Source organism: Lampetra fluviatilis, chromosome 13 (assembly GCF_964198595.1).
Source record: "Lampetra fluviatilis chromosome 13, kcLamFluv1.1, whole genome shotgun sequence".
NCBI classification, from domain to species: domain Eukaryota; kingdom Metazoa; phylum Chordata; class Hyperoartia; order Petromyzontiformes; family Petromyzontidae; genus Lampetra; species Lampetra fluviatilis.
In genome coordinates, this window is record NC_136287.1 from 1,743,083 (window position 1) to 1,814,989 (window position 71,907).

At 54.2% G+C, this 71,907-nt stretch overlaps 2 protein-coding genes across 4 annotated transcripts; one reads left to right on the forward strand and one right to left on the reverse strand.

Moving 5' to 3' along the window:
• Window positions 1–14,643: 14,643 nt before the first annotated feature.
• LOC144935402 (uncharacterized) lies at window positions 14,644–29,767 on the reverse strand. Of its 3 annotated transcripts, XM_078861997.1 has the most exons (4): window positions 28,996–29,087; window positions 23,029–23,105; window positions 16,785–17,865; window positions 14,644–14,990 (listed from the first exon to the last, which is right to left on the reverse strand). In XM_078861997.1, the coding sequence occupies exons 3-4, from the start codon at window positions 17,850–17,852 to the stop codon at window positions 14,925–14,927; spliced, it is 1,134 nt and encodes a 377-aa protein (XP_078718123.1). In that variant the 5' UTR covers window positions 17,853–17,865; window positions 23,029–23,105; window positions 28,996–29,087; the 3' UTR covers window positions 14,644–14,924. The 3 variants fall into 3 exon arrangements, with proteins under 3 accessions (XP_078718123.1, XP_078718122.1, XP_078718121.1); XM_078861996.1 differs by lacking the exons at window positions 14,644–14,990; window positions 28,996–29,087 and adding an exon at window positions 29,554–29,767 and having other exon boundaries at window positions 16,372–17,865; XM_078861995.1 differs by lacking the exon at window positions 14,644–14,990 and having other exon boundaries at window positions 16,372–17,865.
• A 1,916-nt stretch (window positions 29,768–31,683) lies between these two features.
• Window positions 31,684–40,674, forward strand: LOC144935605 (uncharacterized). Its single transcript, XM_078862429.1, has 7 exons — window positions 31,684–31,749; window positions 33,053–33,779; window positions 33,958–34,853; window positions 35,587–35,829; window positions 36,408–36,599; window positions 37,250–37,424; window positions 39,027–40,674. The coding sequence occupies exons 1-7, from the start codon at window positions 31,684–31,686 to the stop codon at window positions 39,719–39,721; spliced, it is 2,994 nt and encodes a 997-aa protein (XP_078718555.1). The 3' UTR covers window positions 39,722–40,674.
• The last annotated feature ends 31,233 nt before the right edge of the window (window positions 40,675–71,907 follow it).

The window sequence follows — 71,907 nt, forward strand, 5'->3', positions numbered from 1 at the left end:
CATAAGGTACTGCTCGATAACAGCACTTGCCCCCTACACGCTCTGTGGGGTGGGGAAGAGGACCCTTTGTCTTTGTTCCCAAATATATAAAAAAATCCTCGCCACCACTAAACCCAGGCTCACAACAAGCTCTTTCATGTCTGGGATGTCGCTAGCGCAGAGGACCCTGATTCCACACATTGCCCTCTTTGTCTCTCTCGTGAATAGAGGCGGACAGTGTGGGGGGCCGCGAGGTGGCCCAGCGGTGCAGTGGAGTCGCCGTTGGTTGCAGGAGACGTGAAGGTCGCGGTTGGAGTCCGGCGGGCCGACCTGGTTATTCCCGTGTAGTGTCGATCGCGAACATTTTAATTTGCAATTGTATCGAGTGTTGTCTTGGTGTAGTCAGGGGACTGGATTGTTGTTGGTGTTTTGCTGCCTTTCCCAAGCTTCCGTTTAGTGTGGAAAATGAAACATCGGTGGGAATGTCTGCACTTACACAATTCGTGCAGATGTATTTATGTATTATTGACTCTCTTACATGTGTGTTGTTACTTGCTGACCCGCCCCTTGCTGGACATCTGTGAAAAAGAGCTTCGCGGCTCATCGGATTCCTCCTCATGCAGTCTAAATAAACATTCTGCTCCCCGCGGTGGCGGGGTGTGCACGATTCACCGCACGACCACTCCCAACCGCGCACCGCCTGCTCCACTCGGAATGGAGCAGGTAAATGTCGCGTGACGTCACTCGGAGTGGAGCAGGTAAATGTCGCGTGACGTCACTCGGAATGGAGCAGGTAAATGTCGCGTGACGTCACTCGGAATGGAGCAGGTAAATGTCGCGTGACGTCACTCGGAGTGGAGCAGGTAAATGTCGCGTGACGTCACTCGGAGTGGAGCAGGTAAATGTCGCGTGACGTCACTCGGAATGGAGCAGGTAAATGTCGCGTGACGTCACTCGGAGTGGAGCAGGTAAATGTCGCGTGACGTCACTCGAGACGAGTCGGCCATCGTTGTGCCGGTGTCGCGACCCAAAATGGCCACATTCAAAACATCACGCCGCTATAACAACAGCAGCAGCAGCAGCAGACGCCAACGTCACCACGCTCGCTTTGGATGACACAGCAGCAGCAGCAGCAACAACATCGCCCGCTACTGTGAAGCTAGCGCACGGCAGCAGAACCTTCCTCCGTGATGATCTCATCTGTGCCACATAGGGACAGCTGCCATTAGGGGGGCCCCGAGGCCAGACCACAGAGCAGCAATCGGCGGAGGGATTTCTTCAAGGTAAAGACAGAATGTTGGGGCCAAGTGCTGTTAGCGAGCACCTATGAAGGCCGGAACGGCACACGAGAGTGTGGGTGACCAGCATAGCCGGCTTTGTCACCTTAGTGGCGATGTTTTTACACGGCACCAGGTACTCATTTCAGATTGAGTGGATCTAGGGGAGGCCCAAGAATAGTTCAGATAATCGTCACTGGTATTGACCGTGAGCGGGAATCAATCTCGGTTGGCCGGGTTCGCGCGATAACCGCTACACAACCGCTCCCCACACACTCACGCACTCACACACTCACGCACCCACACACCCACACACTCACACACACCCACCCACACACTCACACACACACCCACACACTCACACACCCACACACTCACACACCCACACACACACCCACACACTCACACACCCACACACTCACACACCCACACACTCACACCCACACACACCCACACACTCACACACTCAACAACAACCGCCATTCGCCACTAAGTGGCGGTGACGTCATCACGACGCTTGTGCCAGGCCATGTGCACCTTGAGGCCACGTGAGGTGTCGAACGCCCGCTGGCAGGAGGTCACGGGGCAGACCAAGGTGCCACGGGTCGACTGACTGAGATGACCGAAATGACTGGCTGATGCACCACCTGTACCCCCTACTGTGCCAACTTGCTGTGCTTTAACCACCCGGCGCTCCGCTCGTTGTTGTGAGCGTCGCTCCTCCGCCCTCCGTTGTTGTTGGAGGGCGACTGCCTCCAACTGCCCAGTAGCGTCCTTCACGAGCCTCCTCCACAGAGGCCGATCTTGACACCGCTGGTACCAGTCATCGGCAAGTCCACTCAGCTCCACGTCCTCCTGCACCACATCACACACTCACACACCCACACACTCACGCGTACCTGGCTCATTGGTCTCGGGGTATGATTGTCGTTTATGGAGCCATCCATTTAGTACGTACGGGGGAGGTGGGGGGTAACCCAAATGCGTACGCTTGCGTATGGGGGGGGGGGGGTCTACTGACAGTGTACGTAAGCATAGGAAACTGGGGGGGGGGGGGGGGGGGTGTGAAGCCTCGATGATAATTTGTCTACATCGGCCTTCAAATGAGTTAGATAGTCCGGCGGTTGACTACCTGTTTGCTTAAACACGCTAATATTATTCATCCTTGATCGTTTCTGCGTCGATTAAATATCGGCCGTTCTATCGGATTCGGGGGGGGGGGGGGGTGCGTCAGGCGTACGTACGCAGGTGAGGGGGTGGTGTAAAAAGTCCGCGTGCGTACAGGGAGGGGGGGAGGGGTCGAGTTTTGACAGATTTTTGCGGACCTACTCAATGGATGCCTCCTATGGTGTGGGAGGTCCCGGGTTCAAATCCCGGACGATCCCTAAAATGATTTATTGTATTTATATTAACGTTATAAGTTCTGGATTTTAAATGTGCGCATCCGTGTTGCCTATTATTCTCTATTTTGTCATTTACTTGTATGTATTGTATATATGTTTATATATCATATATATCGACTCAAGCTTCCCGTAAAACGAATGACTTCTGTGTGATGCCCCCCACTCTGAACCCCTCCAATCTAGCCACCCCCTGTGAAAACAGACGCTGCTCTGTTCGAGCAGAAGCGCCGATGCCCTTAACGTGTTCCAACAGAACGCATTGTGCGGTGCTGATGCTGCTGCTACTACTGCTGCGTTGGCAGTGTATACGCACAAACAACACATTCGTCAACACGTGAGTCAATAAATATAACACACACACGTCTGTGTGTGTGGCCTTACAATGACACGCATATATATATTAGGCGACGTTTCAGATTGTGGCCCTTCTTCATGGCACACGCTTTGTATAGATAGATGTCTGATTTGCATCGCGGTTTGAATATATTCCCCACAATGCATATGATGCTTTGACGTCATTAGCAAGAGTTGTTCACAGTGTACCGGCCTTCCAACTTTGGCAAATAAAATATCTAAATATTACACCGCAAATTACCGATTGGGAATCATATTCACGCGAGCAACAATACTAATATATAAACAACTAGCTCTGTCATTCTGTGACTGATTCTGTGATTGACACGGCACGGATTGGTTGAAGTGCGTCACGTGACCGCGAGCAAGCAGCCAACCAGAGGTGCGCCCCTACCAAATATGTACGCCCCCGGATTGGTTGAAGTTACCAGTATGTTGGGGGCCGCCAGGCTGTGGTTGTTCGGGGGCGCCATACACACACCACGTGTACACACACACACCACGTGTACACACACACCACGTGTACACACACACACACCACCACGTGTTACCAGGTACACACACACACCACGTGTACACACACACCACGTGTTACCAGGTACACACACACCACGTGTACCAGGCACACCACGTGCACACCCACACCACGTGTACACATACAGCACGTGTACACACACACCACGTGTAGCAGGTACACACACACCATGTGTAGCAGGTACACGTGGTGTGTGTGTATTCGCTTCATCACAGCCGAGTTGAAATGTGAATTCGCGGAGCTCAGCTCAACACGAGGTCTCTTTGCCAGCGCGTGTCTGTGTTCTACCTCCTCCTAATGAGCTGCACTGCTCCACACAGCCACGCGTACTCATTGTACACGTGCCAGCGTCTGCGTGTGTGTGTGTCTGTGGTGTTGGCCACCCACCCCCTCGTGCGCCGTGTCGGCCTTCATCGTTGCTATTCACTGACAGCACTTGCCCCAACGGTCCGTTAAGGCTATACGGGGGATCTTTGCCTTTGTGTGTCGGTACGTGTCTTTGCGTAGTCACACGGGGAGCGGTGGCGCAGTGGTTAGCGCACTGCGCGCCCAAGACGACGGCTATCCGAGTCGGAATCCCGATCAGCGGCCAACATCAGTGACAGCGAATATCTGACATCTGAAGCCGCGCCTCGCGAAGGTCAACTCAGCCTTAAAGCAGTACGTGGTGCAGTGTTCATGAAGTTCGGCACTTGGGTGACAAAGGCGGCAGGCCGTTGTTGTTGTTATCACCGTGCCGGCCTTAATAGGTGCTCGCTAACAAGCACGCGTCCATTAACTCCGAAGCAAGGCTTTCCCACACCTCAGTCCTCGCGACCCTCCACCGCCCCACCGCCGGCTTTCTGCGTTTGCCGATTTACTGCTCCCCATTCAAATGAACACGCTTCGCGCTGCACGCGCCTGATGATTGTTACACACGTCCCACGTGACGCGCGAAGCAATGAACGCCGACTGCGTTAACAGGGCCCATTCAAATTCAGATTGCGATCTCGGTGTGCGTGGTGCGTTCACGTTTTGCGGGGAGCGGTGGCGCAGCGGTTAGCACGCTGCGTTTATGAGCCTGGCGGCCCGAGTTCGATTCCCGCTCACGGGCCACCGCCGGTGACGATTATCTGAACTGGTCCAGGGTTTCCCCTTAGGTCGACTCAGCTTCAAGTGAGTACCTGGTTCGGTGAGCAAAATCGCCACTGGGGAGACAAAGGCGCTCGGGCGTGGTGCTGGCCACCCTTCCCCTCGTGTGCCGTGCCGGCCTTCATAGGTGCTCGCTAACAGCACTTTCCTCTAGAGCCTGTTAAGGCTATACGGGGGACCTTTGTATTTACATGCGTGTTCCACGTGTGTGTGTGCGTGTGCACGTACACACACACATCCTCTCGCTCCCATTTCCGATTGCTTCTCTTCTTCCCATCATTTATTTATTTATCTTCTTCCCTCTTCCGTTCCTTTCTCCCCCACCCCCAGCACCACGGATCGCGTCCGTGCCAGTGTCGTGCCACGGGCCACGACGTCGCTCGTCGAAGTGCTCCCCCCCCTCCCCCCCCCTCCCCCCCCCGACAGTCCGCGTGGCCTATTCGGGACACCTTTGTCTTTGTCCGTACACGTGGGTGTCAGTCGGATTGTGCGGGGTGCGCTGGTTGTCGATTCCCGGCCACGGATATCATCAGTGGCGATTGAGATCTGAACCGCTCCTGAGCTCTCCCCGCATGAAGCTCCCCATCCCTTCCACCCCCCCATTGACCAGCGTGGTGAAGTATGCTCAAATGGGGAGGTACATTATATATTTATGTAAGGTCGGTACACTCACAGACTCTTCATATCACTGAAAACGCCCCGTGTAGCCTTAACAGGATGTTGGGGCAAGTTCTGCTAGCGAGCGCGTATGAAGACCGGCACGGCACACGAGGGGGTGGGTGGCCAACGCACTACGGCACGGCCGTCTTTGTCTCCTCAGTAGCGATAGTTACACACCGCATTTAAAGGCCGAGTCGACCTAGGGGAAGCCCAGGATCGGGTGGAAGGTATTCGTCACTGATGTTGACCGTGAGCGGGAATCCATCTCGTGTCGCCGGGCTCGTAGCGCCGTGGGCTAACCGCTTCACCACCGCTGCCCACACAAGACAAAGATCCCCCGTATAGCCTTAATAGACTGTTGGGGCAAGTGCTGTGAGCTAGCACCTAGGAAGGCCGGCACGGCGCACGAGGGGGTGGGTGGCCAGCACCACGCCCGGCCGCCATTGTCTCCCCAGTGGCGATGTTAACACACCGCATCAGTTATTCATTTGAGGCTGAGATGACCTAGGGTAGGCCCACACACTGACACACACACCCACGCGCCTTCACACGCTGTTTGCACACAGAGCTCGGCACCACGCACATACAGGGGCAGAGAGGGCGGAGAGAGGAGGAGATGAGAGAGAGAGGGGGGGAGGGAGAGGGTGGGGGAGACAGGGAGAGATGAGAGAGAGGGAGGGGGTAGGGCTAGGGAGAGAGAGGAGAGGGGGGGCGAGAGAGGGGGACGGCTCCAGAGAGGACGGAAAGAGAAGAGGGGGGGGGAGAAAGAGGAGAGGGGATTGACCAGAGGGCGTGATGAGAGAGAGGGACAGGAAAGAGGAGAGCAACGGAGAATGTGGGGGGGGGAGAGCGGCTCAGAGTTGGGGTTGGTGACTGAGCATGAGAGAAGGGAGAGATGAGATAATGTAGTAGTAATAGTAATAATTTATGTATTTTTCCAGGAGAACCACTCTGAGTCTTATGACTCTTTTTCAGACGGGTCCTGCTGCTGCTACTAAATTGAGGTTTTTTGTTCTTTCGGTAAAGTCACGTACAGTGAGGGAAAAACATATTTGATCCCCTGCTGATTTTGTACGTTTGCCCACTGACAAAAAAATTATCAGTCTATAATTTTAATGGTAGGTTTATTTGAACAGTGAGAGACAGAATAACAACAAAAAAAATCCAGAAAAACGCATGTCAAAAATGGTATAAATTGATTTGCATTTTAATGAGGGAAATAAGTATTTGACCCCCTCTCAATCAGAAAGATTTCTGGCTCCCAGGTGTCTTTTATACAGGTAACGAGCTGAGATTAAGAGCACACTTTTAAAGGGAGTGCTCCTAATCTCAGCTTGTTACCTGTATAAAAGACACCTGTTCACAGAAGCAATCAATCAATCAGATTCCAAACTCTCCACCATGGCCAAGACCAAAGAGCTCTACAAGGATGTCAGGGAACAAGATTGTAGACCTACACAAGGCTGGAATGGACTACAAGACCATCGCCAAGCAGCTTGGTGAGAAGGTGACAACAGTTGGTGCGATTATTCGCAAATGGAAGAAACACAAAAGAGCTATCAATCTCCCTCGGCCTGGGGCTCCATGCAAGATCTTACCTCGTGGAGTTGCAATGATCATGAGAACGGTGAGGAATCAGCCCAGAACTACACGGGAGGATCTTGTCAATGATCTCAAGGCAGCTGGGATCATAGTCACCAAGAAAACAGTTGGTAACAAACTACGCCGTGAAGGACTGAAATCCTGCAGCGCCCGCAAGGTCCCCCTGCTCAAGAAAGCACATATACATGCCCGTCTGAAGTTTGCCAATGAACATCTGAATGAATCAGAGGACAACTGGGTAAAATTGTTGTGGTCAGATGAGACCAAAATGGAGCTCTTTGGCATCAACTCAACTCGCCGTGTTTGGAGGAGGAGGAGGAATGCTGCCTATGACCCCAAGAACACCATCCCCACCGTCAAACATGGAGGTGGAAACATGCTTTGGGGGTGTTTTTCTGCTAAGGGGACAAGACAACTTCACCGCATCAAAGGGACGATGGACGGGGCCATGTACCGTCAAATCTTGGGTGTTAACCTCCTTCCCTCAGCCAGGGCATTGAAAATGGGTCGTGGATGGGTATCCCAGCATGACAATGACCCAAAACACACGGCCAAGGCAACAAAGGAGTGGCTCAAGAAGAAGCACATTAAGGTCCTGAAGTGGCCTAACCAGTCTCCAGACCTTAATCCCATAGAAAATCTGTGGAGGGAGCTGAAGGTTCGAGTTGCCAAACGTCAGCCTCGAAACCTTAATGACTTAGAGAAGATCTGCAAAGAGGAGTGGGACAAAATCCCTCCTGAGATGTGTGCAAACCTGGTGGCCAACTACAAGAAACGTCTGACCTCTGTGATTTCCAACAAGGGTTTTGCCACCAAGTACTAAGTCATGTTTTGCAGAGGGGTCAAATACTTATTTCCCTCATTAAAATGCAAATCAATTTATAACATTTTTGACTTGCGTTTTTCTGGATTTTGTTGTTGTTATTCTGTCTCTCACTGTTCAAATAAACCTACCATTAAAATGATAGACTGATCATTTCTTTGTCAGTGGGCAAACGTACAAAATCAGCAGGGGATCAAATACTTTTTTCCCTCACTGTAGGTATAAAAGAAAATAAATCAGGTGGGAAAACCACAGCAAGAAATGTTTTTTTGCTGAAGTGGGAGAGAGAGTTGCCGTGGTAAGAGGTTATATGGGTAAGAAAGGGGGAAGGGGAGCGCTGTGTGGACGCTTGGAGAGAGACGTGAGGCTGGGAGGGGGGGGGGGGCAAGTGGTTGGGGGGGAAGTTAACTCGGAAAAATAGACCAGTACCCTGCAGATATGATCGACAACAACCACTATAAAGCAGTTAGGGTTTTACCTGGTTAATGACATCCTTAAAATGATTGCTCAATTTGTATCCATCTTCTCGGTTCAAGTTATGTCTATGTTTATATATCTGGATGGCTTCATGAACAAACCTTTGATAGTAGCCCGAAGGTTTGCAGAGTACCTTGGTCTCGGAAAAAAACAATATCATGCGAGCCCACAGCGTTATAGCAATGGTCAGCTACGGCAGAGGTATTGGTTCTGCCGTGTTTCAGATCTGTCTTGTGTTCGCGGACACGGTCCGAGACATGTCGATTCATTTCCCTGATGTAACTGCTGCCGCAGGTACAACTCAGTTTGTAAACTCCAGGATATTGCATGTCAGGAATGACATCCTTCACAGATTGGATTAGATCACGGATTTTGTGTACTGTATTGAATCGGACCTGGATCTTGTGTTTGTTTAGGATTTTGGAAATCTTTTTGGTAACACCTGCTATGTATGGTAACGCAATGGTTTTGATTGGCTTCTCAGGGGGTTGTTTTTCCATGGTTGGAGAAACAGCTTTGCGAATAATGCGGTCCGAGTGCCAATTGATCTTGAGGGCCTGGTGTACGTGTTCCAGTTCACTGGCTATGTGGTGTTGGTCGGAAATGCAGTGGGCCCTATGGTGTAGTGTTTTGATAAGGGAATTATTCTGTGCCGGATGGTGGTGGGAATCAGGTTTCAATGGGAATCTGTGTGGGTGGATTTCCTGTAGACAGAGTGTTCCAACGAGCCGTCAGCTCTCTTCTCAAACAAAACATCCAGGAAAGGTAGCTCACCATCCTTCTCCACTTCCATGGTGAATTTGATGGATGGGTGTGTAGTAGGTTCAAATTAGGTGCACACACACGCAACTTGGAGGCAACACTATTTATTAAACGGTAAATAATATAACACTCTACATGAGGTGGTGACCACCTTCCTCAACTCACTAACACTCTGGAACACGACACAGACTGGACCAGGCAGGCATCGGCCTGCCTGGCCCAGGACGACGACTCGGGACTTGACGACCGAAGATGTCTTCACCTTGGAGTACAGTACAACAGCAGCCTCGCTCTGCGTTCACACCACGCTTATATTTGGTTTCGCGTGGCTGGCTCCGCCCCGGCGTGGCTGGCTCTCTTCAGGCCACGCCTCCCTTCCCAGGACACGCCTCACTTCCCCCACCTCTGGGAGGGTCCGGATCCCTCCACCACGCGACCCCCCAGGCACCCCCTTGGGGCCCCCAGCCTTCGTACGGGCCGACACAGTAGTGACCTTTCTCTGTCACTACATCACCCCCTCCTGTATAAACACACAGCCGTCCCCGGCTGTAACACAACTGTGAAACATCGAAAAGGTGTGCCTCCGAACCAACAACATCAATAAATGACCGGCGACCGATAAGAAATACAATCACGTAATATATACAGAATCGACGAGGGTAAAAGGGAACCGCATAGAAAACGGGGAATTAACAACAATTATACATGAAAACTGGCTAACCCACTTACGCTCCAGCACAGCCCCCCCCACCCGTTAGAATCACGCATGCAATGACAGTCACCCATTAGCACCCCCCGCCTTTCCGACGTGGCGTCACAACCAGTAGCACGCGTCGGCCATATCGGGGGGGGAATTTCCATGTTACCACCCCAACGCCTTTCCGACGCGGCGTCACAACCAGTAGCCCACGTCGGCCATATCGGGGGGGGAATTTCCATGTTACCACCCCACCGCCTTTCCGACGCGGCGTCACAACCAGTAGCACACGTCGGCCATATCGGGGGGGGAATTTCCATGTTACCACCCCACCGCCTTTCCGACGCGGCGTCACAACCAGTAGCCCACGTCGGCCATATCGGGGGGGGAATTTCCATGTTACCACCCCACCGCCTTTCCGACGCGGCGTCACAACCAGTAGCACACGTCGGCCATATCGGGGGGGGAATTTCCATGTTACCACCCCACCGCCTTTCCGACGCGGCGTCACAACCAGCAGCACGCGTCGGCCATATCGGTGGGATTTTAACCCAGTCTCTCTCCAAGACTCGCATCGCAGCATATAGCTGTACCGACCAAGCCGAGACGACCCATCGTTCACTCACTGCACAACATGCACCCTAACAACTGAGGGATACAGTCTCAACGTAACAGGACAACTCCACCTGAACCTTACGAATCTCCAGCCCACTGTTTCAACGCACCTCGGAGTGTCTCACTCTCCGGGCCGTCAGGTCAAGCCATCAGACACAGCATGATGGGACCACACTCTCTGAGCCATGTGAGCGCACAGCCCACTTGGCTAGACAAGCCACGGAGTGTCTCGATCTCCGGGCTGTCAGGTCAAGCTGTCAGACAGCATGACGGGACCACACTCTCAGAGCCATGTGAGCGCACAGCCCACTAGGCTAGACATACCACGGAGTGTTTCAATCTCCGGGCTGTCAGGTCAAGCCGTCAGCCATTGCATGACGGGACCACACTCTCCGAGCCCTGTGAGCGCACAGCCCACTAGGCTAGACATGCCACGGAGTGTTTCAATCTCCGGGCTGTCAGGTGAAGCCGTCAGCCATTGCATGACGGGACCACAACGTTCATGTTAGACACGCAACACTCACTGGGCCATCCTGGTCAGGACCTGCGCCCCAAGATAGGTGATAGCCAGCAGCACAATTCCAAATCCCTGGCCGCATGTCACCATCACAATTTAACACCATCACAACACATACAATTTGAATTATGATCCCCCACAGAACTGATCCAATGCCGAACAGGTACGCACAATTTGTGACGATCCCGAATATTCAATGGTCACAACAATACACCTCACATCCCGTATCCGTACACATCATCTCCGAGACTCGCATTGCAGCGTGCAGCTGTACCAACCGAGTGGAGAGAGCAACGCAATTTGACGGCAATTAACGGAAACGGACCCCCGATCCATGTAGAACACAAGGAGCATTCTCGCACAAAAGACATCATCTGTGCAACAACGGACAGGAACCAACCAGTGAGTTTGAAACGAATCGAACCTGTCATTTCAAAATCTCCTTCAACATTAACCATGGGACTCAGGGCATTCGAATTTTGAGAGCAAAAAAACTATACACAAACCCCAAGAATCGCCAAATTGATTAATACAGTATATGCAGTATATGAAATTCGTACAGTGAATCATTTGGCGCAATGCTCCATCCAGTCCCCACATGGCAACACACACAATCAATACTCCAGACAATCCGTACATAGTAAATAATGACAAGCAAGTACCCAACATTCCATACACTGTTAACAATTCCAAGCAAAGCTCCATACGGTCTGTACCTTGGCAACAATGACGATTAAAGTTTCTTACAGTTACACGTGGCAATCACGAGCGAAACTCCATACAGTATACACAATAACAACGGCGATTTCGCAACAAAACGATGTAACAACACGAGTCATTAACACGGCAACATACAGGATATCAACGGAGCTCGGGACACCAACACGAATTAATCATTAACTACACCCAGAAGATACCGATCTCGACGCCGTATTTAACAACAACACTTGTTACAAGCAGAAACCCGCATGGTCGCCGCGTCACTTTATCACGCACACAACCGGACGAACACGCTCCGCAAACCAGCGAGTTAAAAAAAAACACACGCGATCGCAACCCGGCGCACGTAAGATGGGTGAAGATTATTATTATTTTTCTTGGGGCCGGGTGCTTGTCATGTCACGACTCGCCTGGCAAACTGTGAATAGCGGAGGGCGGCAAGGTGGAGCACTGGAACGGCCCGAAGAATCTTTCATGGTGAACACGGCCTGCTCTTGCGAACCCATCCACCTCTCGCGCTCGAGCAGAAGGCTGGAACTCCCCCTCTGCAGGCGTTGATGTCGGCGGGAGCGGCATTTCGGCAGCAGGAGCGGCGTTTTGGCGGGAACCGCGCCCCGACCAGCCCTCGAGTTGGCGGGAACCGCGCCCCGACCAGCCCTCGAGTTGGCGGGAGCGGCGTTTTGGCGGGAACCGCGCCACGATCAGCCACCGAGTTGGTGGCCCCACCGCGTGGCCCGCATGCCTGGGCCTCCCCCCGCCAGCCCCCGCAGAGACGACGGTGTCCTCTCCCCGCGGCTCCATCGCTCCGTTCCCGATGGCGGCGAAGCAGCGGTGCGATGACAGTCCCGCCGCTCCGCGTGCAGCGCCATCTCTCTCCCTCTGTCACCGGGGCTGCCATCCCCGGGGCTGTCCGAAGGATGGTCGTCACACCATCCCCGTCGTACGAAGGCGTCCAGATGAGTTTTGTCTTTGTTTTTCGTGTGCTCATTTTACTTCCCTAGGATAACACCTAGCAATATTTATATTTCCACAACTTCTGACGCCAAATGTAGTAGGTTCAAATTAGGTGCACACACACGCAACTTGGAGGCAACACTATTTATTAAACGGTAAATAATATAACACTCTACATGAGGTGGTGACCACCTTCCTCAACTCACTAACACTCTGGAACACGACACAGACTGGACCAGGCAGGCATCGGCCTGCCTGGCCCAGGACGACGACTCGGGACTTGACGACCGAAGATGTCTTCACCTTGGAGTACAGTACAACAGCAGCCTCGCTCTGCGTTCACACCACGCTTATATTTGGTTTCGCGTGGCTGGCTCCGCCCCGGCGTGGCTGGCTCTCTTCAGGCCACGCCTCCCTTCCCAGGACACGCCTCACTTCCCCCACCTCTGGGAGGGTCCGGATCCCTCCACCACGCGACCCCCCAGGCACCCCCTTGGGGCCCCCAGCCTTCGTACGGGCCGACACAGTAGTGACCTTTCTCTGTCACTACAGGTGTATGGAATTGATGTGGTTGAGAAATTGGTTCAAAGCTGACAGGCCATGTGGCCAAATGACGAAAGTGTCATTCACATATCTCTTCCACAAGGAAGGACGTAGGGTGGATGTCTGGATGGCATCTGTTTCAAAATTTTCCATGAAAATATTCGCTATCACTGGTGATAAGGGGGGACCCATGGGGGTACCTTCATTTTGTTTGTAGAAAGTACCATTCCAGGTGAAGTAAGTGTTGGTAAGGCAGTGCCTAGCCAGAGTTGGTACATCAGGATTCAGTCCATGTTGGACTAAGTCCTCAATGATTGCTAAGGTGTCAGGTACAGGAACCTTGGTGAACAGAGAAACTACATCAAAGCTGACGAGCAAATCATCTGGGGACAGTGAAATGCCCTTGATTAGAGAGACCAAGTGAGCTGAGTTACGTACTGCTGAGGTAGTTTTGCCCGTGAATGGAAGCAAAGTGTCAGACAGAAAACGGGCCAGTTTGTAGGTAGGTGAATTGATAGTGGAAACTATGGGCCGAAACGGAGTACCTTCTTTATAGATTTTAGGAAGACCATAGGATCTGGGAGGTCTCGTCGCAGAAGGTTTTAGGGAGAGCCATTTGAGTGTTTCGATTAAAGAAGTCGAACTGGTAATGATATTGTTGGTTTTTGTAGCCAGGCGGTTAGTTAAGTTCATATTCTTGGTTCTTTCGGTAAAGTAAAGTAGAAGGGAAATAATAAAATAACAAAAATATAAAACAATAAAATAAAATTCTCAAGAAACAGAGCTGTCGGAAAGACAGTATCCTCTCCGACAGCTCTGTTTCTTCACCTGAGGACGGCTGCTTGCGTTGTGGCCGAAACGTCGTGAGAATTGTATTTTATTACGTTTTATTTTATTATTTTATTATTTCCCTTCTACGTGACTTTACCGAAAGAACCAAGAATATGAATCTCTGCAGTCACGAAAGCTTTAAATCGAAGGTTAGTATGATTTTTGTTGATTTTGGTGTAGCTGCCATCATTAAGAAGGTTCTGGATGTTGTTGTTGTATGTGGTTTTATCCATGATGACAGTAGCATTGTCCTTGTCGGCCGAGAGGATGACTATGTCATCTCTCTTTTTCAATTTGACGAGTTCAGAGCGCTCGTCGCACAGGCGAAGTTGGCGAGATCATGGCGCTTGAGAGACTTTGACTTTTAAACAACTTTTATTGCTGCCAGCAGCAACAGCACTGGAGGCGATTCCGATATGAAATACACAGTCACCAGCAAACAAATAAGCAAACACTATAAATCCACGCGCTGTGGCGCTAAATGCACCGCGCACAACACGAAAGAAAAGTCACGTGGTGATGGTGGTGGTGGTCATCGCGCACGCCACAGTGACGAGCGAGCGCTTCAGAAGGTGAACACGAGGGTGCCGTCCACGCTGGTACAGAGGGCTTTGTCGGCTCCCCAGCGTTCGAAGAAGACGTGTACATGACCGACATGTGTGTGGTATGCGTGCTCCAGTCAGAGCCGCGCCTTAAGCAGGTCCCTCAACACTGAAAGCACAGAGCAGCCGTCAGTGTCACCTTCCAGCATCTTTTTCCTCGTTCTGTACACCGCCATCTTAACCTGAGCACAGGCGATGTTGGCGAGGACATCTTCAGTTTCGCCATGGTGATGAGCGAGCGCTTCAGAAGGTGAACATGAGGGTGCCGCTGAAGATGTCCCCCAAAAGGCGGAACATTGGTTTGAGCCGCTGGCAGCGTAAGTACCGGTGGGGCAGATCCTCCCTGGCACCGCAGGAAATGCACAAGTCTGTTACCCCTGGTGAGATTCGGCTGAGCCACACGGCCGATGGCAACGTGCAGTGTGCCAATCTTCACTGGAGGTCACCACAGCGTTTGGCTACGGGAGACTTGTACATTTGTTTCCACTGAGGGGCGGCCGCAATGGCGCTTGAGAGAGGGAGGAGAGAAATAGGGAGAGAAGCAGGGAATTGGCGAGGCAGCCTTCCGCATCTCCCCCATCAATAAATCCCGCGAGCAGAGGCGGATCTGCAAACGTCTTGGCGACGGGAGGAGGTGGGGAGTGTGGTCCTGAATAAGAGCCTCCAACATTTACAAAATATTTGATAAAAGTTTTGCTGGCTGGCAGCGCGATGTCACGTCTAGAGGGAGGGACGGACGGACGCTGATCGTGTACAATAACAACAACAATCATCCAAGACGAATATTCACTTTCAAGTGTAAACGTAATAAAATTCACGACAATAAATAGAAGTACAAGAACAGCAGTGTTGGGTCTGTGCAGGAGCAGGGGGAGGGTCGCCCCCAGTTGCACCCCCGCACCACTTCGCGAGCACCACCCCAGGAGTGTGGGAGGCCCTCCACCACCCGACACAGCTCATTGGATCGCCATGTGGTGTACTAGCTGTTTATTGCTGTTGTATGTACCGTATGTTTCATTTATTTCGCACCGTATGTAGCCAACCACACTAATCGGAGGTGTGTGGGAAGGATAACAAACTAAACATTAAAAGCAGTTCTAAAGAAATTAGTTTTCAATTTAGTATCGTGGTGTAGTGTATAGTGTAGTGTGTAATCGTGTAGTGTATAGTGTGTGGTGCAGTAGTGTAGCGTATAGTAGTGGAGTGTATTGTAGAATGTATATATGTTGAACTTTTTCGCACCATACATAGATAACTGTGCTAATTGGAGGTGCGGGGGGAAGAGCAACAACATAAACCACAAAGCAGTTCTAAAGAAATGAGTTCTCAATTTAGGTGATTTAAAAGTGCATAGCTCCAGTGGCTTCCTAATGTCGGAAGGAAGAACGTTCCAGACGGCCGCAGAAGTGCATTCGAAAGTGTGCGGCGTTGCGGTGTTGTTTCAGTTCGCTCACCGACAAAGTTAAAGAACAAATTCTGAGCACCTAAATGTATACCATTGGACATCCTGGCTTTCTCGAAAATCCAACGAAACTATAAACTAATGCATGATTTACCGGTAAAAGCCCACTCACTGAGCTATTGGCTCCTGTTTAGAGGCGAGCTGTCCACACGTGATGATAGCTCATCATCATCATCGCAGGGGCTGAAATCATCGCCATCATTACACGCGGGCATTAATATTTGCAGTCAAATAACACTGGTCAATAAAAAAATAAAAATTTCTGGCCTGGACTTTTGCAGCTGTTTTAGACTAATTTCAGGGTGCCGATTCCAAATCTGATCTCAGATTTGCTCTATCACATCTCATTTTTATGCTATCGGCATACCCCATTTTCATTGATTTTACCCGAAATTAACTCTGTCACTTATGATTGCAAGTTGTTGCGAGTCAGTGACTGCTTTAGTGTTAAAATATGGTGCTGTATTTTTAGGATAGTGTGTTTATAATATCATTTTATGTAGATATCCAAATTTATTTAATATTTTTCTTCTGCAGTTTTTATTGAAAATTCAATATTTGATATCTCAAAAACCTGATGTGATAGACAAAAACGGATGCCAGATTTGGAATCAGCACCCCAAAATTACATAGAAATCGTTGGAATGCCTCATTCCAGAAAAAGTGTGTTGTTTTTAAACGCGGAAGAGGAGGTGGGCTGAACTCGGAGAACTAATCCACGCTACGACCACCACGGCGAGAGAGAGAGAGGACACGCAGACTCCAAATACGAGGTGCTTCAAAAAAATGAGAATTTGCAACAATGCCACGAGAAATGTGCATCCGGGCTCTGGAGATCACCTGGAGAAGATTCCAGGCAGCCACCGCACGCCCGGCCGCTGCCCTGCTGGCTTTCCGACGCTGTGACAGCAGGTTGGCGTGGAGGAGCCGCGCAGCCTGGAGGGAACTCATCTCCGTGTCCTCCTGTGCAACGACGGCGATGTCCAGGTCGTCTGCCAGCAGGAGGATTTTTTCTGTGACCATGGCGTCCACGCCGTCGTCGTCCAATCGAGGGAAGGCCGTCTTCGCCAGTGCCAGGAGACTCGTCCTGTACGCCAGGGGCGACTCCTTTGCACCCCGCTGGCGATCGTAAAACTGCTGCCTGCATTCCGCTGAAGGTCCGTAGACCCCGGCCAGCAACTGCAGCGCCATCTGTAGCGTGGAGCGCTTCTCCCTCGGCGCCGATGTAAGGGCGGCGAGTGCGTCGCTGTCGAGGAGCGCCGGCAGCGCGCAGAGAGCCTCAGCATCCGACCACCGTGCCATTTCTTGGTGGGCGAGGAAGCGTCGCTGGAAGCCGCCCCAGTCGCCCTCCGCGCCAACAAACTCTTTGAGCGGAGGCAGCCGTTGGTGCAGCGCAGCGGTCGCCATGGAAGCTCGCAGGCTGCTGTCCCCGTAACTCGGCTGCGCTTCGGCGCGAACGGCAGATGGTATCGCCTGTCGCAGCCGTGATGACGCTCCCTCCGCTGGCGGTGACGCGGCAGCCCCAGCGAGAGCGATGTTGGACCCGAGGTTCAGGCCGGCCATGCCCTCAGCAGCTGCTGCGGCGATGGCGGGAGATTCAAAGTTTGAATCCGTTGAGATGGCGGGAAGGCGCATCGGACGTCGGTTCTCCTCGCCCCGTGGTGGTCCACCAGCCCCCAGCCGCGTGATGTGTTCGAGTGTGGCGGCAGCGGCGTAAAGCAGCTCCGCCAGCCTCGCGTGAGCCAGCCTCAGCCCTTCTGATGGCGGCTCCTCTTCATCCTGATGCCCCGGTAAGAATGCGTCCGGCCCCGGCTGCACGATGTCTTGTTGAGCCGTCTCGGGCTCGACAATTTCAGCGGTGTCCTCCACCTGCGGTACTCCGGCTCGAGCTGTCCGGCGCGTGTCCATGTTCGTAGTTGTTCTGACACCAGATGAAGTACCGTTGATGACTCTTGGACACCGTTGGTGAGGCACGCGTATTTATTCCGTACAAGTAGTCACAACTGTGGACATACAATACTAGAGGGGGTATCGGCCCCCTCACCCGGCTAGCTGGGAATACACTGCTAGCTATCTCTGACCTACCTCCTAGTCCTCCACTAACGGGCTAGGGGAGGCTGTCTGGCCCGACACTGGTAAGTCGGGCTACGGTACCCGGAGTCCCAGAGCACTAGCTCTGGTTCTCGGGACCACGCCGCTGGCTCGGTCCTGCGCGGCCCTGACAAGGGCGGCGTCCCAGGGGAGTCCAGGGCTCTAGCTAGACGATCTTCGGTCTTCACTGGTTTAGCTTTAACATTCTGCCCCGAGCCCTCTGACACATCCCCCTTTATACTCCACCCCCGCTGAGGGGTGGGGCCCCGGGCTGCCTGGTGCGGACGTCATTGAGAGCACCCCCCCCCCGTGCACTCATGTAGCCCCGCCCACTGTGTTTGTTTCCCATAAGCTGCCATGCATAACGGCTCTCTCTCTAACACCCCTACACATGCAAGGGGTGCCACGGTGGCTAGGAGATGTTAACTACCTCGCCTGGTTACAGAAGCTCGTGGGTTCGATACCGACCCTGACGCCTGCCGTATATTTTAAGTCTGCGTCTCTCTCCCCGTGGTCTTTCTCCGGTTTTTCCCCTCCACATTTAGAAGCATGCGTTTAGAGTATTTGGCTGCTATAAATGTCCACGTGATAAGCCACTTCGTTGAGCTGTGATTTGTGACCAGGTCGCTGATGACAAAGAGATACATAGCTCAATGGGCCTGACCTGGTAAAATGAAATAAAAAATTGTTTCGTATTTTATACAACAGCAGGCATCGTTAGGGTCCGGGATCAAACCTAGGGGCTCCTGCGTGGCGGGCGAGGGAGAGATTGCATCTCAAGCTCGCCACGGGTCCGCTCCGCGTGTCTCGCGGTGCAGGGAAGTGAGAAATGGAAGCGATGATTAACGGACCCGAGTAAAAAAAAACTGAGTTTCAATATAAAAAAACACTCAAGACAGCCAAAGTTGTGTCTGGTCGGCAAAATTAAGGGAGAGACATCAGAGAGAGAGAACGATGAGAGCTACCCGTCGGAAGCCGTCGGACTGCAAGAAGGGCTGCGTGCAGAACGAGAGAGAGAGAGCGAGAGAGTGAGCGAGAGAGTGACCGAGAGAGTGACCGAGAGAGTGAGCGAGAGAGTGACCGAGAGAGTGAGCGAGAGAGTGAGCGAGAGGTGGGGGTTTTACATAAAGCTAAGTAAAAAAAATACGAAATGATTAACGAAGCAAAGTGCCGAATACACCGAGCATCTTCTTGTTGCCACTGATCGTAAAAAAAAAACGATGAAAGAGGTGGAGACGAGATAGATAGGAGAGAGCGCATCACAAGAATGCAGGTTTCTGTGTAGACGCTAATACACTGTTGGGTAGGGCTCAGGTGCTGTTAGCGAGCAGCTATTAAGGCTGAGACGGTGGCAGGCGAGCAGCTTGGTGAGTGCACTGCACCACGCCCGGCCGCCTTCGTCTCTCCCAGTGGTGATGCCTGCATGCGCCGCGCAAAGTGCTCGTTTATGGCTGAGGGGGAATCGAACTTGGGTGGCAGGGTTCATCGCGCAATGCGCTAACCACTTCGCCACGACTCCCCACTGTCGGACACACACACACAACCGCACACACACACCTGCACACACACACCCGCACGCACACACTCGCACGCACACACTCACTCGCACACACTCACTCGCACACACTCACCCGCACACACTCACCCGCATGCACTCACTCGCACGCACTCACTCGCACGGACTCACTCGCACGCATACACCCGCACGCACACACTAACCCACACACTCACTAGCACACACTCACTTGCACACAGCCGCACAACCCACAACCCAGTGGAGAGAGAGAGGGAGAGAGAACAGGAGAGAGGGAATAGATGAGAGAGGGTGAGTGGGTGGGAGAGAAAGGGGGACTGGGTCGAGAGAGTGCGCAGAGGAGGAGATTCAACAACGGCGGGAGAAATAAATCACGACGATGAGGGAGAGGCAATGAGGAGGGAGAGAGTGAAATATTTTGTGAAATCTTTCATTTAAAAAAAGGGGGGGGGGGGGTTACATAAAGCAAAGCATAATAAACTAAATGATGAACGAAGCAAAGTGCCGACTACACCGAGCATCTTCTTGTTTCCTCTGATCGTTAAAAAAGAGAGAGAGAGTGAGAGAGTAGAGACAGGAGACGGGAGAGGAGTGGAGCAAAGGAGAGAGGGTGGTACCGTCATAAGCCGTAGGACTGCGAGAAGGGCTGCGTGCAGATGCAGCACTTGTAGTAAAAAATAAAATTGTATAAATATTACATAGAAAACAGGGGGAACATGGACATAGAGTAGGGAGACAGAGGGTAGAGAGATGGGGTAGAGAGAGAGAGAGGGAAGGGGTAAGGAGAGCCGAGCGTGAAATTTATTGTGAAATCTTTCATTTAAAAAGGGGGGGGGGGGGATACATAAAGCAAAGCATTAAAAAACACAAAAAACAAAAATGATGAACGAAGCAAAGTGCCGACTACACTGAGCATCTTCTTGTTTCCTCTGATCGTAAAAAAAGAGAGAGGGAGGTGGTAAGAAGGAGGAGAGCAGAGTGTGACATCTTTTTTGAAATCTTTCATTTGAAAAGGAGGGGGGGGGACATAAAGCAAAGCATTGAAAAAAAAACCCAAATGATGAACGAAGCAAAGTGCCGACTACACCGAGCATCTTCTTGTTTCCTCTGATCGTAAAAAAGGGAGAGGGTGGGAGGGAGGGGTTGAGAGAGAGAGAGCCGAGAGAAGTTGGTGAGCGAGGGAGCAAAAGGAGAGAGGCAAGGGGCAAATGCAGTAATAAAACAGAGTGGGTTACCCAGGAGAGAGAGAAAATGAGGGAGAGAGGAGAAGAGGGGCAGAATGTGGACATAGAAAACAGGGGGGACATAGACATAGAGTAGGGAGAGGGGGTAGAGAGAGAGAGAGAGGGGTAAGAAGGAGCAGAGCTTGAAATCTTTCGTGAAATCTTTCATTTAAACGGGGGGGGGGGGGGGAGCACATAAAGCAAAGCATTGAAAACAAACAAAAAAACCCGAAATGATGAACGAAGCAAAGTGCCGACTACACCGAGCATCTTCTTGTTTCCTCTGCTCGTAAAAAAAGAGGGAGGGCAGAGAGAGGGGCGGGGTGGAGGGGCGGTAGAGAGGGAGAAGAGGAGAGAGGGAGGGAGAGTGACAGCATCCACAGTGGGGGCGGAGAGAAGCGACAGGGTGGTAGAGAAGGGAGAGGAAAGGGTGAATAAAAAGAGAGAGGATGAGAGAGGAGAGAGGCAGAAGGAGAGGGGAGAGCGAGAGGAGAGGGGGAATTCAAGAGGGGAAATACATATGGGGAGAAGCAAGGAGGGGAGAGGGAGAGGGAGGGAGGAGAGAGGGGCAGAGCCACGCGATTAAGAGAAAAGAGATGGGGGGAGAGAGGAAGAGTGTGCAATAAAAACAGAGACGGGGGAGGGAGAGTGGGAGATAGATGTTGTGAAAGAGAGGGAGAGAGCAGGAACGGGCTTGGGCCAGAGAGCGCACGGAGAGTGCAGGGGAGAGCGCGGGGGTGGAGGGGAGAGGGTGAGAAGGGGAGGGTGGGAGAGAGAGGCCAGGCAGGGGGCGGAGAGAGGGGAGAGTGGGTGGAGAGAGAGTGGGAGAGGAGAGGAGACTGAGGAGAAAGGAGGGGAAGAGAGGAGAGAGAGAGAGGGGGAGAGCAGCGAGACACAGGCGGAGCGTGAGAGGAGAGCGGAGTTCAGGGGGAGAGAGGAAGATATGGGGGAGGGATAGAGAGAGCGTGGAATAAAAGAGAGCGTGTTTGGTAGAGAGACAGGCAGAAGAGACCGTGAAGAGGGAGACGAGGAGAGTGGCAGAGAGAGGGGAGTGGAGAGGAGTGGAGAGGGGAGACGGATAGAGGGGAGATGCAAGAGTGGCGAAAACAGAAGCGAGAGAGAGAGTGTGGTAAGACGAGAGGAGTGAAGGGGGAGAGAGTGAGTGAGTGTGTGGAATAAGAGAGAGGGTGAGAGGAAAGGAGTGGGTGAGAAAGAGAGGGAGAGTGTGAGGGAGATAGGAGAGAGAGAGAAAAAAAGAGAGAGGGCGGAGAGCGAGAGAGGGGAGCGGAAAAATAGGAGAAGACAGGAGAGGGCACACGGAGAGAGCAAAAAGAGAGGCGAGGGGAACGAGACACAGCACAGAGAGAGAGAGTGTGAGAACAGAGGGGGGGGGGGAGGAAAAGAGAGGGCGGAGAGAGGGAGTGTGGAATTCAGGAGATGGTGAGAGAGGAGAGACAAAGAGGTGGGTGACAGAAAGAGGGGAGAGAGCGCTCGTAGGAAACGCGAAGAGGCGAGAGGCGGTGGAGAGACGGAGCGGAGGAGAGCGCCAGAGAGAAGAGAGAGGGCAGAGGGAGCTTTAAGGGGGAGGAGGGGGGGAGAGAGTGAAATAAGAGATCTGCTCATCAGAGCAGAGAGACAGAGGAGGAGGGCGACACAGGGAGAGCGGAGAGAGAGTCCCGCGTGGAGAGTTCACCCTTCTCGAGGTGAGTGTGGAGAGAGCGTGGAGAGTGTGCAGATAGAGAGTGTGGGGAGAGAGTGGAGAATGAGTTTGGAAATAGAGTGTGTGGATAGAGAGGGAGAGTGTGGATAGAGAGTGTGGGGAGAGTGTGGAGAGAGTGTGTGGGGAGCGAGGCAGAGTGTGGAGAGAGTGTGTGGGGAGCGAGGCAGAGTGTGGAGAGAGAGTGTGGGGAGCGAGGGAGAGTGTGGAGAGAGAGTGTGGGGAGCGAGGGAGAGTGTGGAGACAGTGTGTGGGGAGAGGGAGTGTGGAGAGAGTGTGGGGAGAGTTTGGAGAGAGAGTGTGGGGAGAGGGAGAGTGTGGAGGAGAGAGAGTGTGGGGAGCGAGGGAGAGTGGGGGAGAGAGTGTGCGAGTGGCTACACTGACGAGTTGCCCAAGTCTTGGTGAGACTCCGGGTGTTGGTGACGTCGCGTTAATGGCATGAATGCATGGATTACAGTGATCATCATCAGCAGCAACATCATCATCATCCGTGCCGTGTGATTTCACTTGCGAGTTCACCTGTACCGCCTGCGGCGTGGTCACCTGTTGCGCCCCGTCCCGGGGTCATCTGCGGTGACCTCTGGCCCTGATCATCACTGGGTGAGGAGGGGGGGGAGCGGTGGTGCAGTGGTTAGCGCGATGCTCACGCTAGGACCTGGGCGAATCGAGTTCCATTCCCAGCCACGGCTCACGTAAGTGGCGACTGATTTCGGAACCAGCCCTCGGCCAAGCGTGGTCAAACAACCCCCCCCCCCACTCCCGGCCCCCCATATCCGACACGGAGTGGAGGAGGGACGCCTGCCCTCATCCAGCAGTGGATCGACCAAGGGTTGGTTCTTTTTTTCAGGAGGGTCCGGACCACATTGGAATGTTTGGTCAAATTTACGCTTTTTTAAAGAGCCAGAGTCTGCATTCGAATGTAGTGTAGTGTATAGTGTAGCGTACAATGTAGTGTATCGTGTAGTGTATAGTGTAGTGCAGTGGTTTTTAACCTTTACTGCAGCCTTGTACCGCTTTGGTTCTTAATCGTAAACAAACACATGTATGATGGTAATGCCCACGTAGGGTTTGGTGAAACAAAGTAAGTGCACGTGCATTGCCCGTGCAAACGTTGTCTTCCGATGATTTACCTTTTCAAAAAATCTGGCCAAGCCTCGCACCCCAGGTTAAGAACCACTGGTGCAGTGTATAGTAATTAGTATGTATCGTGTAGTGTAAAGTGTAGTGTATAGTAGTATGTATGTTGAACTTCTTTCGCACCGTACGTAGCCAATTGGAGGTGCGGGGTAACAGAGACAACCCCGGACAGCTCCCGGATGAGCCGCTGCGCGGGGCAGGTCACAGGCGAGCGCGCAACCTACTTGCTCCACCGCCTCGAATTTGGATTGCACGCCGGGAGGTAGACTCGCTGTGTGATCTTCCCAAGCGCCCCTCAACCCACCAACCCCGATTCGAGAACGCTCGCGAGCTGTTAGCGAGCGCCTATTTAGGTAGGTAGCAGGAGGTGGGCACGAGTTGTCGGTACGGTGCTACGAAAGGACCGCCTTTGTCTCCCCCAGTGCCGATGTTTGCACGCCGCAACCCAGGTACCTTGTTTAAGGCTGAGTCGACCTGAAGGCGCCGGTTTAGACATCGCTTGCTACTGACGTTAGCCGTGGGCGGGAATCGAACTTCCGGTTCGCGAACCACCGCGCCCATGCAAACTCTCACACACGTACATCGACCAAGGGTACAAAGACAAAGATCCCCCGTGTAGTCCACTCAGACTGTTGAAGCAAGTGCTGTAAGCGAGCACCTATTAATCGCCCGTAACGGCATTTGAGGGGGTGGTGTGGTCAGAACCACGCCCGGCCGCCTTTGTCTTCCGAGTGGCGATTTTTACGCATCACACCAGGTACTCATTTGAGGCCGAGTCAACCTAGGGGAGACCCAGGACCGGTTCAGATAATCGTCACCGGTGTTGGCCGTGAGCGAGAGTCGGAGTCGGGTCGTTGGGTTCGTAGCGCAGCGCCGCGCTAACCGCTACACCACCGCTCCCCACACAAGACAAAGATCTCCGTATAGCCTTAACAGACTGTCGGGGCAAGTGCTGTTAGCGAGCACCTCGGAAGTCCGCCACGGTACAGGAGGGGGTGGGTGGCCAGCACCACGCCCGGCCGCCTTTGTCTCCCTAGTGGCGATGTTTACACACCGCACCAGGTACTCATTTGAGGCCGAGTCGACCTAGGGGAGGACCATGACAGGTTCAGATAATGGTCACGAGTATTGGCCCTGAGCGGGAATCGATCACGGGTCGCCGGGTTCGTACCCCAGGGCACGAACCACGACACTACCGCTTCCCACACGCGATGTAAATACACACACACAGTAAATACGCACACACAGTAAATACACACACACGCATGTAAATACACACACTGTTTGGGAGTGCCTATTGAGCCGGTAAACACACACACAGACACACACATCCAAGCAATCATTCATCCATATACACAGACACCCACATATACACAAAGATCCCCCGTATAGCCTCAACGGACTGTGAGGGTGTGAGTAGCGAGTAGCGCGTCGCGCCTGTGAAGGCCGGCACGGCACACGAGGGGGATGGGAGGCCAACATCGACGCCCGGCCGCCTTTGTCTCCCCAGTGGTGATGTTTACACACCGCACCGGGTGGTCAGTTAAGGCGAAGTCGACCTCGGGGAGGCTCATACACAGAGACAGAGACTCATACACAGAGACATACACACAACACACACAACATACACACAACAGACACACACACACGTAGAGACATACACACAACACACACAACAGACACACACACACATAGAGAGATACACACAACAGACCCACACACACGTAGAGACACACACAACAAACACAACTGACACACACACATAGAGACATACACACAGAGACACACACACACACATAGAGACATACACACAACAGACACACACACACATTGAGACATACACACAGAGAGACACACACACACAGACATACACACAGAGACACACACACATAGAGACATACACACAACAGACACACACACACAGAGACATACACACACCCACCCGACGAACACTATGCTCCTAAAATGTGCTTTAATCTTCCTCCCTCTCCATATCTCCCCTCTACTCCCTCCCTCTCCCTCCCTCCCTCTCCCTCCCTCTCTCTCTCCCTCCCTCCCTCCCTTATCCCTCTCCGCATATTTTCTCCTCTATAAGTTGAGGCTCTCCCTCTTCTCCCCTCTAGAGCTCTCTCGCTCTCTCTCTCCATTCCTTCCCGTTGCCCCATCTCCTCCCTCTCACCACTGCCGTCATTCCGTCTCCCCCTCTCCCACCCACCCTCTCTGCCTCCCTCCCTCTCCTTTTTCTCTCCCCTCCCCCCCTGATCCCTTCCTCTCTCCTCCATGTACGCCCCCCCCTCGTCTCTCTACCCCCCACCCTCTCTCCATTCCTTCCATTCGATTCCTTCGTCTCACCCCATCGATAACCCTCCTCCCTCCTCTCCATCCCTCCCTCTCTGCCCCCCTCCCTCTCTGCCCCCCTCCCCTCCCTGACTCCCACCCCTCCCTGACTCCCACCCCTCCCTGGCTCCCACCCCTCCCTGGCTCCCACCGTCTAAGCCTCGTTCCCTTCCTCCCTTTCACGCTAACCCCCCCTGCCTTCTCTCTCCCCCACCACCTCCCCCGTGTCATCCACCTCCTTCCATTACCCCTCCTCCCCCTCTCCCCCCCTCCACCACCCCTCCCCCTCCTCCACCCCTCTCCCTCCTCCACCCCTCCCCCTTCACCACCCCTCCCTCCTTTCCTCCCTCCCTCCCCCCTCCCCCACCGCTCACAGCCTCCCTCCCTCAAGTCCCCCCCCCCGCATCTCCATCCATCTCCCTCCCTCTTGTTCCTGCCATCACTCCCCTCCTTCCTCTCCCCCCTTCTCTTCCACTCTCCCCGCTTTTCATTTTCACTCTACGAGCTTTCTGTCTCTCCCCACCGCTCTCATTCCCTCGCTTTCTCACACACACCCCACACACACACACCCCACACACACACCCCCCACACACCCCCCCACACACACACCCCACACACCCCACACACCCCACACACACCCCCCCCCACACACACCCCACGCACACTCCTCAAACACACACCCACCCCACCCCACACACACCCCACACACACACCCCACACACCCCCACACACACCCCCCACACACACACCCCACATACCCCCACCCCACAAACATCCCCCACGAAACCCCCCCCTCCAAACATACACACTAACACACACCCTCACACACACACCCCACACACCCCCCCACACACACACCCCACACACACACACACACCCACCCCCACACCCCACACGACACACACCCCACACAGACCCCACACTCCACACACGTCCCTCACACACACCCCAGACACACACCCCACACACACACCCACACACACACCCCACACACCCCCTCCCACACACGCCTCACACACATCCCCCACTCACCCCACACCCCCCACACACAAACCCCACACACATCCCACACCACATACACACCCCACACACACCCACACACCCTCCCCACCACATACGCATCCAACACCTCCCCACACACACACACCTCACACACACCCCCTCCACACAAACACACACCCCCACCCCCTCAACACCCTCCCCACCACAAATACATCCAACCCCCCCCCACACACACGACACATATCCCACACATACACCCCTCACACAACCCACACACTCCACACATCCCACAAACGCCCCCCCCGCACACCCCCTACACACACCCCACACATGTCTCACACACCCTCCCCCCACACCCCACATACACCCCCCACACATCCCCCAAACTCCCCCCCACACCCCACACCCCCCCCCCACGTACCCCTCACACACCCCACACATGCCCCCTCCCACACACACCCCACACACATCCCTCACACACCCCTCCCCCACACACCCCACACACACCCCTACACACAAACCCCATACACATCCCAAACCACATACACCCCCCACACCCCCCCAGATCTTCCCCACCACACACATCCAACACCACACACACCTCACACCACACACACCGCAGACACACTCCTCACACTCACCATCCCCCAAACATATACCCCACACACACCCCACACACACCTCACACACACCTCACACACACCCCACACACACCCCACACACACCTCACACACACTCTCATACACACATCCCACACACACACCCCAAACACACCACACACACACCCCACACACCCGCCCCACACACACACTTCACACCCACACACCTCACACACACCCCAACCACATACAAACCTCACACACACTCCCCCCGACACACATCCAAAACACACACCCCACACACCCCCCACACACCCCCCACACACCCCCCCCCCCCCACACACAAACCCCACACACACCCCACACACCCCCACACCCTCCCCACACACACCCGACACGCACCCCCCCCCCACACACCCGACACACATACCACACACACACACCCCACACACACACACCTCACACACACTCCCCCCCACACCCCCCCCCACTCACCCCACACACCCCAACACACAAACCCCACACACATCCCACATCACATATACATCCCACACACACCCACACGCCCCTACACCCTCCCCACCACACACACATCCAACACCTCCCCACACACCCCCTCCATACACACATACACCCCACACACACCCTCACACCCCCCCCACACCACACCCCCCCCCACACCACACACACTCCACACACACATACCCCTCACATCCCCCCACACACCCGACACACATTCCACACACACACCCCACCACACAAACACCCCACAAACATCCCACACTACACACACCCCACAGACACACCCCACACACTCACACCCCAAAGACACCCCTAGAGACACACCCCCCACACACACCAGACACACCGCGCACACACCCCACACACACCTTCCCCACCACACACACACCCCACACCCTCCCCCACACACCCCCCCACACACACCCCACACACCCACAAACACATCCCCCCCCCCACCCAAACCCCCCCCACACACACCCCCCACATACACACCCCACACACACACACACACACCCCACACACCCCACACACACACCCCACACACACACCTCACACATACACCTCACACACACACACCCACACACATCCCCCCCACCACATAAACACCCCACACGCATTCCACCACCACACACACCTCACACACGACCCACACACACCCCCCCCCCACACATACACACCCCACACACACAAAATCCCCCGTATAGCCTCAACACACCGTTGGTGCAAGTGCTGCCAGCGAGCAATTCTAAAGGCCGGCACGGCACACGAGGGGGTCGGCTGATCAACACCGCGCCCAGCCGCCTTTGTCTCCCCAGTGGCCATTATTACACTTCGCAGCGGGTTACTCTTTTCTAAGGCTGAGTCGACCTAGGGGAGGTCGGGTAATTACCAGTGATGTTCGTCGCGGCCCGGAATCGAACTCGGGCAGTCGGGGTTCGTAGAGCTGTTGCGCTAACCACGACGGTCGCGTTTCTCATAGAAACACAGCCACTGATCAATATCCCCCGTATAGCCTTGAGCAGGCTGCAGGGGCAAGTGCTCTTGACGGGGAGCTCTGCAGGCCGGCACGGCACACGAGGGGGGGGGGTGGGCGGCTAACATCGCGATACTGGTGTTTACACACCGCCACCAAGTTACTCATTTAAGGCAGAGCCGACCTAGGGGACGCCCGCCGGATTGGTTCAGATGATCGTTGCTCTCGTTGGCCGTGATCGGGAATCGAACTCGAGTGGCCGGGTTCGAAGCGCGGCGCGCTCACCGCTGCCCCACCGCTCCCCACACACGCGCACACTCGCACACACCACACACCCACGCACTCTCTCTCGCCTTGCGTTCTCCCTTTATCTATTTCATCCTCCCTCTCGCTCGGTCCATCTCCCATTCTGCCCTCCCCCGCTCCATCACTCCCACATTTTCTCTCCATTGCTCTAATTTCTTCCCCACATACCTCTCCCGACGTCCCTTCTCCCCCATCTCCCACCACACAGTGCTCGTCCTCTCTCCCACTCTCACACACTCTCCTGACTCTCCCACTCTCACTCTCACACACTCTCCTTTCTCTCCCTCCCACTCGCCCTGCCACACTCACACTCTCCTCTCTCCCTCCCAGTCCCACTCTCACTCTCCACTCTCTCCAACTCTCACTCTCACACACTCTCCTCTCTCTCTACCACTCTCACACACTCTCCCCTTTTTCTCACACTCTCCCTGCCACACTCACACACTCTCCTCTCTCCCTCCCACTCTCCCTGCCACACTCACACACTCTCCCCTCTTTCTCACACTCTCACACTCTCCCCTCCCCCTTCTCTTACCCTGCAATCTCCCTCCCTCCTACTCTCACACTCTCCGCACTGTCTCCCACTCTCACACACTCCCACTCTCACACACTCTCCCTTCTTTTTTTACGATCAGAGGGAACAAGAAGATGCTCGGTGTAGTCGGCACTTTGCTTCGTTCATCATTTCGTTTTTTAATGCTTTGCTTTATGTGAACCCCCCCCCCCCCCCTTTTAAATGAAAGATTTCACAAAAGATGTCACACTCTGCTCTCCTTACCCCTTCCCTCTCTCTCTACCACCCCCTCTCTCTCTACTCTATGTTGCCCTATGTTTTCCATGTAATATTTGTAATATTATTATTATTTTTATATATAAAAATGTTTACGACAAGTGCTGCATCTGCACCCAGCCATTCTCGCAGTCCTACGGCCTCCGACGGGTAGCTCTTATCAGCATGCAGAGCTCTCCGTCTTCTGCCACCGAGAACACGGCCTCCTCCAGCGCCCGACACGGCGTGGGTCAGCCGCGCATGGCGGATCTCCAGCCCACACACCCTGGCTCCGACCAGAGCGCTCCCTTCTCTCTCCCTCTACAGTTGCTCAGTCTACCTTCCCCCACCCTGCACACCACGCGTCCCACCCATCGCTACCTCCTTACATGTGCAACTCTCTCCTGGCACGAGCCGTCACGAACTCCCCAACGTTACCCTTACCCGGGGAGGCCTCGCCTAGTTCAGTAACGAAGCATTCATTTTTTACACATCCCATCAGCCACACGGCCTTCTGGGAGCAGGATTGGTTCAACACAAACCATTAAACTCTTACAATTTTTATTTATTTACCAGCTAAGACCCAATGATCTATATGTCTCTTGCTCAGAAGTGACCTGCCCAACAAAATTATAGCTCAACGAAGTGGCTCATAATGCGCGAATTTCTAGCAGCCTAAATACTCTAAACGCGTGTTTCTGAGTGTGGAGGGAAATAGCGGAGGATCCGGAGAAAAATCCACGCCACCACGGGGAGAGAGACACGCACACTCGCAAATGTACAGCAGGCCTCAGGGTAGGGATCGAACCCACGCCCGCCTGTATACCAGACGCGGTAGTTAACAGCTAGCCACGGCGGTTTTGACATTCAGTTCCTCATCAGCAGTCAGGCTTGCTTGGGCCATGGGTGGTGACCTGCCAGATGTTCATAGACAAGGGCCCTCTGTGTATGTGTGTGTTTAGATGTGGGTCCTGTGTACACAACACACAATACAGGGCGATCACTGGTGTCGCTGTGGAGAGTCTCACTCTCAAGGTACCCGCTGCCACAATTGGCGGTGGTTGCAGTCGGCATACTGAACTCCGCGGTGCAGAAGACGACGCAGGTTCGATTCCATCTCCCGGCTGCGGCAGTTGAACGATGGCGGCACGGTCTTCTCAAATGACCCGCACACCATCACCCTCACCACCACCACCCTCACTCCCGCCTCTGTCCACCCAGCTGGTTTAATGGGTTCACCACCACGCTTAGTCGACCGGCAGGTTGCGTGACGGTGGGGCGAAGTGTGGGTATGCCCTCCGCTCGTCTGCTCCAACGTGGCAGGCCAAACGCCCTTTCTCGTACAGGTCACTCGAGTGCAGAGGGCCTGCCCGGCTTCTGCCAGCGGTGGGGCGACCACGCAAGTTGCAGGGCTGCGCCTTTACCACCCGCCCCGCGTCACTAACCGTGCCACCACCGCTCCTCCTGTTCCCCCCGCCCCTCCCAGCGGCCGCCGTGTGCCAGGTGACCCCGGGGTGGGGGGGGTCACGATGGCCATGCGAGTCGACGCCTCTACACAGACGGTCGGCCTCTTCTGCTTCTGGGACCTCGACGAGGTGAGCGTCGACGTCTGACCACCCCCCTCCCCATTCCACGTTCTCATACCGGGCCCCAGTCCATCCACTGGAAGAAAGACTTACTAACTGTTGTATGCTCCAAGTCAACGCTCAGTTCTCTAATCTCCCAGAACTAAACTATTTTATTTTACCAGGTAAGGCCCACTGGCTACCATCAATGATAGCTCAACGAAGTGGCTTATCACGTGGATACATTTGTAGCGGGCGAACACTCGAAACACGTGACGTCGCTTCTAAATGTGGAGGACCCGGAGAAAAATCCAAATATACAGCAGCAGCAGGCGTCAGGGTCAGGATCAAACCCACAACCTCCTGTATACCAGGCGAGATGGTTAACATTCATCAGAACTCTGAAGACTGTCACGAGCGCGCTTTAGTCTGGCTCTCTGAGCCTCGATCATCACCAGCACGGACCATCATGAATCTGATGCGTGTGCCTTGATTCTGGCTGTCTGGGAACGACTGCATCCATTGACGAGCCCGTACAACATGCAGTGGCAGTGTAGGGAGGGTCTATGGAGCTGTGGGACCGTGGCGAGGGGAGTCGAGAGTGTGTGGCGCAAAGAGGGCACAAGACCGAAGGGGGTGGGGGGCTGGGGAGGGGGGGCAGCACGGAGAGCAGGGAAGGGAAGCCGTTACGGGAGTCCCCTGGATCAGCATTCTTCACTCATTTTCAAAGGCGGGGGGCTGGACAGCAGCACGATGATGATGATGATGGGGGATGTTGTCACTCTTTGTGTATTGTCGGGGGTGGGGGGATGTCGGGGGCCGCACCAAGGCCCACCAGAGGCCCCGCGGTGGCCTTGCGATGAAGAACGCTGCACATAGACAAGGAGGAGGAGGAGGGCACGGCTCAAGATGAGCAGCAGGGACAGAGGAAGGAGGAGGAGGAGGAAGGAGGAAGACAGGGAGAAGGACCGGGCCAAGATGTCGGGGATGAGAGGGCGATGGTGATGATGAGAGGGGCGGAGGGAGGGAAGAGAGAAGGAGCGAGCAGAAGTGAGCTGCGTGCAGGCGGAGTGGAGTGTGCTTTCGTAGCGGGCGGCAGCGGGGAGAGGGATTTCGGAGTGGGGGTGGCCACACAGAAACCACGTGATTTACGTGAGGCTCGAGCTGATTTAGAAATGAGTGCAATAACATGATTCAGAATCAGCATCGTTATTTATCCTGGAGAAATCCGATGAGCTTTGAAGCTGTTTTTCACAGATTCCCAGGGTAATCGGAGTCTAAAAACAGAGGTCCTTGATAGAATTCCCTCCGTGTGTTCCCTTCTCTCGTCCAGGATTTCTTCCGCAGGAAATTCGCTCCCAAGACGTTCCGTGAGATGGGGACACAGTCGGACGCAGAGGCCGCGTGGCCCCACCGGGCCCCGTCGCCGGCGGGCCCCGCGCCCACGGAGTCCGCGCCCTCTCCCCCCGCGCGCTCCGCTCGCCACGGCGCCGCCGCCACCATCGCCGCCGCAGAATCTCACCGCGAGCCCTGGCCGCTGCCATCGGACCTCGAGCCGTCGCTCCCGGCTGCCGGCTACGGCTCGAGGAAGCGCAAGTGCCAACCCACCCGGCGCGTCCTCCCGGACAGCGGCGGCATCGGCGACGGCGGCGGCGGTGCCGACGGTGCCGACGTCCGTGCGCCAGCTCGGCTGCCGACCGCGGCGTCCACCCCGCGTGGCCCTTCCGGCACGAGGGAGCCCGCGGACGGCTGGCGCTCCGCACCATCGGCCGCCACCGTAGCAACCGCCACCGCGGACGCCGCCGCCGCCGCCGCCGCGTCGCCGCCGCCGCAGGGCCCGAGGTGCCGGCGCGCGCCGTGCGCCTGGGGCGACCTCGCGGGCGGCGCCGACGGCAGCGACCGAAAGTTCCGGGCCGAGGGCGATGGGGCCGGGGTGACGGGCGGTGGGCCCTGCGTCGGTGCGGGCACGGCGGAGAGGCTTAGCGCTGGCGGTACCGCCGACGCGATGGAATCTTCTGCGTCGTCGTCATCAGCGGCGGCTGCCGACGGCGCCATCGCAGGCGCCGCTGGCGCCGCGAACAATGACCACGAGGCTGAGGAGGAGGAGGAGCAGGAGGAGGATAGGGACGACGACGACGACAATCGTGACGAAGACGATGGCGGTGGCGAGCGATCGCCGTCGGCCGCCGCGGCGGAGGCGGAGGTCGAGACGAAGCGGCTGGACCGCATGGACGTGAGCGTCTGCATCGACGACTCCTACTGCGTCGCGGCGGCGGCGGCGGGCGGCGGCGCGGCGGCGGCGGCGGGTGGTTCCGGCGGGGGGGGGGCGGCGCTGGCAGTGCCGCCAGTGCGAGCGCTCCTACGCCTCCAAGTACAACCTGGTGACCCACATCCTGGGCCACAGCGGCGCCAAGCCGCACGCGTGCCCCCAGTGCGGCAAGCTCTTCCGCCAGCTGAGCCACCTGCAGACGCACCGGCTGACGCACGCAGGCGCGCGCCCCCACCCGTGCCACGTGTGCGGCCGCGCGTTCACGCAGACGAGCCACCTCAAGCGCCACCTGATGCGCCACGGCGCCGTGCGCTGCCACCCGTGCGGGCAGTGCGGCCGAGGGTTCGCCTACCCCAGCGAGCTGCGGGCGCACGAGCGCAGCCGCCACCCGCAGTCGGGTGGCGGCGGTCGCGACGGTGCTGCCGGCGGCGATGGCGGCGACGACGACGACGATGGCGGCGATCGTGACGGCGGGGGTCGTGGCGGTTGCGATGGCGGCGATTGCGGTGGTGATGGTGGCGCCAACGTCAGTAACAACAGCAGCAGCAGCGCCATCGCCGGTGTGGGCAGAGGCGCGGGTGGTGATGGTGGCGATGGTGTGGACGATGAAGAAGAAGAGGAGGAAGAGGATGTGGGTGAACACCACAATGGCGGCGGCGGTGGGGAAGACGACGAGGATGATGATGATGATCATGACGGCGACATCGACGATGGCGATGAGGACGATGGGGGGGAGGGAGCGAAGGGCCAGGAGGCGGAGGGTGCGGGGGACCTGGTGGCCGTGACCCCGGTGACCCCGGAGCCGGGACGCCACTGTGAGCAGTGCGACGCGGCCGGAGCCGTCCCCGACTCCGCCGAGCTCAAGGTGATTCCACGTTCACATGACCGTGTCCCCAAACATCACCGGCTGCTCGAGTAGCGAGTAGCGAGTGGGCCGCTGGGCGAGACTGATGACGGTGAGTGGCAGGCAAAACAGGGAGCGCGGATGGGAGGGGGGAGGCTGTTAGGCGTCGGGAGATGGAGCGGTGAATTTCAGAGTGGGGAGGAGGGGTGGGGCAGGGGGGAGGGGGGGTGCTAGGTGGACTGTCGCAGGATTGTGCGACACGGCGGAGGCTCGCTGGAGGAGTTCATCCGGCAGTGGGTAGAAATAGCGATGATGATGGTCTTCACCATCATCGTCATGATGGTGACGATGATGATGGTAATGATGGCGGTGATGAGTGATGGCGATGATGACGATGGTGGTGGTGATGATTATTGTGATGATGGGTGACTAAGATGGTGAAGATGATGATGGTGGTAATGATGGTGATGATGGCGATGATGACGATGATGATGGTGGTGATGATTATTGTGATGATGGGTGACAAAGATGGTGAAGATGATGATGGTGGTAATGATGGTGGTGGTGATGAGTGATGATGATGGCGATGATGACGATGATGGTGGTGATGATTATTGTGATGATGGGTGACAAAGATGGTGAAGATGATGATCTTTCCCAAGAATCTCACCTCAATTCCCCGCCCGCGTTGTCCGTGGCAATTCCTCATTTCCTTTTCTTTTCCCGTGCGGGTGTGTGGGGTCCCCGCCGTCAGTGGGGCCATGCGGCGGCAGCAGCAGCAGCATCAGGGCAGCAGCAGGAGCAGCAGCAGCAGCAGGAAGGAGGCGGAGGAGCGGGCGAGTTCCAGTGCGGGGAGTGCGTGCGCCGCTTCCGCTACCGCAGCCAGCTGGAGAACCATGCGCAGCGCCACCGCGGAGAGCGTCCGCACGTGTGCGCCGAGTGCGGCACCGAGTTCGCTCAGCTGCACCACCTCAAGCAGCACGCGCTCACCCACAAGGTGAGGGGAGCGGGGGGGGGTCACAAATATAAAGACACAGATCCCCCCGTATAGCCTTAACAGACTGTTGGGGCAAGTGCTGTTAGCGAGCACCTATGAAGGCCGGAACGGCACACGAGGGGGTGGGTGGCCAGCACCGCGCCCGGTCGCCTTTGTCTCCCCAGTGGCGATGTTTACACACTGCTCCAGGTACTCATTTGAGGCTGATTCGACCTAGGGGGAGGCCCAGGACCGGTTCAGATAATCTTCACTGGCCGTGTTGGCCGCGAGCGGCAATAGAACTTGGGTCTCCAGGTTTGTGCGCCAACCGCCGCACGACCGGTGGTGGGCGCATCGCTCACGCAGCAAGGCGAGGGGGGAGAGAGGGACAGGGAGAGGTGGAGAGGGGGGGAGGGGGGGAGAGCGCGGGTGGGGAGAGAGGGACAGAGAGAGGTGGAGAGGGGGGGAGGGGGGAGGTGGAGAGGGGGGGAGAGCGCGAGTGGGGAGAGAGGGACAGAGAGAGGTGGAGAGGTGGAGAGGGGGGAGGGAGGCCAGTGTGCGCTCGCCCCTTTCTCAACCCACCGTGTGCCCGTGCGCAGGGCGTCAAGGAGCACGAGTGCGGCGTGTGCGGCCGCGGCTTCACGCTGCACGCCAACATGAAGCGGCACCTGCTGACGCACAGCAGCGAGCGCGCCCACCAGTGCCACGTGTGCCTCAAGGCGTTCGCACAGAAGCAGACGCTCAAGGCGCACATGGTGGTGCACTCGGACAGCAAGCCCTTCCACTGCAAGGTGAGCGAGAGGCGGAGGAGGTGGTGGTGGAGGAGGTGGTGGACACGGAGGGACCTCTCGGTCGTCCACCACCTCAGCACCATCACGACAGATCAGATCATCGCCGGTCCAACATCATCACCACCACCACCACCACCCTCGCAGAGAGTCCTTCCGTTGAGAGGTCAGCGAGAGGTGGAGGAGGAGATGGAGGAGGGATCTCCCCAATTGTCCACCACCTAGTCCAAGGTCATCAGCACCAGCAGCCCCGCCATAAGAATGTGTAATTTCCACCACATGCTCAGCTGCAGGGCTGTAAACAGGCGATGAGTACCGATGCCTCAACGCTCATTAAAGCCGCAGGAAACCACCTCCATTGCTTCCATCACCTCCATCACCTCCATCGCCTCCATCATCTCAATCACCTCCATCACCTCCATTGCTTCCATCACCTCCATCACCTCCATCGCCTCCATCATCTCAATCACCTCCATCACCTCCATTGCTTCCATCACCTCCATCACCTCCATCGCCTCCATCGCCTAACCCACTCCCCCGTCCTTGTGTCCATCACCGCTAACGAGACCGATTACGCGAGGTGGACAGACGGACGCAACAAACCGCCTCTCACCCGCCCTCCCTCCCATCTCCTCCCCCCCCTCTTGCGCCAGGTGTGCGGCAAGGAATTCAACCGCCTGCACAACCTCATGGGCCACATGCACGTGCACGCGGCACGCAAGCCCTTCACGTGCCCGCGCTGCCCCAGCCGCTTCACCCTCAAGGGCAACCTGACGCGCCACGCCAAGCTCAAGCACGGCCTGCACTCGGGCGACGCGCTGGCGACCGGTGCGCTAATGGGGGGGGGGGGGGGGGGACACACAAAAAAGACAAAGATCGCCTCGTGTAGCCTGTCACAGACGGTTGGGGCGAGCGCTGTTAGCGAGCGGCAGCACCTACGAAGGGCGGCACTGCGGCACACGAGGGGGTGTGGCGGTCGGCACCACGCCCGGCCGCAGTTGCCTCCCGAAAGCACACCGCTACTAAACAAGGTACTCGTTTGAGGCCGAGTCGACCTAGGGGAGGCCCAGGACCGGTTCAGAGAACCGTCACCGGCATTGGTCGTGGGCGGGAATCGAACTCGAGGCCGCCAGATTCGTAGCGCGGCGCGCTAACCGCTGCACTTACCCGGCCACACACAACAAACACCCACAACCCCACAGTTCGCCACGAAGCGACGGTGCCAGGCCAGGTGCACTTTGAGGCAACCACGTGAAGTGCCGAAGGCTCGCCGCTGGCAAGGAGGTCACGGGACAGACCCAGCAGGTGCCATGGGTTGGCTGACTGAGATGACCGGCAGATGCAGACAGCTGCAGCTCCCTCCTGTGCCAACTCACGCACACACGCACGCGCTCACGCACGCGCGCACACACGCAATCGACGGCAGAGCGCGATATTGTTGTTCCATGTGGCCGGCCGGATGTCCCCGGGAGATAATCGAGGTGGGCAGAGGTGGTGGTGGGGGGGGGTGGTGCCAACACAGACACAGCGCAAGCCGTGACGGTAGAGCGGAGCGCTCAGTGCAGTCTGCGATCCTTCAACGGAGGAGGATGAGCAAAACTTTACAAACTCTCTCCTGAAGCCCTCTCATAATCTTTATCAGACCGCGTCATTGGCATCTAACTCAACATTGCTGCCATCATGCACGAGAATGGAATGTCTGGGTTTTGGGTCTTAAATCATTGTACAATTGGTGTGTCCTTTAAGGAAAATTCTTGGGATGTCATCTCTCCATTTCTCTCTCTACCTCTCCTCACTCCCTCCAAACGACCTGTTATCTTCTGACTCCCTGCCTCTCTCCCCATCCCCTCTCCCAGCGTCCGTCTCTCTCTGTCACTCACACTTTCCTCCTGCAGCATCCTTGACCACTCGTCCCACCAATCACAAAGCCCTCGTCACGATCGCATCTCCATCTATCTCCTGATGATATCCGTGCACATCGGGTGGGGGGTGGTGGTGGTGACACTGGGTCATAACGCCCTCAAGCACAATTTCACTCTTCAAAATAAAACGTGTACACTGTGTATATATAGGTGTTAAGTCCACGTGCGGTCTTCACACGACGCTATAACGCAGTGCATCCATTCCGGGCACACGGAACGACTTTCTCGAGCAGTGTGATATGGCACGTGGGAGCGTTACCCTCGGTGGTCAAACGTTTCGCCTGCTTCATGGGGGGGGGGGGGTGAAGAATTATTTTAAAGTTTTCGCTTCATGCGGCACTTTTCATGAACACATCTACCACGTTAAACGAGGCCTTGCTGTGCGTGCGTGCATGTAGACGTAGACGTTACGCACAGCGGGTAAGAGAGGTCGTCTGCAATGATCGGTGTGAGAAGAGGGACGAATTCGAGTGGATGCGCTAACCTCGCTGCGCTCTCCGGCACGCAGACTCCGCCTCGGAGGAGGCGATGGAGTGGAGGCCGGACGCGACCCCCTACGACCTCATGGGCTTCTCGGGCCGGACGAGCTCGGGCCCTGCCGAGGGCTCCGGGGGCCACGAGGAAGGCGGCGGGCCCAGCGTGCGCGGGGCCGCGGCAGCGGGTGTAGGTGGAGGAGGTGGAGGGTGCGCACGGGGGAGCTACGGCGGAGACGCGGCGAGAGGCGGGGAAGCGGGGGAGCAGACGCCGGCCCTCAGAGCGGAGAAGGGCTTCTTCCGCGTCGACGGTGGCAGCGAGCGCGCCAGGAGCCTCTCCGCGGGCCCCAGCCCGAGCGTGGGCGGCCCGGGCCTCCACGTGAGCCAGAGCCTGAGCGTAGGGCCGAGCTTTCCCGCGGGGCAAGGCCTCCACGTGGTGCAAGGCGTCCCGACGGGTCACGGCATCGCGGTGGGACAGGGCCTGCCGATAGGCCAAGGCCTGCCCGTGGGCTCGGCCCTGCCCGGGGGCCGAAGCATCCCGACGACGGGCCACGGTCTCCCCGCTGTGGGCCAAGGCCTCCCCGTAGGCCCCGGTGTGCCGCCGGGCCAATGTGGCCACCAGGCTGGTGGCGGCGCGGGCTGCGACGGCGCGGGCTGCCCGGCGTTCACGTACGACGCTAAGGGGGCCCTGCGCAACATCAAGCTCTACTTCAGCAGTGCGTGCCACTAGCGGCGCTCGTGACACACGGGCTGGCACGGCCTGGCGCAGCTTGACACGCCTGGCACGGCCTGGCACGTGCCGGTGGATGGTTGAGGTGGGTTGGGTGGCCAGGGCTGACGGCGGCCAGCCTGTCGGGGCTATGATCCGGACACAGTTCAGGAATTGACATATTCGTGTGCGTGTGTTTTGGGCAGCACGAATTGATTTGTAGCAAAGATCTGATGGGGAAAATCTGTGGACGAGGTGGCAACCCTAGCCCTAACCCACTCGCCCATTCACTCGCCAAACCCATATTTTTCAAGTCGGCACGAGCTCCATCATCGCAGCTGTGCTTGCAGATAGACTGCGATGAAGTTCAACACAAGACCCATGTGAGCGGTTAGATCTGTGTTACCAATCAGTGGTTTTCCGCCCGGACGCAGGTGGCTTATTTCCCCGGACTGTCCTGGCCAAACCCGGACTTGATGGCAACTGCCTGCTGTGAGGTTCGATGGCCGGTTGACATTCGCTGTCTATTCCTGCTTGACGTAATGAGACGGAATAAGCAAATTACCCGGCGATTAAAAAAAAAGCCACAGGGAGAAATTGGCACTCGTTGGCATCAGCAGGAGGCCTCCGGCAAGAACGCTGCCGGCTCACGACCCGTGTTCGATTCCCGATCACGGCCATCAACACCAGTGACGGCGAATATCTGATGAACCGGTCGTGGGCTTCCCCTAGGTCGACTCGGCCTCAAATGAGTACCCGGTGCGGTGTGTGATAACATAAGCACTGGTAAGGAGACAAAGGCGGCCGGGCGTGGTGCTGGCAAACCCCACCCCCTCGTGCGCCGTGCCGGCCTTCATAGGTGCTGCTCGTGGACAGCACTTGCCCCGGCAGTTACAGGCCATACGGGGGGGGGATCTCTTCTGTCTTTGTGTGTGAGTTGAAATCCCACCGCACTAATCTCGCGTCGCGTCCCATTAAACTCGCAGCTCTCTCATTGTCCACGTCTCAGTCTTTCAGTCTTTGCCCCCCACGGTCCCATCCTGCACCCAGCACCCCCCTCCCCCCACACACACTTCCAGTTCGGAATGAAATGGGAAGGAACCGGAAAGAGACGAAGACTTCACAGAGAATTGCTTGACGACATCAGAGATTGGTGGCCAGAAAGATGTGGCAAGCGCTTGAGCTTATTGGCACTACAAGATAGAGGAGCGTGGAAACAACTGACGAAAGATGCAGTGGACACCCACGGGGCTATCTGACCCCATGGATCACGATAACGATGCCCCGGGGGCTTAAGCGTTAGGGTCAGCTGCCACTGTCTTGTAGGAACAGAAAGCTAGGGGGTTGGTACAGGCGGTTCATCGGCAGTAGCTGTGGCACGCAGAGATGTTTCTAGGGGAACGACGAATCTGGGCGACCGCCCCGGGCCCCGCGCTTTGGGGGGCGGGGGGGGGGCTGGTCCACGTGGTGTGTGGGTTGCCCCGGGCCCCGCACGCACCCACCCCCACCCCATGGACGGCCCTTGCTGGCACGTGCCTGGTACAATGGGGTTGCTAAACGGGATTCCCGATTCCCAATCATCGCCCCCCTTCTCACATCCCTGCGTGTGGGCCCCTGTGCAATTGTACTGCCTGCGCACTCGATAGCTGACACCTCCGCATAGCAACTCTTGTACAGACAGCAGGTGTAGTAGAGACAGCAGGTGTAGTAGAGACAGCAGGTGCAGTAGACACAGCAGGTGTAGTAGAGACAGCAGCTGTAGTAGAGGCAGCAGGTGTAGTAGACACAGCAGGTGTAGTGGAGACAGCAGGTGTAGTAGACATAGCAGGTGTAGTAGAGACAGCAGGTGTAATAGAGACAGCAGGTGCAGTAGACACAGCAGGTGTATTAGAGACAGCAGTTGTAGTAGAGACAGCACGTGTAGCAGACACAGCAGGTGTAGTAGAGACAGCAGGTGTAGTAGACATAGCAGGTGTAGTAGAGACAGCAGGTGTAATAGAGACAGCAGGTGCAGTAGACACAGCAGGTGTATTAGAGACAGCAGGTGTAGTAGAGACAGCACATGTAGCAGACACAGCAGGTGTAGTAGAGACAGCAGCTGTAGTAGACACAGCAGGTGTAGTAGAGGCAGCAGGTGTAGGAGAGACAGCAGGTGTAGTAGAAACAGCAGGTGTAGTAGACACAGCAGGTGTAGTAGACACAGCAGGTGTAGTAGAGACAGCACGTGTAGCAGACACAGCAGGTGTAGTAGACGCAGCAGGTGTAGTAGAGACAGCAGGTGTAGTAGAGACAGCAGGTGTAGTAGACGCAGCAGGTGCAGTAGACAGCAGCTGTAGTAGAGACAGCAGGTGTAGAAGAGACAGCATGTGTAGTAGAGACAGCAGGTGTAGTAGAAACAGCAGGTGTAGTAGAGACAGCAGGTGTAATAGAGACAGCAGGTGTAGTAGAGACAGCAGGTGTAGCAGACACAGCAGGTGTAGTAGAGACAGCAACTGTAGTAGACACAGCAGGTGTAGTAGAGACAGCAGGTGTAGTAGAGACAGCAGGTGTAGTCGACACATCAGGTGTAGTAGAGACAGCAGGTGTAGTAGACACAGCAGGTGTAGTAGAGACAGCAGGTGTGGTAGACACAGCAGGTGTAGTAGAGACAGCAGGTGTAGTAGACACAGCAGGTGTAGTAGAGACAGCAGGTGTAGTAGGCAGCAGGTGTAGTAGAGACAGCAGGTGTAGTAGAGACAGCAGGTGTAGAAGACATAGCAGGTGTAGTAGACACATCAGGTGTAGTAGAGACAGCAGGTGTAGTAGAGACAGCAGCTGTAGTAGACACAGCAGCTGTAGTAGACACAGCAGGTGTACACACCGCAGGTGTAGTAGACAGCAGGTGTAGTAGACACAGCAGGTGTAGTAGAGACAGCAGGTGTAGTAGAGACAGCAGCTGTAGTAGACACAGCAGGTGTAGACACAGCAGGTGTAGACGACAGCAGGTGTAGTAGACACAGCCGGTGTAGTAGACACAGCCGGTGTAGTAGAGACAGCAGGTGTAGTAGACACAGCAGGTGTAGTAGAGACAGCAGGTGTAGTAGAGACAGCAGCTGTAGTAGACACAGCAGGTGTAGACACAGCAGGTGTAGTAGACAGCAGGTGTAGTAGACACAGCCGGTGTAGTAGACACAGCAGGTGCAGTAGACACAGCAGGTGTAGTAGACACCACAGGTGTAGTAGACGCAGCAGGTGCAGTAGACACAGCAGCTGTAGTAGAGACAGTAGGTGTAGTAGCGACAGCAGCTGTAGTAGAGACAACAGGTGTAGCAGACACAGCAGGTGTAGTAGACACAGCAGGTGTAGTAGAGACAGCAGGTGTAATAGAGACAGCAGCTGTAGTAGACACAGCAGCTGTAGTAGACACAGCAGGTGTAGTAGACAGCAGGTGTAGTAGAGACAGCAGGTGTAATAGACACAGCAGGTGTAGTAGAGACAGCAGCTGTAGTAGAGACAGCAACTGTAGTAGACACAGCAGGTGTAGTAGAGGCAGCAGGTGTAGTAGAGACAGCAGGTGTAGTAGAAACAGCAGGTGTAGTAGACACAGCAGGTGTAGTAGACACAGCAGGTGTAGTAGAGACAGCACGTGTAGCAGACACAGCAGGTGTAGTAGACGCAGCAGGTGTAGTAGAGACAGCAGGTGTAGTAGAGACAGCAGGTGTAGTAGACGCAGCAGGTGCAGTAGACACAGCAGCTGTAGTAGAGACAGCAGGTGTAGTAGAGACAGCATTTGTAGTAGAGACAGCAGGTGTAGTAGAAACAGCAGGTGTAGTAGAGACAGCAGGTGTAATAGAGACAGCAGGTGTAGTAGAGACAGCATATGTAGTAGAGACAGCAGGTGTAGCAGACACAGCAGGTGTAGTAGAGACAGCAACTGTAGTAGACACAGCAGGTGTAGTAGAGGCAGCAGGTGTAGTAGAGACAGCAGGTGTAGTAGAAACAGCAGGTGTAGTAGACACAGCAGGTGTAGTAGACACCGGCGGTGAAGTAGAAACAGCAGGTGTAGTAGAGACAGCAGGTGTAGTAGAGACAGCAGGTGTAGTCGACACAGCAGGTGTAGTAGACACAGCAGGTGTAGTAGACACAGCAGGTGTAGTAGAGACAGCAGGTGTGGTAGACACAGCAGGTGTAGTAGAGACAGCAGGTGTAGTAGACACAGCAGGTGTAGTAGAGACAGCAGGTGTAGTAGACAGCAGGTGTAGTAGAGACAGCAGGTGTAGTAGAGACAGCAGGTGTAGTAGACACAGCAGGTGTAGTAGACATAGCAGGTGTAGTAGACACATCAGGTGTAGTAGAGACAGCAGGTGTAGTAGAGACAGCAGCTGTAGTAGACACAGCAGGTGTACACACAGCAGGTGTAGTAGACAGCAGGTGTAGTAGACACAGCAGGTGTAGTAGAGACAGCAGGTGTAGTAGAGACAGCAGCTGTAGTAGACACAGCAGGTGTAGACACAGCAGGTGTAGTAGACAGCAGGTGTAGTAGACACAGCCGGTGTAGTAGACACAGCCGGTGTAGTAGAGACAGCAGGTGTAGTAGACACAGCAGGTGTAGTAGAGACAGCAGGTGTAGTAAAGACAGCAGCTGTAGTAGACAGCAGGTGTAGACACAGCAGGTGTAGTAGACAGCAGGTGTAGTAGACACAGCCGGTGTAGTAGACACAGCAGGTGTAGTAGACACAGCAGGTGTAGTAGACACAGCAGGTGTAGTAGACGCAGCAGGTGCAGTAGACACAGCAGCTGTAGTAGACACAGCAGGTGTAGTAGACAGCAGGTGTAGTAGACACAGCAGGTGTAGTAGAGACAGCAGGTGTAGTAAAGACAGCAGCTGTAGTAGACAGCAGGTGTAGACACAGCAGGTGTAGTAGACAGCAGGTGTAGTAGACACAGCCGGTGTAGTAGACACAACAGGTGTAGCAGACACAGCAGGTGTAGTAGACACAGCAGGTGTAGTAGAGACAGCAGGTGTAATAGAGACAGCGGCTGTAGTAGACACAGCAGCTGTAGTAGACACAGCAGGTGTAGTAGACAGCAGGTGTAGTAGAGACAGCAGGTGTAATAGACACAGCAGGTGTAGTAGAGACCGCAGCTGTAGTAGAGACAGCAGGTGTAGTAGAGACAGCAGGTGTAGTAGACACAGCAGGTGTATTAGAGACAGCAGGTGTAGTAGAGACAACAGGTGTAGTAGACACAGCAGGTGTAATAGAGACAGCAGGTGTAGTAGACACAGCAGCTCAGAGGTGTGGACTCGAGTCATGTGACTTGGACTCGAGTCATGAATTTGATGACTTGCGACTCGACTTGGACTTGCATAACAATGACTTTGTCCCACCTCTGCAGCAGCTGTAGTAGAGACAGCAGGTGTAGTAGACACAGCAGGTGTATAGAGACAGCAGGTTTAGTAGACACAGCAGGTGTAGTAGACACAGCAGCTATAGTAGAGACAGCAGGTGTAGTAGACAGCAGGTGTAGTAGAGACAGCAGGTGTAGTAGACACAGCAGCTGTAGTAGAGACAACAGGTGTAGCAGACACAGCAGGTGTAGTAGAGACAGCAGCTGTAGTAGAGACAGCAGCTGTAGTAGAGACAACAGGTGCAGTAGACACAGCAGGTGTAGTAGACACAGCAGGTGTAGTAGAGACAGCAGGTGTAGTAGAGACAACAGGTGTAGTAGAGACAGCAGCTGTAGTAGAGACAGCAGCTGTAGTAGAGACAACAGGTGCAGTAGACACAGCAGGTGTAGTAGACACAGCAGGTGTAGTAGAGACAGCAGGTGTAGTAGAGACAGCAGGTGTAGCAGACACAGCAGGTGTAGTAGAGACAGCAGGCGTAGTAGAGACATCAGCTGTAGTAGAGACAGCAGGTGTAATAGAGACAACAGGCGTAGTAGAGACAGCAGGTGTAGTAGACATAGCAGGTGTAGTAGACACATCAGGTGTAGTAGAGACAGCAGCTGTAGTAGAGACAACAGGTGCAGTAGACACAGCAGGTGTAGTAGACACAGCAGGTGTAGTAGAGACAGCAGGTGTAGTAGACACAGCAGGTGTAGTAGAGACAGCAGCTGTAGTAGAGACAGCAGCTGTAGTAGAGACAACAGGTGCAGTAGACACAGCAGGTGTAGTAGACACAGCAGGTGTAGTAGAGACAGCAGGTGTAGTAGAGACAGCAGGTGTAGCAGACACAGCAGGTGTAGTAGAGACAGCAGGCGTAGTAGAGACATCAGCTGTAGTAGAGACAGCAGGTGTAATAGAGACAACAGGCGTAGTAGAGACAGCAGGTGTAGTAGACATAGCAGGTGTAGTAGACACATCAGGTGTAGTAGAGACAGCAGGTGTAGTAGAGACAGCAGGTGTAGTAGAGACAGCAGGTGTAGTAAAGACAGCAGCTGTAGTAGACACAGCAGGTGTAGACACAGCAGGTGTAGTAGAAAGCAGGTGTAGTAGACACAGCCGGTGTAGTAGACACAGCCGGTGTAGTAGAGACAGCAGGTGTAGTAGACACAGCAGGTGTAGTAGAGACAGCAGGTGTAGTAGAGACAGCAGCTGTAGTAGACACAGCAGGTGTAGACACAGCAGGTGTAGTAGACAGCAGGTGTAGTAGACACAGCCGGTGTAGTAGACACAGCAGGTGTAGTAGACACAGCAGGTGTAGTAGACACCACAGGTGTAGTAGACGCAGCAGGTGCAGTAGACACAGCAGCTGTAGTAGAGACAGTAGGTGTAGTAGCGACAGCAGCTGTAGTAGAGACAACAGGTGTAGCAGACACAGCAGGTGTAGTAGACACAGCAGGTGTAGTAGAGACAGCAGGTGTAATAGAGACAGCAGCTGTAGTAGACACAGCAGCTGTAGTAGACACAGCAGGTGTAGTAGACAGCAGGTGTAGTAGAGACAGCAGGTGTAATAGACACAGCAGGTGTAGTAGAGACAGCAGCTGTAGTAGAGACAGCAACTGTAGTAGACACAGCAGGTGTAGTAGAGGCAGCAGGTGTAGTAGAGACAGCAGGTGTAGTAGAAACAGCAGGTGTAGTAGACACAGCAGGTGTAGTAGACACAGCAGGTGTAGTAGAGACAGCACGTGTAGCAGACACAGCAGGTGTAGTAGACGCAGCAGGTGTAGTAGAGACAGCAGGTGTAGTAGAGACAGCAGGTGTAGTAGACGCAGCAGGTGCAGTAGACACAGCAACTGTAGTAGAGACAGCAGGTGTAGTAGAGACAGCATGTGTAGTAGAGACAGCAGGTGTAGTAGAAACAGCAGGTGTAGTAGAGACAGCAGGTGTAATAGAGACAGCAGGTGTAGTAGAGACAGCATGTGTAGTAGAGACAGCAGGTGTAGCAGACACAGCAGGTGTAGTAGAGACAGCAACTGTAGTAGACACAGCAGGTGTAGTAGAGGCAGCAGGTGTAGTAGAGACAGCAGGTGTAGTAGAAACAGCAGGTGTAGTAGACACAGCAGGTGTAGTAGACACCGGCAGTGAAGTAGAGACAGCAGGTGTAGTAGAGACAGCAGGTGTAGTAGAGACAGCAGGTGTAGTCGACACATCAGGTGTAGTAGAGACAGCAGGTGTAGTAGACACAGCAGGTGTAGTAGAGACAGCAGGTGTGGTAGACACAGCAGGTGTAGTAGAGACAGCAGGTGTAGTAGACACAGCAGGTGTAGTAGACAGCAGGTGTAGTAGAGACAGCAGGTGTAGTAGAGACAGCAGGTATAGTAGACATAGCAGGTGTAGTAGACACATCAGGTGTAGTAGAGACAGCAGGTGTAGTAGAGACAGCAGCTGTAGTAGACACAGCAGGTGTACACACAGCAGGTGTAGTAGACAGCAGGTGTAGTAGACACAGCAGGTGTAGTAGAGACAGCAGGTGTAGTAGAGACAGCAGCTGTAGTAGACACAGCAGGTGTAGTAGACACAGCAGGTGTAGTAGACACAGCCGGTGTAGTAGACACAGCCGGTGTAGTAGAGACAGCAGGTGTAGTAGAGACAGCAGGTGTAGTAGAGACAGCAGCTGTAGTAGACAGCAGGTGTAGACACAGCAGGTGTAGTAGACACAGCCGGTGTAGTAGACACAGCAGTTGTAGTAGACACAGCAGGTGTAGTAGACACAGCAGGTGTAGTAGACACCGCAGGTGTTGTAGACGCAGCAGGCGCAGTAGACACAGCAGCTGTAGTAGAGACAGTAGGTGTTGTAGCGACAGCAGCTGTAGTAGAGACACCAGGTGTAGCAGACACAGCAGGTGTAGTAGACACAGCAGGTGTAGTAGAGACAGCAGGTGTAATAGAGACAGCAGCTGTAGTAGACACAGCAGCTGTAGTAGACACAGCAGGTGTAGTAGACAGCAGGTGTAGTAGAGACAACAGGCGTAGTAGAGACAGCAGCTGTAGTAGAGACAGCAGCTGTAGTAGAGACAACAGGTGCAGTAGACACAGCAGGTGTAGTAGACACAGCAGGTGTAGTAGAGACAGCAGGTGTAGTAGAGACAGCAGGTGTAGTAGACACAGCAGGTGTAGTAGAGACAGCAGGTGTAGTAGAGACAGCAGGCGTAGTAGAGACAGCAGCTGTAGTAGAGACAGCAGGTGTAATAGAGACAACAGGCGTAGTAGAGACAGCAGGTGTAGTAGAGACAGCTGTAGTACTCCTATTGAACAGCAGGCGGCAATGTATTCTCGTGTTTGACTCCAAGCAAGGAGAAAGAGGAAACGAATATTTACTATTCTGTGATATCGTTATGATAATAGTTTATTAAATATGTGGGAATAGTCTTCATTGTGAACATAAAACGGCCACTCTTGCGATTGAGACTCATCCTTGCCTCTTAAATGCTCATCTGGTTAAATAAAAATAATGTAAAAAAACGTACCAGTTAAATACCCCAGTTTGGGTCAATTCATATAGTTATATAAATTATCAGGTGGATTAATCATCGGTACCTGCCGCAGTGGCGATATATTAACTACCTCGCCTGGTATGCAGGAGGTCGTGGGTTCGATCCCGACCCTGACGCCTGCTGCTGTATATTTGGAGTTTGCGTGTCTCTCTCCCCGTGGTCGCGTGGATTTTTCTCCGGTTCCTCCGGTGTTTCCCTCCACATTTATAATCAAAATCATGCGTTTAGAGTATTCGCCTGCTGACATTTGTGATAGCTATTATAGGTCAGTGAGCCTTACCTGGTAAAATAAAAAAAAATGTGTTAATAACATCCATCATCATCTGCAGTATACATATTCCACGGCATTTCCTGCTGTATCATCCTCTGTATCATTATCTGCACCATCAATGAACGATTCCAATAATGAAGTGCATCTACGATATCACAATCATGATTATGCGCAGTACTCCAACCTCTATTATCAGAAAATCATCAGCGTCCACGTCGTCATCATCGTTACCTTGATCATTATCATAATCCCGACGTGGTGGTGGTCGTTGAAACAGGTAATCGTCTGGTGTAAAGTGTGGTGCACGTGCTGCGTTTTACAACCCACTGGTTGACTGTGTTTCAAACAGACACAGACAAACTCATATGCACGACATATGAGGGGTGTGGCTGGCCAGCACCACGTCCATCCGCCGTTGTCTCCCCACTTCTGCTGTACGTATGTTGAACTTCTTTCGCATCGTACACAGACAATCGTGCGAGTCGGAGTTGTGGGGGAAGGACAACAAACTAAACCACGAAGAACATTGTTTACTCATTGCACTAGGTACTCGCTTAAGGCCAAGTCGACCTAACGGAGGCCCAGCACCGGTTCAGATATTCGTCTCTTACGTTGGCCGGGAGAGCGGGAATCGAACTCGGGCTGCCAAGTTCGTGGCGTTGTGCGATAATACACGCCGGCACAAACAGTGCGCTAAGCACAGCGCCACCGCTCCCCCCGGACAGACACGGTGGGACAGATAGAGAGTGACAGACGGAGAGACAAACGGTCGGACAGAGGGACGCGGACAGGCGAGAGACAGGGACCGAGGTGGACGACGACGTCACTAAGATGTGTTCGCTGAGATGAATCAAGGACGCGGGCGACAGCTCGATTCGCGTGCCGGGATGTTTGACGACTCTTCACGGATTGCGTCCGGTGATGTCTGGTGGAGCGTTAAAAACAACCACCGCCGCTCGCCGCTAACGTGGCGGTGACGTCAGCACGTCGCTTGTGCCAGGCTAGGTGCACTTTGAGGCCAAGTGAAGCCTCGAAGGCTCGCCTTCAACTGAACAGTCGCGTCCTTCACGAACCTTCTCCAGAGAGGCTGATCTTGACACCGCTGGTACCAGTCTTCGGCAAGTCCAATCAGCTATACGTCCTCCTGTACCGCATCACCTCCATCTCTTCTCTATCTCTTGGCAAGTCCGTTTAGCCCCCCCCCTATCCGGCCAAGAAGCTGCTTGGGCATACGATGGCTGAGTATTAGGGCTACATGACCCAGCCTCGCTTGCCAGAGGATCTGACTGATGGGACTGTGTACAGATCTTCGGATAATTTGCGAGCACCTGACACAATTTAACCTGGTTAAACCAAGGATGGGTGGTAGGCAGGTCAGCTTGAATGTTTCTAACCACCGCTCCCCACAACACATACACACGCAGAGACCCACAGATAAATGCAAAACCAGACACAGAGACTGACTTAACACGTCGGCTTTCGCGACCAGTATTATTCATAATAAAGGGTTTTGGGTTTGATCGCGTTATTTAAAAATGTGTTGCAACCCTCCACCACCCGACACGGCCAATCAGTAAAAAATGTATCTCGTTGACAAAAAAACAAATAGTTCACTACTTCAGCCCACCGGTGTGTTTGAAGAGTGAATCCACAACATTTAGAATTTGAGTAGTACGACGTTTCGCTGGAAATTACATCCAGCATCTTCGGGAGATTTGCCAGAATAGTGAAGCCATCCACCTGCTTCCCGTCTTAAATAGTGCAGGATGACGTCATCATTGTTGAACCCCATCACGTTTCGAGATCAGAGGTGGAGGTGGGGGGGTATTGCAATTATGTAATAGATCAGTAATCATCCACTTAGCATGTGAATCCTCTATAAGGAATTGCAATATGTGTTGTGTATTACTTAATAAAACGCTTCCAGGCTGCGCTGAGTCTGTAGCTATCACAGCGGTTATAATTATTTGAATTCTTCTTAATTTCTTGTCTCGAAACCTGATGGGGTTCAACGATGATGACGTCATTCTGCACTATTTAAGACCGGAAGCACGTGGATGGCTTCACTATTTTGGCAATTCGCCTGAAGATGCTGGATGTAATTACCAGTGACACGTCTAAATGTTGTGGATTCACTCTTCAAACACACCGGTGGGCTAAAGTAATCAACTATTAGTCTCTTTGTTAACGTGACACATTTTTTTGGCCGTATCGGGTGGTAAAGGGTTACGGCACATTAATAAATAACGCGATCTAACCCAAAAACCGTTATTATGAAAGAGACTGACTTGGCCGTGGGCGGAAATCGAACCGAGGTCGCCGGGTTCGTAGTGCAGAGAGCCGACCACCACGTGACTATCGCTCTCCCACTCCCAACAATGCAGAGACCAAGGTTCCCCATATAGCCTGTAATATACCATTGGGGCAAGTGTAGTGTGGTTCAAGGAGGCTTGGACGACGTAGTCGGAGGCACACTTATTTATTAAACACAGTTGTATCTACAGGCCGAGATATACAACACTTTGAGGGGTATCGGCCCCTCCACCCGTCTAACTGGGAGATCGACAACCTATGTCACAGCTAGCCTATTCCTAGGTCCTCCACTATCGGGCTAGGGGAGGCTAGCTAACCCAGCCCTGGTTAAGCTGGGATTACGGCACCCTGAGTTCCCAGACCGGCTCTTACAAGAGCATCGGCTCTGGGCTCTTGGGGCCACGCCACTGGTTGGCCTTGGTCGGTCCTGAGAAGGACAGCGATCCAAGGGAGTCCCAGGGGCTATCTAGCAGGTCTTCTTGCTTCTCTGGTTAAAGCTGAACACTCAACCCCGAGCCCTCTGGCTCACCGCCTTATATAGCAATTCCCCCCGAGGGGTGGGGCCCTGGGGGATCCCAGCGCCGTATTAGCCCCCCAGGCTAAACGGCGCAGACGTCGATGTATCACCTGCTCGCGTACAGACATAGCCACGCCCAGTGTGTTTGTTTCCCATCCGTATCAACTCTATAACACCCCCTCCGTAACACCTCTACATTACCCCCCACCTGAACAGCCCGCAGCCGTCCCGGCTGCAACAAAATCACACTAAAGATGCATGCCCCCTAAATCCGTGTGTGCCTCACGAAACTTTCAACAATAACAACAATAACAACAACAACAAAAACAACCCGACGCACCCCCCCCCCCCCCCCGAATAAATACCCCATCCCGTAAAACCAACATGTATATACAAGTACCCAGGACGCCCCCCCGCAAGGGCCCCCCAACGGCCGACCTCACAAAAGTCTGCGCGTTTTGGCGCGCGTTCTTGCGGCAGGCCCGTCACAAGGGGCAGCCCCGGCTTGTCCAGTGGCGGGTGTCAACAGTCCGGGTGTGAGAGTGTCTGGCTTCGCTGCTGAGCGACCCCCGACCCCCCCTGAAGGGGTTGGCGGTCGTGAGCACGTCATTCCTGGTGCACCTGGAGGTTGAACAGTCGGTGTCAAGTCAGGCGAAAGCAGCGAAGTCGGACTCCGGGAGTCGGTGGACCCCTCACATGTTTGGCCACGCGTGTGTGAAGTAGGAACATGGGCCGCAACGAACGGTTTCAATCTGGAGGGGTGCACGAACCACCAACGCTTCCCCCATTTGACACGCACACATTGTGGCCGCAAAACCTGCACCACTTCCACGGGCCCCCGCCACGGCCGCACCAGCTTAGACGAGGTCGCCAGTGGTACTTGGGGACAGTGCAACCACGCCTTGTCACCCGGTTTCCACTGAAGCACATGCGTCCGACCCAGCCTGAGCCTCTCATTAGCCTTCTGGCGGAGTTCCGAATTCTGCATGGCCGCCTCCCGTGCCTCTGTCAATTTAGCGATGTTGAATTTAACATGTTCTTAGGTTTTTTCCGGTAAAGTCACGTAGGTAAAACATTAAAATTAATGAAAGTAAAATAAAACAAAATAAAAATAAAAATCACGACGTTTCGGAGGCAACACAAGTCTCCGTCATCAGGTGGGACCGTCACAGCCGAATTAGCTGCATCAAGTGAAGCAATGATTCAAGATGTAATCCCTTATAAGCAAGTTGAAGGGAGGTGGAGAGGGGGGGGGTTGGAGAGCTTATCAGACTGTGGTAGCCAATGAATGGAAACGTATCGGGAGGGAGGAGGAGCGGTGATCAAAGACTGCACGTAGTGTTCAACACAATGAATGGAGACGTGTCGGGACGGAGGGTGAGCGGTGATCAAAGACATCACGTAGTGCTCAACACAATGAATGGAAACGTGTCGGGACGGAGGGTGAGCGGTGATCAAAGACTGCACGTAGTGCTAAACACAATGAATGGAGACGTGTCGGGACGGAGGGTGAGCGGTGATCAAAGAACAATGAAGAGATTACTGTTAAACACTGGGGATGTTAACACTCGGTGAAGTAAATTAAAATAGTGCCTGTCAGATAAGATGGTCCAAAAAGTGTAATTAAGTCTTTTTTGCGTGGTTAATAACATCTTTCCAGTGATTACTAAGTTTGTACCCATCATCACGGTTGAAATTATGTCTGTGTTTGTGTATTTGTATTTGTACAAAGCACACTGCCCAGGTATGGGAAACTCTCCACTCTCTTCACAACTGCTCCATCACCGATTGGGAGTTGTGGGGGTGGAGTGTCCGATGGTACAAAATACCTAGGCAGGTGCTTAGTTTTGGTGGGGCTGATGGTAAGGCCCCACCTCTTAGTGGCACGCTCCAGTCTCAGCAGCAGCATCTCCAACTCCTCTTCTGAATGAGCAGCTATTACCAAATCATCGGCATACATAACGTGGTTGACCAATAAGGAGCCATCCCTTGATCGCACCCGGGCGTCGATCAGCCTCCCATTATATCTGTACCAAATGGAAATTTCCCCGGTACAGCTATTGAAGGCTTCACGAACTACGCAGTCGAAATAGATGTTAAATAATGTGGGAGCCAGAGGACATCCCTGTCGCACCCCAAGGTGTACAGGGAAAGGCTCCGACTCCCGGCCACGTAGTTTTACACGGGCCCGCTCACCATCATGAAGGTCCTTAATGATCATGAGCAGAGGGTCAGGGACTCCGAAAGCATGAAGAACAACCCAGAGCCCAGGCCTACTGATGGTATCAGATGCCTTGACCAGGTCAATAAAGCAGAGATGTAGGTCTTGTTGGAATTCCCTACACCTCTGCTGTAGCAGACGGACAGAAAATATGGCATCTGTACAGGACCGCCCTTTCCTGAAACCGCATTGGGGTTCCGCAAGCCTCTCCTCAGCGTGCCTAGCAAGGCGATGTTGAATAATCCTTGCCAGGACCTTTCCCAGCACACTGAGGAGTGAGATGCCCCTGTAGTTGTTACAGTCTGTGCGGTCCCCCTTCTTAAAGAGGGGGACCACCAGGGCATCCTTCCAGTCCTGCGGAACCCGTCCAGTGGTCCAGACTGTTGTTATGATGTCATATAGGGCAGTCTGTGCACACGCGCCACCCTCCCTCAGCATTTTGCTTGGGAGATCATCTCTGCCCGGTGCCTTTCCTGGTCTCAGACTCCGGATCGCCTTCAGTACTTCCTCAACAGATGGCACCTCAGCCAGCCACTCACAGGGGGTGACCTCCTCTAATATTTAAGGCACCGCAGCCTCAGCAGGGTTATCCCCACTTTGTGCTATGATGTTTTCCTGGCTGAGAGATTTTCCCTCCCTCAGGACCTCACAGAAATGCTCAGCAAATCTGCAAACCTGTTCCTGGGGGTCGGAGATTGGATCACCGTTTTTTCCCCTAATGATGGTAATAGGTGTGGCGCTGCAGGTTACTATTTTGATGGAGTTAAATAGTGATTTGTGATCGCGGGCCACTGAGGCAGATTCCATCTCCTCAGCAACCCGCGACCACCACCCATCCTTGCGAAGGCTGCGGTAAACCTCCTCATTCTCTGACGTGGGATGCTGTAGCCGATGAGAGTGGGCCTGTCGCTTTTTCTCAATTAACCTGAACACCTCCTCTGTCAGCCAGGGTTTCTGGGGAGGTCTGGACCGCGTACCCAAAGCAGCCCATTGCAGCTGCATGAGTCACAGTCTTAAACCTCGCCCATTTACCCTCGACATCAGGTGGAGTGGGGGACGATGCCAACCCCAGCTGCAAGCGATGATGAAATTCCGCTTGCAACTTTCATCAGCTAACTGAGACCAGGCCACTTTGGTTGGAATGGGATTCTGGGTGTACACCCACCACCGGAGTGGAAGAATGGCAGGCGCATCTTACAGATGACTAGTCGATGGTCAGAGGGCAGATCAGCTCCACGGTAGGTCCTGGTGTCAAGGACATGAGCTCGCATCCGCTGGTCCGTCACTATGTAGTCCAGCAGATGTTCTTGCTTGGACCCGGCATGTATCCATGATGTTGTGTGGATGCGCCGATGCCGGAAGAGCGTGTTGGTAATTACAAGCCCATGGGCTGCACAAAAATCTAGCAGCCTCCTACCGTTGTTATTGAGCTGATCTGGCCCATGCCTTCCAATCACTCCAGACCAGGTGCCAGCATCATGACCAACTCGGGCATTGAAGTCACCCAACAAGATGACTCTGTCCCGAGTGGCCACTTTAGCCAGCACCTGTGACAGGAGGTCATAGAAAGCGTCTGACTCATCGGCTTTGCCTGCATCCCTCCACGGATGTTCGTCTTCGGTGGGGGCATAAGTAACCACGACCACCACTCCTCGCCTCCGGTTGATGGGAAGGCGAGCCCAAAGTATCCTGGGGCTTACAGCTTCCCACACCTCGCCGCCACGCTCCCACGCCCCCTTCATTCTTTTGTTCAGAAGAAGAGCCACACCCTGTTGTTTGGCAGTCTCCTGCCCCGAGTAGAGGACTGTCCACCCCTCATGGTGGCAGGAGCCAGAACCGGTCCACCGGACCTCCTGAATGCCACAAAGATCCAGGCGGTACCGGTCCAGCTCCCGACAAAGGAGTGGCAGCATCTCCTCCGCAGTGACGACACACACACACAGACACACACACAGACACACACAGACAACACACACACATTCTAGATTTGAAGCTTTCGTGACTGCAAGGATTCATATTTTTGGGTTTTTTCGGTAAAGTCACGTAGGTACACACAAACACACACAGACACTCACAGACGATACACACACAGACGACACACACACAGACGACACACACAGACACACAGACACACACACAGACACACATACACAGACGACACACACACCGACACACACACAGACGACACACACACAGACACACACACAGACACACACAGACAACACACACAACACACACACAGACACTCACAGACGACAAACACACAGGCACACACACACAGACACACACAGACACACACACAGACACACACACAGACACACAGACACACACACACAGACACACACAGACACACACACACATACACACACACACATACACTCACAGATGACACACACACAGACACACACACAGACAACATACACACAGACGACACACACACAGATGACATACACATAAAGACACACACAGACGACACACACACACACAGATGACATACACATACAGACACACACAGACGATACACACACAGACGATATACACATACAGACACACACACACAGACGACACAGACACACACACACAGACACACACAGACGACACACAGACGACACACACAGACACAAACACACAGACACACACACAGACACACACACAGCCACACACACACAGACACACACACGTGAATGCAGCATGAGCACCACACCAACCCGCCGCTGTCCTCAGCCAACCCCGACCCCCCCACATGGCCTAGAGGGGGAGACGGAGGGAGAGGGGGTAGAGGGAGAGGGGGTAGAGGGAGAGGGGGGAGAGAGCGGGGGGGGAGAGTGCAGCAGTATGTGTGGTGATGGATGAATGAGGAATAGGAAGTGAGCGTAGACACACATCGACGTGCTGCCGCTCTCCTCTGGAGACTCTCCCCCGCGCCCCCACCTCGTCTCATCGTCGCTCCCACGTTCACGGGGAGCGATCCAATGTTTAATTGGGCGAGGGTAAGATTGATCGAATCGTTAATCGAATGATTGAAGGAGTAATTGCATTTTAAAGGGGTCAGCTCGGTAATTGCGACCGCGGCTTCCGAATCGCGACCCCGAGACGCCGTGGGGGATCTCGTGGGGGATGAGGGGGGGGGGCATCTTCGTGGGGGATGAGGGGGGGGGGTTCATCTTCGTGGGGGTTGAGGGGAGGGAAGGTCTTAGCCTGAACCTGGACAGGAACTCGACAGTACGGGCGGCTGGGGGAAGGGAGTTAAAATGAAAAACAATTTATTTATTTATTTTACCCATGCAGGTGAGGCCCACTTGAGTTGCGTGTCGCTTTTTGTCGACGAAGTTGGCCTATCACGTGGCACGTGTTAGAGCAGCCAAGGACTCAACACGCGTGATGTCGAGTCTAAATGTGCTGGGGAAAACCCGGACCGGGAGACAAAAATCCACGCCACCACGGGCATAGAGACACCGGAAACTGCAAATGTTACAGCAGCCGTTCGGGTCGGGATCGAACCCACGACCCCCTGAATAGCAGGCGAGGGGAATGAGAGACCTCCCCTAGAGCCCAGGTTGACCGCGGGCTTCAGTAGAGAGCCTCGGTTTACTGCAGCAGAGATTGTGAGGTGGGGAGTCGAGGGAGATGAGAGGTAGGAGAGTGCGTGGAGGGGAGGGAGTGAGATGAGAGGGAGAGGTAGGAGAGTGCGTGGAGGGAGATGAGAGGAGAGAGGTAGGAGAGTGCGTGGAGGGGAGGGAGATGAGAGGGGAGAGGTAGGAGAGTGCGTGGAGGGGAGTGGAGTGAAGTGAGAGGGGAGAGGTAGGAGAGTGCGTGGAGGGAGATGAGAGGGGAGAGGTAGGAGAGTGCGTGGAGGGGAGTAGAGTGAAATGAGAGGGAGAGGTAGGAGAGTGCGTGGAGGGGAGTGAGATGAGAGGGGAGAGGTAGGAGAGTGCGTGGAGGGGAGTGGAGTGAGATGAGAGAGGAAAGGCAGGAGAGTGCGTGGAGTGGAGTGAGATGAGAGGGGAGAGGTAGGAGAGTGCATGGAGGGGAGTAGAGTGAGATGAGAGGGGAGAGGTAGGAGAGTGCGTGGAGGGGTGCAGAGGGAGATGAGAGGGGAGAGGTAGGAGAGTGCGTTGAGGGGAGGGAGATGAGAGGGGAGAGGTAGGAGAGTGCGTGGAGGGGAGTGAGATGAGAGGGGAGAGATAGGAGAGTGCGTGGAGTGGAGTGAGATGAGAGGGAGAGGTATGAGAGTGCGTGGAGTGGAGTGAGATGAGAGGGAAGAGGTAGGAGAGTGCGTGGAAGGGAGAAAGATGAGAGGGGAGAGGTAGGAGAGTGCGAGGAGGCGAGGGAGATGAGGGGTAGGGGAGTGCGTCGAGGGGAAGGGAGGGGAGGGAGGGGTAGGGGTGGGTCTATGCAGGATCTTGAAGGCGGTGAGCAACGCAATGTGGGAACGGATCCGGGATTGGGAGCCACTGGGCGGATTGGAGTTGTTTTGAGACGACCTCAGTCAGCAGCGTCCCCATGACGGCCTGCGACACAGGGTGGTTCACTGCTCGCGGAGGACGATACTACGCCCATACGCGCACACTTTGCGCACAAACACAAATATATATTGATTAAAAACGTAAATAAAACCATGAACAAGGTGGTGGAGATCATATAACACAGATGTACAACAAATTGGTTAATCTAATAATGACGTACAATTTGTTGATTAATCGATATATCTACTACGAGTAACACGTGACCCTTGCCAGCCCCGAGATGCCGTTTCAAATCACTGGTTGAGAGTGCGTTGGTGTGGCTAGCACCACGCCCGGTCGCCTTTGTCTTCCCGTTACTGAAGATACAGTACGCAACTTTAGAACGTGTGTTCTAATTGTGATCGCGTGTCCGTGCAGTATATGTAGCGATCCAGAGTTGATTGGCATTTCATTTCACCTTCCTATCTGTGCGCATCACCCCAATGATAGCTGCAGCGGGTTAGATGTGGGAGGGGAGGTGGGCATAGAGGGGAGGGGGGAGGGGAGGGGGGAAGGCTGCCCCCACTTGAACTCTCTCTGCCTGGCGAGGTGCATGGAGCCCAGCGTCGGGAGTGGTCGGAGAGAATGATGACAGATGCCACAGCAGAGAGCGGGCGAGTCGTACCCAGCTCAGCCTCGCATGTGTAACGGCAGTAGAGTCAGCCTACGGTGTGAGTGGACTCGTGGCCACGGGAGGTAATGACAGGGGAGTCAGGCTGCGCTGTGAGTGGACTAGTGGCCACTGGAGGTAATGACAGGGGAGTCAGCCTGCAGTGCGAATGGACTGGTGACCACGGGAGGTAATGACAGGGGAGTCAGCCTACGGTGTGAATGGACTAGTGGCCACTGGAGATAATGACAGGGGAGTCAGCCTGCAGTGCGAGTGGACTGGTGGCCACGGGAGGTAATGACAGGGGAGTCAGCCTACGGTGTGAGTGGACTAGTGGCCACGGGAGGTAATGACAGGGGAGTCAGCCTGCGGTGTGAGTGGACTAGTGGCCACGGGAGATAATGACAGGGGAGTCAGCTGGCAGTGCGAATTGACTGGTGGCCACGGGAGGTAATGACAGGGGGAGTCAGCCTGCAGTGCAAGGGGACTAGTGGCCACTGGAGGTAATGACAGGGGAGTCAGCCTATGGTGTGAGTGGACTAGTGGCCACGGGAGGTAATGACAGGGGAGTCAGTCTGCGGTGTGAGTGGACTGGTGGCCACGAGAGGTAATGACAGGGGAGTTAGCCTGCGGTGTGAATAGACTAGTGGCCACAGGAGGTAATGACAGGGGAGTCAGCCTGCAGTGCGAGTGGACTAGTGGCCACGGAAGGTAATGACAGGGGAGTCAGTCTGTGGTGTGAGTGGACTGGTGGCCATGGGAGGTAATGACAGGGGAGTCAGCCTACAGTGTGAGTAGACTAGTGGCCACGGGAGGTAATGACAGGGGGAGTCACCCTACGGTGTGAGTGGACTAGTGGTCATGGAAGGTAATGACAGGGGAGTCAGTCTGTGGTGTGAGTGGACTGGTGGCCACGGGAGGTAATGACAGGGGAGTCAGCCTACGGTGTGAGTGGACTAGTGGCCACGGAAGGTAATGACAGGGGAGTCAGCCTGCGGTGTGAGTGGACTAGTGGCCACGGGAGGTAATGACAGGGGAGTCAGCCTGCGGTGTGAGTGGACTAGTGGCCACGGGAGATAATGACCTGGGAGTCAGCTGGCAGTGCGAATTGACTGGTGGCCACGGGAGGTAATGACAGGGGGAGTCAGCCTGCAGTGCGAGGGGACTAGTGGCCACGGGAGGTAATGACAGGGGAGTCAGCCTATGGTGTGAGTGGACTAGTGGCCACGGGAGGTAATGACAGGGGAGTCAGTCTGCGGTGTGAGTGGACTGGTGGCCACGAGAGGTAATGACAGGGGAGTTAGCCTGCGGTGTGAATAGACTAGTGGCCACAGGAGGTAATGACAGGGGAGTCAGCCTGCAGTGCGAGTGGACTAGTGGCCACGGAAGGTAATGACAGGGGAGTCAGTCTGTGGTGTGAGTGGACTGGTGGCCATGGGAGGTAATGACAGGGGAGTCAGCCTACAGTGTGAGTAGACTAGTGGCCATGGGAGGTAATGACAGGGGGAGTCACCCTACGGTGTGAGTGGACTAGTGGTCATGGAAGGTAATGACAGGGGAGTCAGTCTGTGGTGTGAGTGGACTGGTGGCCACGGGAGGTAATGACAGGGGAGTCAGCCTACGGTGTGAGTGGACTAGTGGCCACGGAAGGTAATGACAGGGGAGTCAGCCTGCGGTGTGAGTGGACTAGTGGCCACTGGAGGTAATGACAGGGGAGTCAGTCTGCGGTGTGAGTGGACTGGTGGCCACGAGAGGTAATGACAGGGGAGTTAGCCTGCGGTGTGAATAGACTAGTGGCCACAGGAGGTAATGACAGGGGAGTCAGTCTGAGGTGTGAGTGGACTGGTGGCCACGAGAGGTAATGACAGGGGAGTCAGCCTGCGGTGTGAATAGACTAGTGGCCACAGGAGGTAATGACAGGGGAGTCAGCCTGCAGTGCGAGTGGACTAGTGGCCACGGGAGGTAATGACAGGGGAGTCAGTCTGTGGTGTGAGTGGACTGGTGGCCATGGGAGGTAATGACAGGGGAGTCAGCCTACAGTGTGAGTAGACTAGTGGCCACGGGAGGTAATGACAGGGGGAGTCACCCTACGGTGTGAGTGGACTAGTGGCCATGGAAGGCAATGACAGGGGAGTCAGTCTGTGGTGTGAGTGGACTGGTGGCCATAGGAGGTAATGACAGGGGAGTCAGCCTACAGTGTGAGAACACTAGTGGCCACGGGATGTAATGACAGGGGAGTCAGCCTACGGTGTGAGTGGACTAGTGGCCACGGGAGGTAATGACAGGGGAGTCAGCCTGCAGTGTGAGTGGACTAGTGGCCACGGGAGATAATGACAGGGGAGTCAGCTGGCAGTGCGAATTGACTGGTGGCCACGGGAGGTAATGACAGGGGGAGTCAGCCTGCAGTGCGAGGGGACTAGTGGCCACGGGAGGTAATGACAGGGGAGTCAGCCTATGGTGTGAGTGGACTAGTGGCCACAGGAGGTAATGACAGGGGAGTCAGTCTGCGGTGTGAGTGGACTGGTGGCCACGAGAGGTAATGACAGGGGAGTCAGCCTGCGTTGTGAATAGACTAGTGGCCACAGGAGGTAATGACAGGGGAGTCAGCCTGCAGTGCGAGTGGACTAGTGGCCACGGCAGGTAATGACAGGGGAGTCAGTCTGTGGTGTGAGTGGACTGGTGGCCATGGGAGGTAATGACAGGGGAGTCAGCCTACAGTGTGAGTAGACTAGTGGCCACGGGAGTTAATGACAGGGGGAGTCACCCTACGGTGTGAGTGGACTAGTGGCCATGGAAGGTAATGACAGGGGAGTCAGCCTGCAATGTGAGTGGACTAGTGGCTACGAGAGGTAATGACAGGGGAGTCAGCCTGCAGTGTGAGTGGACTAGTGGTCATGGGAGGTAATGACAGGGGAGTCAGCCCACAGCGCGAATGGACTGGTGGCCACGGGAGGTAATGACATGGAGAGTCAGCTTGCTGTACGAATGGACTGGTGGCTGCGGGAATGATCGAGAATAGGGGCATGGCCAGGTGACGGAAGAGGACAGCGGAGTCTGCTGGTGGAGCAAGCGGTATTAAACCAGCTAGAAGGTTCGCGAATGGGGGCGTGGCCTAGATCCGTATATAAGTGAGATGCGCGCGAGACTCGGGGCTGTTGCAGTGCGGGTCTCCGCCTGATTGAGTGTGAGCACGTGGCTCCTTAATAAAATAAACCCTCTCAAGTCAAGTGCGTCCGAGTTGTCATTACATATGTACTGATGTATGTTGAACTTCTTCTGCACCATATGTAGCCAACCGTGCTGATTGGAGGTGCAGGGGAAGGAGAAGAAACTAAACACTAAAAAGCATACTCTTTGGTTCTTTCGGTAAAGTCACGTACGTATAAAGAAATAATAATAGATCACGACGTTTGGATCGCAACAACAAGCGACCGTCTTCACCTTTCTACCCATGTGACTTTACCGAGAGAACCCAAGAGTATGGATTCCTGCAGTCACGAAAGCTGCAAATTAAGACTGAAAAAAGCAGTTCTAGAGAAATGATTTTTCAATCGAGGTGACTTAAAAGTACATCGCTCCAATGGCTTCCTAATATCGGAAGGAAGAGCGTTCCAGACGGACGCAGAAGCGCATCCAAAAGCACGCGATGCAGTTACCACCGTCTTTGTTCGATGACGAGCCAAAATCCGCTGCTGCGAGGATCACCCGAGTTCGCATGAGGCCCGTGACCCTGTTTTCTAAACTAAACATGTTTTTATTTGACCAGGTAAGGCTCCATTGCGCTCTGTATCTCTTTTTTCAGAAGCGACCGAGCTATCAAAAATGATAGCCCAACGAAGTGGCTTGTCAACGGACGATGTTGATTCTAAATGTGGAGGGAAAAACCGGAGGACCTGGAGAAAAATCCACGCTACCACAGGGGGAGAGAGAGGGAGGGAGAGACGCAAACTCTAAATATACAGCATTCGTCAGGGTCGGGATCGAACCGACGACCTCCTTGCATACCAGGCGAGGTAGTTCACATCTAATAGCCACCGTGGCACCCGTTTTCGGGAGGGTCCTGCCAAGTTTGCGCAGTAGGGGGAAGGGGGGGGTATGATGATCACTGCTGTGCGTCCCATACCAACCTGCGAGTCATTGGGCAAATTTGGATCATGACGCCAGCACGCAATTGGCCTACTCTTGCGGATGACGCCACTGGATCTTTAACGTCCCACCACCGAGCGAGACGGCGCGCGGTTACGCACGCGGCGAATGCACACCGCAGTATTGATCAGCGCGGCCCGCTGGAATGGAACCGTGAAGCTCTTAGAACAAACAGGAAAACGCGCTTCCGCAAGGCGACGTCACACTCGCAGCAGCAGCAGCAGAAGGAGCAGCAGCAGCTGCAAGAGCATCGGGTGCTCCTTTGCGGCTTAAGGAAGGCCCGAGATAGGTTGAGATCTTGAGCTACCGATGTGTCACCTCCGATTAGCGCGGTTGGCTACATATGGTGTGAAAGAAGTTCAACCTACGCACATACTACTGTAATAAAGGACTCGATCACTGGGTCTGTCTTCGTTGTCCTTTATTTGGGTTCTTACACTTGTCCCACACGGCCCTCGCTCAGAGCCCCTCCGCTTGGCAACTCCACAGCTGCCTTCGCTCCCGTAGCCTCCCCGCTCCTGCAGCTCCGCTGCAGATCCCCTGTGCAGTCCTCCGGCTGCCCTCACTGCAGCTCCACCGCTGCCCCTCATTCCTCCGTGCTCGGTCACCGCTGGCCGACGGTGTCGAGTCTTACCCTGCGTGTGTGGCGATCTCGCCACTCTCCAACCTCCGCCCTGCGTGGCCTCACTCTAACTCTATCTCCCACACTCTCCCGTCTCTTCCGGTATCACTCCCTTAAGACCTCACCCCTCTCTCCCACGTGACCTAACTCCTCCCCCCCATGACGTCATATCCGCGAAGCCGTTTACGCCCGCATTACACTACTATACACTCCACTACTTTACACTACGCTATACACTACACAATACACTACACTATTATATACCCCACTCCTATACACTACACTACTTTAACTACACTACTATACACGATACACTACACTACTATACACTACACTATACATTCACTACACGATACACTACACTAATATACACTACCCTACTATACATCACGGACGTGTGGTCAGGGGAAGCAGGGGAGGCAGAGCCTCACCTATCATACTCCAATGAAAATAGCTGTTACGAAAAGTAAATAATAAAATAAACACATTTTTTTCACTGATCTGTTTTATAAATGTCATTTCTGTACGATTCCAATTCTTTTTTCTAGTCAAAATCGCCAAATTTGCGGAGCTTCGCTGCAAATACAGGGAGAGACGAGAGGTGAGGCAGCGACGCACTCAGCCTCCCCTCTGATTGCGCAACCCCTCATAAACTGGATGGAGCGTGGGCAATAAGCGCGTGCCTGTTACTATCTCTTTGTATCTCACCAATGTAATGTTTGTAGACCCCTTCATTACATGTCCTTGCCTTCCATAGTCCAGGTAACTTATTTCACGTATGTGTATAAACTATAAAGATATTTAGGCTCGCTGGTCTCGTCATAAACTGCAATGAAAACGCACCAAGGGAGGCAGCTATCACATCTGCCTCACCGAGGGGGGCGTCCATCAGTGAGGACACGCCCCCGCAGTGAGGACACGCCCCCCTCAGTGAGGACACGCCCCTCTCAGTGAGGACACGCCCCCTCAGTGAGGACACGCCCCCTCAGTGAGGACACGCCCCCTCAGTGAGGACACGCCCCCTCAGTGAAGACACGCCCCCCTCAAGTGAGGACACGCCCCTCTCAGTGAGGACACGCCCCCTCAGTGAGGACACGCCCCCTCAGTGAGGACACGCCCCCTCAGCGAGGACACGTCCCCTCAGTGAGGACACGCCCCCTCAGTGAAGACACTGCCCCCTCAGTAAGGACACGCCCCACTCAGTGAGGACACGCCCCTCTCAGTGAAGACACGCCCCCTTAGTGAAGACACGCCCCCTCAGTGAGGATACGCCCCCCTCAGTGAGGACACGCCCCCTCAGTGAGGACACGCCCCTATCAGTGAAGACACGCCCCCTCAGTGAGGACACGCCCCTCTCAGTGAAGACACGCCTCCTCAGTGAGGACACGCCCCCCTCAGTGAGGACACACCCCCTCGGTGAGGACACCCCCCCTCAGTGAGGCAGCTATCACATCTGCCTCACTGAGGGCGGCGTATCTTGAGCCCACGTAATTGACACTCGCTCTCCCTCCACGTTATCCAGCTCTAGAATTTTTTATCCAGCAGCTGCAAAAATGGAAAACGTTATATATAACCTTAATGTTTTTAATCAAAATTGGACCTTCAATCAAAACAGGGAGTGATAAGCAATGGAAGACCAATGCCTGAGTTTAAGGATCTACTTCAAACGAAGGGACAGAAAAGAACACGGTCGTTTCACATGGAGTGGTACCTACGACTGGCTGTTGGCTGTGCTACGAAGAATCGCCTTTACTGCTTCTCCTGCCTTCTGTTCTCCACTACCGACAACGTTTGGACTAACACGGGATTTTGTTTCTTGAAAAATCTACCAAGGAGCCTCAACAAACATGAAAATTCGACAACTCACATTCAAAGCCAAATAACTTTAAAACGTTTGGAGCTTCAAGGGCAGATCTGGCTTTGAATGAACAGCGGAGATTACATATCAGCATCCACAATGCTAAGGTAAAGGAAAACCGTGAGGTTTTAAAAGACCTTATTAATGCGGCCTGCTTCCTAGTCAAACAGAAATTAGCATTTCGTGGTAACGATGAGAGGTGCAAGCTCTTCTAATCGTGGCAACGATGTGGAGCTATTACATGCTTTTGCTGAGAAAGATGAAAAGTGAGCTAGACATTTAGAGATATCCACTGTGTTTTCTGGCTTATCAAACAGAATACAGAACGATTTCATCGAAGCAGTCGGTGATGTAATTAGCAATGATATCAAAGAGGAGATGAATGCAGCGCCATTTGTTGCAGTCGAAGTAGACGAGACAACGGATATCACAAACAAAGCCCAGAGCTCTGTAATTGTGCGTTACGTGGCTAAAAGTGAGGTGACTTGTGAGGTGAGGGAGGCGTTCTTGGGTTTTGATGATGTCAGTGATGACAGACAAGCACCGGCTATTGCTGATTATGCTTTGGGAGTGTTGGGGGAATACAATTGCGTTGAAGAGCTGGTAGCTCAGACTCATGACGGAGCCTCTGTGACGGCATCAGATCTTAGTGGGGTGCAGGCCAAGATTACAGAAAAGGTACCGAAGCCACGTTTACCCATTGTTATGCACACAGATTTAACCTGGTGCTCTCGCATTCAGCAAAATGTATACCTGAGTGTAAAAGTTTTTTTAAGACAGTTGAGGAACTTGCGACGTTTTTCAATAAGTCGACCAAGCGCACCCACCTACTGGACGATGTTGTGAAGCGACGGTTACCAAGAGCAGCGCCCACGAGATGGAGCTCAAATTCTAGACTAGTTCAGACGATCAGCATGTACCAATCTGATCTGCGTGCTGTGTTCCGGATTATGAGGAAAATCCCGATGGTTGGGACAAGGACACCCTGATGATGGCCGCCGGATATGATCTCTGGCTGTCAAAAGCATCAACCTGCTTCTTCATAATGGCATATGAGGGCATTGTCAATTAAACCGATACACTCTTTCGTGTGCTGCAGATTAAAGTAATGGACATTGGATTCTGCTGTGCGCGAATCCGCGACACAATGGGAGTTGTGGAACGCCAGAGACAAGAGTTTGACAGTTTCTATGATCGATTCGAGCAGAAATGCGTCACACTTGGCCTGTCAGACAATGGCCGAAGTAAACAGCCAATCAGAGATGAGAGTAAAACAATGTTTTATAACATTCTGGACAATATCAGTGTTCAAATGAAAGGTAGGTTTGATCATTTCAGTGAGCTAACTGTCTTTGGTTTGGTTGATTGCACGAAATTTCATTAAATGTCACAACATTTCGATGACACCAAACTGCAGAGCCTATCACAATATTCAAGGTACTTTGACTTTGTTAGACTAAAGGGTGACCTCATCGGATTGTATAGTTCACAAATGGTGAGGAACGAATGCAAATCACCAGGCCAGCTCCTCAGCTTTTTGGCCCGATGCGACAAAGTTACTCCAGCTGGTGGTGCTCACTATACCAGCTACAACAGCGTCCGTTGAAAGGTCGTTCGCTGCTTTGAAACGACTCCAAACATACAGTCGGACTGACCAAGGACGACTTTCATCCCTGGCAATCATCTCTATTGAGACGGAGAGACTTATAAAACTAAAAGAGAATAAAGAGGACTTCTACAACAAAGTCATTGACATATTTGTCCAGAAGGATAGGCGAATGGACTTCATTTACAAATAACGGTAAGACCATGCAATATATATATTTTCATTTGTGTTGAATGAGCATGAATAGTGGAACTGCATTCGCCTATAAAACGTGAATCGAATACGTAACTTATCTGTATGCGTGTGTTGTAAAGAATGCTGATATGAAATATGAAACATACGGCCGCCTAACCAATAGTCATCGTGTAACCTGCCAATTGAATGGTGAATTGAAGCTACCTGTATCGGGTTCAAATGTGTGTAAATCTGGCTCTGACACTAGCCAGTGCCTCCCCAACCATTGACCTCACCGCACGTCACTGCTATACACGACGTCACTATACTAAATACAAAACTAATTTCTTTAAAGGGGCCGTCCAATAATGACGTCACGCGATTTTGGACGATTTTTGACCCCCCCCCCTCGTCAGACGGCGTCACAAAAAGTCAGACCCTCCCTCAAACATGACGTCACAAAGCTCTGCACCCCACCTCCAAACCATATTTCCATTTTTTATATAAACATGCTTCAAATCACTTTAGACTATTGTCATTGTAGTGCGTATTTAATGTGGCGCTGCATTCTGATGTATGAGAAAACATTTATTAAAAAGTATATTTAATTAAGTAGAACGTGTTGTCTATATTTATTTAAAGTTGCGCATTTTGATGTGACGTCACATTTCTAACCCCCCCCCTCACACATCGTCACAAATGTTTGAACCCCCCCTAGGTTCGTGACGTCATTTATGTGTGTTATTTGTTGTCCTTCCGCCGCACCTCCGATGAGCTCGGTTGGCTGCGTACGGTGCGAAAGAAGTTCAGCATGCGTGCATATCTTTCGCACCGTACGTAACCACCGGAGGTGCCCGTGAAGGGCAATGCACAAAGCACAAAAAGCACTTCTCAAGAAAGGAGTTTGCAACAACGAATTTGCACAACAAAAAATGCATGTTGTGCATCGAACCTGGATGACCACACTTCCAAGGGCACACGTACATACAAAGATCCCCTGGGTAATTTTAGCACACTGTTAGGGCAAGTGCTGGTAGAGATACACCTATGAAGGCCTGCACGGTACACGAGGGGGTGGATGGCCAGCACCACGCCCGGCCGAATTTGTCTCCCCAGTGACGATGTTTACACACTGTACCAGGTTCTCATTTGAGGTGAAATCGACCTAGGGGAGGTCCAGGACCGGTTCAAATAATCGTCACAGGTGGTGGCCGTGAGCAGGAATCGAACTCGGGTCGCCGGGTTCATAACGCAGCGCGCTAACCGCTCCACCACTGCTCCACAGTAACAGCCGCCGGGTGACGGCACCAAGGCGCCTGTGCCAGGCTAGGTGCACCTTGAGGCCACGTGAAGTGTCGAAGGCTCGTTGACAGGAGGTCACGGGACAGACCCAGCAGGTGCCATGGGTTGACTTAGATGACTGGCAGATACACCAGCTGTGCCCCCTACTGTGTCAACTTGTTGAATTTTAATCGCCCGGCGCTCCGCTCGTTGTTGTGAGCGTCGCTGCTCTGCCGTCTGTGGGGCGACTACCTCCAACTGACCAGCAGCGTCTTTCACGAGCCTTCCTCCATTCAGGCTGATCTTGATACTACTGGTACCAGTCTTCGGCAAGATTATTCAGCTCCACATTCTCCCTCACCGCATCAGTGCATCTCTTCTCCAGCTTGTGCCGTGCCCGTTTAGCCCCCTCTATCCGGTAAAATAGAAGCTGTGTGGGCATGCGGTGGCTGGGCATGCGGGCTTCATGACGCAGCCAACGCTGCCTTGCCTGCCAGATGAGCTCACAGATGGGAATGTGTCCAGATCTTTCAAGGATTTGTGAGCTCCTCACACAATACAGCCTGGTTAAAACCCAGGATGGATCGTAGGCAGACCAGCTTGAATGTTTCTAACCGCTGCAGATGTTCCATTTGAGGGGTCCACATTTCACAAGCATAGAGAAGGGAGGGCATGACTGTGACCGAGAAGACGCGATGCTTCGTGTGGGGCGACAGACCAGGTGTAGGGGTGTTAGAGAGAGAGCCGTTATGCATGGCAGCTTATGGGAAACAAACACAGTGGGCGGGGCTACGTGAGTGCACGGGGGGGGGTGCTCTCAACGACGTCCGCACCAGGCAGCCCGGGGCCCCACCCCTCAGCGGGGGTGGAGTATAAAGGGGGATGTGTCAGAGGGCTCGGGGCAGAACGTTAAAGCTAAACCAGTGAAGACCGAAGATCGTCCAGCTAGAGCCCTGGACTCCCCTGGGACGCCGCCCTTGTCAGGGCCGCGCAGGACCGAGCCAGCGGCGTGGTCCCGAGAACCAGAGCTAGTGCTCTGGGACTCCGGGTACCGTAGCCCGACTTACCAGTGTCGGGCCAGACAGCCTCCCCTAGCCCGTTAGTGGAGGACTAGGAGGTAGGTCAGAGATAGCTAGCAGTGTATTCCCAGCTAGCCGGGTGAGGGGGCCGATACCCCCTCCAGTATTGTATGTCCACAGTTGTGACAACTGTTGCGGAATAAATACGTGTGCCTCAACCCCGGGTGTCCAAGAGTCCTCAACGGTATTACACAGGTAGCTTCCAAATCAGCACGTCGCAGCCAATTAAAATAATCCGCCCGACTGATAAGGAGTGAGACCTCTGCTATAAAACTGGAGCTGGTCATAAGCACACTGTCCAGGTATGTTAAACTTTTCACCACAACTGCTCCGTCACCAATGGGGAGTTAAAGGAGTGGAGTGTTTGATTGCACAAAATACCCAGGAAGGTGCTTAGTTTTTGATGTGGCTGATGGTAAGACCCCACCTCTTCGCAGAACAATCCAGGTTGAGCAGCAGCGCCTCCAATTCATCGTCTGAGTAAACAGCTATCACCAGATCATCACACACATATACTGTACATGGTTGATCAATAGGGAGCCATCCCTCGACCACACTCGGGTGTTGATCAGCCTCCTATTATATCTGTACAAGATGGAAATTCCCCCGGTACAGCCATGGAAAGCTTCTCGAACTACGTGGTCAAAGATGAAATTAAATAATGTAGGAGACAGAGGACATCCCTGTTGTACTTCACACAAAACAAAGACAAATATCCCCTGTATAGCCTTTACAGACTGTTGGGGCAAGTGCTGTTGGCGAGCACCTATGAAGGCCGGCACGGCACACGAGGGGGTGGACGGCCAACACCACGCCCGGCCGCCTTTGTCTCCCTAGTGGTGATGTTTAAACACCGCACCAGGTACTCATTTGAGGCTGAGTCGGCCTAGAGGAGGCCATTGACCGGTTCAGATAATCGTCACTGGTGTTGGCCATGAGCGGGAATGGAACTCAGGTCGCTGGGTTCGTTGCGCAGCGTAGCGCTAACCGCTGCACCACCGCTCCCCACCCCACACGCTCAGCCACAAACTGACAGCAGCCGCCGTTCGTCACTAAGTGGCTGTGACGCCACCATGGCGCTCGTGCCAGGCTGGGTGCACCTCGAGCCCGTCACGTGAAGTGTGGAAGGCTCACTGCTGCTGGCAGGTCACAGGTCAGACCCAGGTGCAATGGGTTGACTGATGGGCCAGGCTAGGTGCAGGAAGAGGTTACGAGACAGTCCCAGGTGCCATGGGTTGACTGATGTGCCAGGCTAGGTGCAGGAAGAGGTTACATGTGCCATGGGTTGACTGATGTGCCAGGCTAGGTGCAGGAAGAGGTTACGGGACAGACCCAGGTGCCATGGGTTGATTGATGTGCCAGGCTAGGTGCAGGAAGAGGTTACGAGACAGTCCCAGGTGCCATGGGTTGACTGATGTGCCAGGCTAGGTGCAGGAAGAGGTTACATGTGCCATGGGTTGACTGATGTGCCAGGCTAGGTGCAGGACGAAGTTACATGTGCCATGGGTTGACTGGTGTTCCGAGGCTAGGTGCAGGAAGAGGTTACGGGACAGACCCAGGTGCCATGGGTTGATTGATGTGCCAGGCTAGGTGCAGGAAGAGGTTACATGTCCCATGGGTTGACTGGTGTGCCAGGCTAGGTGCAGGAAGAGGTTACGGGACAGACCCAGTTGGCATGGGTTGATTGATGTGCCAGGCTAGGTGCAGGAAGAGGTTACATGTGCCATGGGTTGACTGGTGTGCCAGGCTATGTGCAGGAAGAGGTTACGAGACAGACCCAGTTGGCATGGGTTGACGCACACGGAGACATTGACACGCCCGTAGACACACCCCCCACCCCCCAACCCTCCCGTGGCCGTCTGTCTGTGCCCGGGTCTCTTGGCGCCGTTCGCGGACCCCACACGGAGCCTGGCGAGCAGCAGCAGTGGCAGCCAAGAGGCAACACAACGGCGCCGAGAGAAACAAAATAAATCTCCCAGAATTCCCCCTGCGACAGAATGCACCCTGCAACAGGGGGCATTCAGTTATTCTTCTTGCGAAGGGGGGGTGGGGGTGGGGCTGCCGTGGACCATCAAGGAGGAGAGG

Bases quoted from the DNA above. Each gene is read 5' to 3' on its own strand.
- LOC144935402 (XM_078861996.1), bottom strand. From the start codon at position 17,852: ATGGACACGCGCCGGACAGCTCGAGCCGGAGTACCGCAGGTGGAGGAC.
- LOC144935605 (XM_078862429.1), top strand. From the start codon at position 31,684: ATGGCCATGCGAGTCGACGCCTCTACACAGACGGTCGGCCTCTTCTGC. The intron at 35,830-36,407 runs GTGAGGGGAGCG...GCCCGTGCGCAG, and splicing joins AGCACGCGCTCACCCACAAG to GGCGTCAAGGAGCACGAGTG. The intron at 37,425-39,026 runs GTGCGCTAATGG...TCCGGCACGCAG, and splicing joins GGGCGACGCGCTGGCGACCG to ACTCCGCCTCGGAGGAGGCG.